The sequence below is a fragment of the Prionailurus viverrinus genome, chromosome D2 (assembly GCF_022837055.1).
Source record: "Prionailurus viverrinus isolate Anna chromosome D2, UM_Priviv_1.0, whole genome shotgun sequence".
NCBI lineage: Eukaryota > Metazoa > Chordata > Mammalia > Carnivora > Felidae > Prionailurus > Prionailurus viverrinus.
The window spans coordinates 73,899,496-73,956,952 of NC_062571.1; the positions used below are offsets into that span (position 1 = coordinate 73,899,496).

The 57,457-nt window shown below is 48.0% G+C and overlaps 2 protein-coding genes across 2 annotated transcripts; both read left to right on the top strand.

The window, feature by feature from the left end:
* The first annotated feature begins 10,280 nt into the window (after positions 1-10,280).
* On the top strand, positions 10,281-25,078 carry PNLIPRP1 (pancreatic lipase related protein 1). Its single transcript, XM_047825642.1, has 12 exons — positions 10,281-10,329; positions 10,937-11,091; positions 11,612-11,737; positions 13,327-13,461; positions 14,860-14,968; positions 16,447-16,566; positions 16,670-16,789; positions 18,249-18,367; positions 19,108-19,237; positions 21,440-21,548; positions 22,168-22,335; positions 25,015-25,078. The coding sequence occupies exons 1-12, from the start codon at positions 10,281-10,283 to the stop codon at positions 25,076-25,078; spliced, it is 1,404 nt and encodes a 467-aa protein (XP_047681598.1).
* An 8,785-nt stretch (positions 25,079-33,863) lies between these two features.
* LOC125148006 (pancreatic lipase-related protein 2-like) lies at positions 33,864-57,147 on the top strand. The gene is made up of 12 exons (XM_047825626.1): positions 33,864-33,912; positions 36,572-36,726; positions 38,399-38,524; positions 41,467-41,601; positions 42,304-42,415; positions 43,874-43,993; positions 45,196-45,315; positions 48,043-48,161; positions 50,084-50,213; positions 52,647-52,758; positions 53,896-54,063; positions 57,084-57,147. Exons 1-12 carry the CDS (start codon positions 33,864-33,866, stop codon positions 57,145-57,147), a joined length of 1,410 nt encoding a protein of 469 aa, XP_047681582.1.
* Positions 57,148-57,457: the final 310 nt, after the last annotated feature.

Sequence of the window (57,457 nt, forward strand, 5' to 3'; positions counted from 1 at the left end):
GGGGTTACATGTTGTATGTATCTGGCAAAGGCCTGGCATGTAGTAGGATATCAAATAAATATTTTCTGAAGGACCAACTCACTAATGAAAAGAATGAATGACTCCACTAGAGTCAGGTATTTAAAATTAGGCCATGTCCAATCACTAATATCCTAAAAGAGAAAGGTCTTAAAAGGTGAGTGGGGATTTGCCAAGAGGACATGACAGGTAGGGCACTCCAGAAAGAGGGAACAATACAGCCAAAGCCACAGAGATGTGAACATGCTTTGCATTCTGTGTTTCACCAAAGTATAGGCAAGTTGATCAATACATGAAGACTTGTTCTGAGAATTATTAATCTGTATTGATCAGGATGCTTTCGCTTGCAGGAACATAAAGCTCTAATTCAAACTGGCATAAACCATAGGGAACTGTATTCGTTCACATGATTGGGAAGCCCAGGGGTAGGGAAGCTTCAGGTTTGGTTGATCTAACAACTTAATGACCTTTTCAAGAGCCACTTCTTTTCTGTTCCTGTGCTCTCTTGTCTATGGTGCCTAATGGTTTCATACCAAGGCAAGCTCCTGTCCCAGTTGAAGAAGGGCCACTTACCGCAACTGGGGCCATGCAGACCTTCTCTTTCACATCCAGTAAGAGACACAAAGTGCATCTTCCTCCCCATCTTCCCAAACAAAATCTCTGAGGTTCACTCTGATTGGCCAGTGACCTGAGAAATGGAATGTGCCGATTGGCTTATACCAGTCAGGGTGCACTCCTGGACAAGGTGTGAAGCCAGCCTCTGCCACACACGTGGACCGTGTGGGCGGGGAATGAATATCTGAATGGAAGGAAAGATTCTTGGGGCTTTGACAAGAGCACCTGGAAGGATGGAGATGCCATTGACTGAAATGGGGAATGCACTGGGAGGAACAGATTTGAGGAGGGAGGACAGGGTTTAGCCATGTCAGATTTCAGATGCTCATCAGACATCCAACTTGGATGTCAGGTGAGCTGCTAAATATATGAGCACAGAGTTGAGGGTGGATGTCATGGTTACAATGTAAACTTTGGTGTCTTCATTGTATGCATGGATTTTTTTTAACCCCTGCATTTCCAGTAAAGAGATTAACACCGTGCTTAAATTGTGTTGAGTGCTTAGTAAGTGTTTTTAATTATAATTACTATGGATGCCTCCTGGACTTTTTCTATAACACACTGATAATGATGAATAATGAATAATAAAAGAAATGAATGAAAACATTGTCTGCAAATTTGCTCAAGTAACAAGATGGAACAAAGGATTTTAAAAGAATTTAATCTTAAAAAATACATCTGTTAAAAACCCTCTTATTAAGAAGGATATCCATTTTCATCGTAATGAAACAGTTTGCAAGTCACTTTAATTGTTTTAAAAGAAACGTTTACTCAAATCATCTACCTATTTCTGGTCTCAGTAAATTTTTAGGAAATATTCCTATTTCTAGAGCCCCAAATCAAATTTTTTTTCTTCCCTTTAGGTAAGAGTTCTATATCCATTTGAAAGGATGAGCCAGCCATGTATAAATGGTTCACTTTGAGCATGTGATTTTTAACCTGTTTCTTGCTGGACCTTATTTCTTGGATGTTAAGAGCTAACTGCATCAACTCTGTTTCCGCTTGCTCCTCTGAAATGTTCTTTCAGAAGGCAACGGACTGCCCTTTCCATTTCTTTTTTGTTTTTCCTACCACATGCATTATGCTTGCAGTGTGTCAGGCACTATTCCAAGTGCTTTATGCATATTTACTCATTTAATTCTGACAATACACTATAAGGTGGGTGCTTTTATCCCCATTTTCAGGAGAAGCAGCTGAAGCACAGAGAGTTTATCATACAACTCGCCTGAGGTAGCAAGCTATTTACTAGTGGATTTAGGTTTTTCCAAGGTCATTGTGATGTGAAATTTTTCATGCGTCTCTTTTGGTCTGCTGGACTATTGGTGGCCTTTGGCCAGCTCATTATTCCTGCTCCAGGATGCCAGGATTTGTCGCTGTTTTGTGTAACAGCTGCTGAGATTCAAGACTCTGCAAAGGTATTTCTTCTTGTCCCAAATCCCTCTAGCACTCTTGTGTACATATACACATGTATGCACGCACACACACACACACACACACACAAACACACTACAGCCAAAGGAAAGGTGGGAGAAATATAAAAAGTAGATTCCCTAAATCTAGCAACTAAAAAATTAACATGTTTTTGCCTACTATCTATGTAGCTGTAAGTATCCGCTGCCTTGAACTTCCCAAATACCTTGAAGCTAATATATGGTACCATGATAAGGGTTTATAGGAACATTCAGTGCAAATAAGAGGATGAATGTTTGCCTAAATGGCGACAGACTATGGGAGGGTGCTGCATGGTGAGGAAAATACCTGGTACTTCCTGAACGGGTATAGTCACCCCAAATAAAAATTTATTTTCTAACCCTTGGGCAGATCCAACTCGTCCCCCTGTCCATAGTGGTGCTATCTCAAGAGCTCTGAGAATTCAGTTTCTGACTTCATGGCAGCTGCAGATTTGACCTCTCGCTCCTCTGGGACCCTCACGGGGGCTCATCTCCTAGGGCTGTTACATGGTCTCTGCTCTCACCTTGATTTTTCTCTCCCCTAATTTATACAAGCCACTTGTATAAATGGTGGTAAGTTCTGGAAGTTTGGGGGAGATACAGGAGTGTTGCTTTTGAAGCAACGTGAGCGACCTGCCCCTGGGAACCCCTCACTAGTCACTTTTCCTCAGGCTCCAGAACCACTGTGCCGCCTAAAAATACCCCCTCAACTTCTCTAGACCCCTCTTTGACTTTTATCCCTCTCCCAAACTCCTGATCCTACCTTGTGCAGAGGGACTTACCAGGGTTTTCAAGTATTGGAGACCATGCCTTTGGAAACTCATCTTCTCCAGCCAAAGTGGATCATGGAATATTTTCTAAATAAAGGCCATCCTGCCCTAAAAGGAACTTGGACTCCAACTGTTAAAATAATTATTTCCTGCCTCTACTATTTAGACATCATTTGAATCCAAGCTAATTCATGCATCCCTCTTCAAAGACTCAAAATGATTCTTTTTATCTTGAGCCACAAAGATAGCAGCAATAAAAATTAGCTGAGAAGAAGGGAATCCACATTAATTACATAAATTTACACCCAACAAACAGTTTGCTTCAGCACATATGCACACACATACGTGCACACACACGTGTCACATACACAACTCTAAGTAATAAATCATATTCAAGCCTCATGTAGGTTACATATAAAGTTTATTACCAACTTCTCTGCTCTAAGGTACAGATGAGACTTTAGCCAGAGGTGGATGAACATTGTCTCTGGTTCTAGCCTGAACTTTTCTCTTTTTCTTTTCCTGATCTGTTTCTATGCTTATGTCAGTGGGGTCTTCTTCTTCTTTTTAATGTTTTTATTTATTTTTGAGAGAGAGAGAGAATGAGTGGAGAAGAGGAAGGGAGAGGAAAAGAGAGGATCTAAAGTAGGCTTTGCGCTGACAGCAGTGAGCCCGACGTGGGGCTTGAATTCACAAATCATAAGATCAGGACCTAAGCGAAGTCAGACGCTTAACCAACTGAGTCACCCAGGTGACCCCCCCCCCCCAATCAGTGGGGTCTTCTGAGAAGCAGACCCCAAGATGGGATCAGAGATACAAAAGATTTATTCAGGGAAATGTCTATGAAGAAGAAAAAAGGACAAAATGAGAGCAGGCAGGAAGAACCGTCACATTGCAATGCAGGTCTGACACCCATGAGAGGAGAGAGGGAAGGAAAGATTGGGTTGAAAGAGTCTCAGTCCTCAGCAAAGTTCTGAGAAAATCTTGGCCAGGTTCATGGAGAGTCCCCGAATGAAGGCGGCCCTTTGTAGTAATTGTACTTCAGGTAGGAGTGGATGGTCTCTGGTACCTGTGTCATACTCAGTCATTGGCTGGGGACAGTTGGCAGAGCGTAGCCTCTGTTTCTGTGCCACGGTGGGTCCAATGGGTGGCATCTGGGCTCCTGCAGCAGATTCTCCTAAAATGATCTGAGTGGCACACTCTGTGGCTACCACAGCATCCCACCTTGTTCCTGTTCAGGTTTCTCTGGAAGTGATGCCAGCTCGGTCATTTCCTCATTAGAACTAAAATTAAGTACATTATTTAATTTAACAAACAGTCATGAAATCTCCATTACCGTATTTCAGACATTGGTCTTGGCACTAAGGATGTGAAATAAATAACACATTCCTCACCTTGCCAGGAACTTATAGTCTGGTGAGGGAACTGGACAAGGAAAGAGTTATAAAGCAGTGTCAGAAAGTATGAGGTGCTTTGGGAAGACAGAGAAGTTGGGGAGAGAGGCTGAGGGAAGGGGTAGGAAGGAGAAAGCCTTCATAAAGTAGGTAAGACAGGGGGTTCAGACTTTGGGGCATAATGCTCTCCAAGGGACACCAGGATCTGTGTGGCCTCAGACTTTTTCTTGTTAGCCCACATGAACTGATGGGACCTACCGATGGGTTTGGAAAGGACTGGGGACGTCTCTGCTACACTCAACTGCTGAGTTCACATCCCACAGACAGGGAATCTCTGATTTAAAAAAAAAAAAAAAAAAAGAAGTCAAGAGTTGACTGATGATAAGGCAAAACCTTACATCCAGTTCCATTACAACAACACACAAGGACAAATTCTTCCAGTACAAGGAATGTTTAGCAAGGTGGTTCAGTTGATGTGTGTGAGTGTCCAGACTATAGAAAAGACTTAGAAAACAGCTTTCTCAGGACCAAAACCTCTTTGGACTTAAAGGGTTCTGAAAACCCAGTTTGAACCTACCCTTCTCTTCAGAAGATTATTCCCTTACAAGATGACAAGGTATCAGCACATTCTGAATTTGAGATTGAAGGAGAAAATAAGGACAGAGCTTAGTGGCTGGAGAAAAACAGCTATTTGGCTCCACCTGGACATGTGGACGTGGCAGATGATAGCTGGCAACTTCAGTCTTTACTTTGTGACCTTCAAAGACCATACACGATGAAAACAAGAAAACTGTCTGGTAAAAATGAAGCCATAGTTTCCAAAGGTATCTCTAGATTTGTGCGCATATGAACCCTGCCTAATTCCCTCAAGATCTAAGTTCATTCAGTATACATGATTTCAGTTGTCAATGTTGTTTAAAGAAAGCTTTCTATCAGCTTCAGAATGGATTAATTAGTCAAAGAGACTTTAAAGGCTTAGACCTTCATCTTGCCAGGGGATTAGTCCAATTTAATCCACCAGGGCATTTAATAGGAGCCAGTGCATTAGGGCACAGTGTCTGTTGATGATGTGGGAGTTTCCTCACTGTATTAAGAAAGAGTACACCCTCATGTGATGCTGTGTACCCAAGAATGGAGATGGTCAGGCAATGAGAACCGCTCTCTCTCTGAATCCTTAGCCTGACTGGGCTGGGTTTCTGTACTGGTTAGCTACTGGCTTGTTAAACAGGAGGCATATATTTAAACCCAAATCTCCAGGTTAGCTGGGTACTTCTTCTGTTCTTGGCTGGAATCACTCGTGTGTCTTTGGTCAAAGTAGGTTGAGTCATCAGTGCTGCTAATCTTGGCTAGATCTCTCCCATACTTGGGGTTGGGTGGCTTTGAGCTATTCCAAGATGTTGCTGCCATGACATTTAATGACAAATCAAGTCACACATCTTGCCCAGATATGAATGTGGGGAAATAGACTCCAGATGTTGATGGAAAGAGCTGTAAGGTCACCTGCAAAAGGCATGAGTGCAGGAGGGGGAGGGGCCGAAGAATTGTGACCATTCACAATCCATCTATCGCCATCTCCAACCTGTTTGTCAACCTTGCAGAAGTCTGGAGGCAGGTCAGGTGTCAGAAGGGTTTTCCTAACAATGGGTCAGGCTGACCTTGTCTCTGGACTTCTCATACTGCCTTGTCCTCACTGCTGTTGTCAGAATTGAGGGCGCCTTTTTAGTTCACGAGCTTTGACTTTTGCAGAAAGCAAAGTGCTCCAATGCAGTACGCCTCATCTTAACCAATGCTGATGAACACAGGGTTGCTTCTCCTTATCTCTAAAACAAGACAACAGCCCTGATACGATTTTCTGCTCAGCCCTGATACGATGATGACTCCACAGTCATCATTCACTCTCGGTAGTTCATAACGATCATGACTTTAAGGTTGGACAAATACAAAAAATACTTTTAAAGGAATCTCCCAGCTACCTTCACTGAGCCACGGACTGCACTTTTGTACTCACTGAATAGAGTCAGCTGATTCAGGATGGTTATTTTATTACTGTGGAACCACACACCTCTTGCAGCAGCTGCCCAGCTCACAACCACGCCTCCACGTCTGGGAGCACAGGGATGGGTCCCCTTGGCCAGGAACACCCAACAGGATCCAGTTCCCATTGCTAATTAATTGAGAGACAGCGTCTGACCTAACCAGGCCAATTGTCTGGTAAATAAAAATTCTTGGCTGAGACGCACACAGCCTGAAGCTCTATCAGGTCCAGAGCAGAAGGGATCTGAGAACAACTGGCTGAGGTCTCTAGGGTGGTCCCATTTGAGGGACTTCCCTAGGTCTCATGGTTTAACAACTTCATGGATTCCATGAGATGCCCCCAATATTTTTCCAATAAATCCCTCCTTTAAAAATTTTTTTGGCTAGCCAGAATTGATTTCTGTTGCTTGCAACCAAAAGAATAACTAGCATACCCCTAAAAGTTGCCTGTTGAAATAGCTCATGGTCCGTACTTCACTATTGTTTCAGGATTGGGGTGGGGAGAGTAGCCAACACACACAGGGATTCCGGATAACGGGGCTGTCAGAGCATAGAAACCTGGGGCAGCAACCTCTAGCAACATGTGAAATGCATGTATCTTTTAACCCTTAAATTCCACCTGTAGGAATTTATCCCACAGCTACACCATCCATCCAGGTGACTAATGTATAAGAATACTCACTGAGGCATTGTGCTCAGTAGTTAAAGACTGAAAACAACCAAATGTTCATCAGAAGAGGACTGATTAAGGAGATATCCAAATATTAGAATACTGTGCAGCTGGAAAAAAGATTGGAGTACATCTAGATGCACTGATAAGGAATGATTTTTAAGACTACAGAAAATTTTTCAGAATCAGGTTGCAAAATAGTGTGTAGTATTATATTAACCATTTATATATATATTTTTAAATTTTTTAATGTTTATTTTTGAGGAAGAGAGAGAGACAGACAGAGCATGAGCAGGGTAGGGGCAGAGAGAGAGAGGGAGGCACAGAATCCAAAGCAGGCTCCAGGCTCCGAGCTGTCAGCACTGAGCCCGACACGGGGCTCAAACCCACAAACCGCGAGATCGTGACCTGAGCCAAAGTCAGACGCTTAACCGACTCAGCCACCTAGGTGCCCCAATCATTTATATTTTTAAAAAATATATAATATGTATATACATAATACACGGAATATCTCTGGAATGACACAAAGATCTGGTAAAGGATCCATTTTTAACTTTGTGCCATATCAGATGTGTAGAAACATATATTACCTACATACAAACAGGAGTGAAATAAAGTTTTTTTAAGAAGGAAACCCCCCTGCCCCCGAATGCCCGTGCCCCTATCGTCCAGTGCTGGAGAGCCCGCACTCACTGCCACCACCAGACTCACGTGGCTGCCGCAGACGAAACCCTCCAGTCCTGCCTGGAGGACTCCTAAGTCAACCCTGATCACCCTGAGGCGGTCTCAGCCATCGAACTCTGAAGCAGGGGCCTTTCCTTTGGGGTGAGCATGGCACCCACAGGGGAACTGCCAGTGAGGTAAGCTCAGGGGGAATGGGCTTGGGGGCCCGACCCCCAAGGAAATCGTGGCAGATCATGTGATGGCTATTGTTCCTAAATCTAAGCAGATACATCTTTTCTCCCTGCTTCTCTGAAGACCAACATGTCTGTCTTTCCGCCTCCTTTAAGCAGGGCCCTATCACCTTTCTTCAGCCCTGAAATTCACTCTCAGAATAAGGTAAAATGCCAACCAAGTCCATTCATATGTATATTGGTTCTTTCGTTAATGCATAACCACTTCAGTGGCAGGCATGGTTCTAGAGGCTAGAGGGATAGCAGTGGCCAAAACCGATGAGGTCTCTGTCCTCACAGAATTGCATTCCAAGGTGGGAAAAGTATGATTGCAAAAATAAATAAATAGATAAATAAACAAACAGATAAATAAGATGATTATAACTTGTGATAAGTGATCTAAAGGAAAACACATAAGGTGCTAGGGAACTGGGGTCTGGGGTTGGGTAGGAGGCTGGCAGTGGAGGGGCTCAGGGTTGTTCAACAGTGGCCTCACTGATGAGGTGACATTTAAACTAATTGTTGGTTGACAAGAAGAAGCCAGCCCAGTGGAGGTCCAGGGAGGAGAGTTTCAGGGCATGGGAAAAGTAAGTGTAAAGACCTTAAGGTAGAAGAGGCTTTGGCGTGTTCAATGGAGGCCAGTGTGGCCACGTGTGGAGGTTAAAGTGAACAGCTGCAAGAGAAGAGGTCCAGGAAGCCGACAAGGTCACCTGACATCCACCAACTAATGTACCTATTCATCCACCATTCGATTCTCACAAATCTTTTCACCACAGTGTCAAAGAAAAGCATAAATGCCTTTGACTTCACCACAGTCTGTAAATTGCATCTTTCCAGACCATATGAGCAGACTTCCAAAGTTTAAACATCTCATCACTTAGGCCAGTCGTACAACTCAAGTCTGACATTTTGGGGGACAGTTTGTTTTCTGTTTCAACTTATTCTCTGTAAGTGTTTCCCTTAGTCTATGTGGATGATGCTCAACAGATTGACCGACAACTTGCTCAGGTTCACCAAATATTCAATAACTCCTTATTTTGCTTTGTATGGTCTGAATCCGAATCCCATCTCATCACTCATTTCCTGTGTGGCTTTATCAGAATGAAGCAATTCATTTATCGCTCCATGCCTCAGTTTCCACACTCATAAAGGCGGGGGGGGGGGGGCGCAAATAATGGTTCCCACTTCATGAGGTTGTTGTAAGGCTTAAATGAGGTAATACACGTAAAAGGCTCTGACTACACGTAGCAAGCCTCAGTAACTGTTGGCTCCTATTCTTTATGACCCCAGAGAAAGTCTTCTACATTTCAACAGGAAGGCCCTTCAACCTGTCTTCCAGCATTTTGGCTATTCACAAAGAGCATGAATTTTGACATTGAGGCATATTCGACTTGGGACTAGAGTAGGGCACCAGTGGTGTTTGCGCTGTGAAGGCTTATCTGCCTGTTGTGTGAACTGGTGGGGCTGTTCACAGATGCACGGGTCTGTGGGTCATTCATGATGGCCTCACAGGGGCCTAGTCTCATAGGACAGGTGTGCAAACTTCGGAGAGTCTGGGGAAACTCTGTAGACGTGACACGGTCTGATGACGTGGGCTTTTAGAGGCTCCTGAACCTAGCTCTTCAAAATTTTGTAATGAACTTCCGTTGTTTGAAACCATTAAATTTTGCATTGATTCGTTACCTAGGACTTGATAACTGGAACAGGCAGTTAATGCGGGACTGCGTTCATAGGCTACTGTGGAGGGTGCTGAATCTGTCTCCAAAACTCATGCACTCGGGTATTAGACTGCCAGAGACAGAGAGATCAGTAGAGAGAGATAAAGAGACAGGGAGACAGAAAGAGAGTTCTTGATCAGAATTTCCCTTTATTTCAGCTATATGAGGGCGGGAGCGGGGGGAGCATTTCCATTTATTCTAATTGACGAATACTACCGTCCATTATTAGAGTTTGCTGCTGTGTCCTTCCTGGGACTTGTAAACTACTTGGTGATAAAATAGAAAATTGGAAAGTGGGGCCCTCTAGGCTCATAATTACATGCACAGGTACGCGGGTACAAAGTGAGGGGAATTTTCACCCCCTTGTAATCAAGCATTCCTTCATCTTCCCAGACTTGTAGGAAGGTTTGACTACTATAATTAATCTTGTTTTGTGTATTTGTGCAGATTAAAATATTAAGTGCACACAGCATGTTCTATTATCACCTGCCGTTTCCTTGAAGCAGGGTCCAAATGATAAGGCTCCGGTATAAAAAAAAACAAAACCAGCCTGGGTACTAGATGGACAGGGAGGGACGCCTGGAACATCCCACAGGGTAAGTTACCTTGGCCTTCCTCCCGCCGGCTGTTGAAGCAGCCAGACCTGACTTCCTCCAAGTCTGTGCTCGTTGCTCTGGTTAGGTTTGGTGAGGCTGAGAACGTCTGGATTTATTGTAGATGGTGAACATGTGGACAGTCGCACTTTTGTTGCTGGGAGCAGTCACAGGTAGGAAACCATCACACCTGCCCCACGGGAAGGGCTTAAATGCAGCATCTCAGCACCGGCCAGAGAAAGCCTTACCCACGGCAGTGAGTGGTTCCAGACAACTCTGAGGGTCCAGAGAGCCGTGGGGTCGGGGGTGGGGGCGGGGTGGGGGTGGAGGTGGTCAACACTCTGCCTGGGAGACAAGGCAGTTTGAGGGGACCCCACTTCAGAGCATCTCTCCACCGGCCTGTCTTCACGTCCAGGTACTTTAGACTAGGCTCTCGTAGGTAAAGCATTAAACACCTGCCTGGGTTAACAGATTGACTTATCAGTGCGTGTTATCACGTTAGTCGAATGAGTATATCTGAAGAGCTGGGGATGGGACACAGAACTTCTACGTTTTGATGGTGGTTCTAAGCGGCGGCACAGCTGGTGACTCTATGGCTGACCAGAAGGTGGCACTGGGGGTAAGGAGAGAGTGGCTGGGGAGAGGCAGGGTGTCTCCATTCTTCAGACTGTCTCCGGGCAGAGCAGTGAGGACCTGAGAAGCTGAAACACCCCCCACCCTTCCCCCCCGGAGCCCAGCCTGGGGAGCTAAGCCGTGAGCACATTCGTCCTTTCTCTACAGCAAAGGAAATTTGCTATGAACATATCGGGTGCTTCTCCGACTCGGAGCCCTGGGCCGGGACTGCAGCCAGGCCGATGAAAGTTCTCCCCTGGAGCCCCGAGAAAATCGGCACCCGCTTCCTGCTCTACACCAATGAGAACCCAAACAACTTTCAGGTGAGACTTTGTCGTTTCAACATCATTGTGACCGGGAGAGGGGTTGTGCCCACCCCGCAGACTAGAAGGTTCTTGTGTCTGTCCCCTCCTCCTCCACCATGCTCTGTCCCACTTTATCCCTCCAGCTGCCCCTGCCCTCCAGGCCTAGCCAGACCCACACAGAGTAGGTTTTCTGTAAAATGTTGGCTCCAATGAATGAATGGTTCACATTTGCCGGAACCTCTAACTGGTTATGTGATTCTGGTCTGGGGCAAAGCTTCCCATCTACCAAGAACCCTGTGGAGGTAAGACTGCGGGCTACGATTCAGCCCCAGTGGAGACAGTAATTCCTGACTGGCCGGGGTCGGAGTGATCAGTGCAGGCAGGAAAATGAGAGTCAGGGTGGCCTTCCTGGAAGAGGTGGCTTTTGTGCTAAGGTTTGAAAGATTAAGGCATCAGAACAAGCAGAAATGGAGAAGGAGAGGCAGACCTGAATGGCCAGGCTACAAAAACATGCAACCCCTTTCTGCTTTTGTCACAGACCCTCCTTCCCTCTGACCCATCAACAATTGAAGCATCAAATTTCCAAACAAACAGGAAGACCCGGTTCATCATCCACGGCTTCATAGACAAGGGAGAAGAGAACTGGCTTTTGGAGATGTGCAAGGTAGGGCCGGCTCCCAGCCCCATGGTCTGCCCTGTCCCCGGCAGCAAGCCTTTCAGAAAGCACAGCAGATAAGCTTGGAGACAGGAAATCCCTACACACAAGTTAACTTCAGGCAATTAAAGTGATTCTGTTTACGATAGTAAGAGTCCACGTCCACGTTTCCGGACGCCATCTGTAGCCTGGCGCAGTGGCCTTGGCTGTGTGGGCAAACACCTGCACCATCTTATTTCTGGCTAAATCAAAGCCAAAGGTCTGCTTCCATTTTTAGCGAGGGCACTTTGTGTTCCTGCGCATGAGGGATTGTGTTCTTTTTTGTCCAAGTCCCTCCCACGTCCCTGCGATGATGTGTTGCTACAACCATTTATTTGGGAAACGGAGAACTAAGGTGCACCAGGAGACCGAATCACAGAATAGAAAGTGTCAAAACTATATGTAACATAGCATCTATTGGCTAGAAGGACAGACAACAGAAGAACACGCACGTGCACACACACGCACACACACGTGCACAGGCATACACACACAAACACATAATAATACACCGTCACCCTTTTCTTTTTACATAGACACTGATTCCATCCATTTCTCTGATGCCTAAGAGTTTACCCGAGTCTGTCCTCCACACACACATTAATAATTCTGACTTATCATGTCAACGGGAGAAGTTACAAACCTAGAAAATTAAAGTCATTCTTCATTTGGCCTTGATTTGCCAGGCATTTAACTCTTCTGTCCCATCAGAACAACTATAAACTGTATCTTACAGTGTAAGATATAGTTTATACTCCAAATTCCTCAGGGCTGTAAGAGATTCCTCAGGGTTGTTTTAAAAACAAAGGTCCTGAGAAAAAACTCTTGGTATCTCTGTGTGCGTGATCACACATATTACTATCGTAGATGTGACAAATTTGAAGTGGGCTTTAAATTTATAGAACCGTTTTCAACGCAAGCTGGCCTATGTACTACCTGGCAGAATGTCTAAGGCTCCATCCATTTCCTTGACCTCCTAGAAGTTTTCAGAATTCTTCAATCTCTTTTTAAGTCAGCTGCAGTTTTATTTTTCAAATATCTGCGGTGTGTTTCCTCCATGAAATACTGTGCTATCCTGACTGTAGACGCTTAGTAAATGCCCAGCAGGCAGGGGTGAAGGCAAGTCCGGTTATTGGCAGGGATGTCAAGAGGCCAAGAGGAGGGCTGGAGGTCAAATCCACAAGGTCATTTGGACACTGGCCATCAGAGACGGCACTGGAGACCTTTCCTCTTCAAAACAGGGCTCTTCTAAGGATGCAGTTGTTCCCCCACATACCTAATCAACTTTACCGAATTTGGTCAAAGAAAACCAGAGAGTGGCCAGCTTTTAATTAACCTGCAAGCTAGAGAGGGAATAGGTTTGCCTTGCCCATCGCCTTTACCCTGAGAGATGACTCCTAATCGACAACAAGGTTCCTAACAAAGCCCAGTTTGTCTCAGCGCCCCAGCGAGGAAAAGACAGAACGACCAGTAGTAACTGTGAGTCACCATTGCGGAGCCCTGGTTAGACGGGTTTTGCGCGCCCCTATGATAACATCCTGGTGTCTTTCCAACACCAGAACATGTTCGCGGTGGAGGAGGTCAACTGCATCTGCGTGGACTGGAAGAAAGGTTCCCAGACCACGTACACACAGGCCGCCAACAACGTGCGGGTGGTGGGTGCCCAGGTGGCCCAGATGATCAGCATGCTCTCGGTGAGTCCGCCGGCCGGGCTGCTGGGGAGGCAGGCGGCGCCCCCGGGTCTCTGTCGGCTAAAGATGCAGCTGAGAGTTATAGCTTTTGACAAGAAATAGAAAGAATTGTATTTGTCTCGGAATCTCACTTCTAAAACGCTGAAATTTGCCTTAAGAAGGACACGGCAGTGGAAGAAAAATCAGTAATAGCTAACACTTAGGAGGCATCTTCCGTGGACAGATGTGAAAACTAAAGATGTTTATGAACATCTTCCATTGACAGATGTGAAAACTAAGGCCCAGAGAGGTCAAGGAGTTTGCCCCCCAAAATCATAGCACAGGGGAATACAAGAGCTGTCTAGTGCCAGGGGCCCCCCACTACACCGGGTGGTCTCTGTGTGGGACAAACAAGGCATTCGCAAGGAGCACCAAATGGAACCCGAGGGCAGCAGGTGCGATTGGCAGGTACCAACGCCACGGCCCTGTTGGTGGCCCTGTTGATGGCAGAGAATTTCGTTTGCCACCGTCAATTCAGCTGTTTCTTCCTACCCGGGTCTTTCATTCTGGCTAACTTGGAGTCTTGAATTCTTTCGGTGAAGTCGCTAACTCTTCATGACTCTATATTCTATCCCAGATAAAGGCCCGAGCTGTTTCTGTCTTATAGTGAAAGGGTCCACAAAAGAACCGATCGGTTCTAACTACTTCTGCACCCCTGCAGAAATTAAAACCTGTGATGTTTGTCCTAGAGGTTCTGAAGATCAACGAGTATACATGGGCGAACGTCTCTGAGACTTACACGTGCAAACACTCATAGCTGTATGCCATTTGTTCATCCAATATTTGGGGGGCACAGTGTCAGGAACTCTGCTAAAGAGGTCAAGAGGACAGTGTGGTCCCAGGCCCTGGAGGAGCTCATGGTGAAGACTTGAAACGAGAGTAGAGGATGGTCAGGGTTCTAATGGGGGGACTATAGGGCTTAATTGGGAGCACATGCGGGGGCACCGTTTAATCCGGGCTGGGGGACTGGGGGCGTGATGAAGGATGTCTCCCGGGGAGAGACATCTAAGTTGAGAGCTGATGGCTAGGCTGTGTCATGTGAGCTGGACAAGTGGTTGGGGAGTGGACAGCAACATCATCAGACCCACAGATGAGGGAATATGATGTATCCGAGGGCCCGGAAATCCTGCATAGGGTTTGGCTAGAGAAGAATCTAGAAAAATGGGTGTTGAGTCAGGAAAGTTCTGAAACCCTCGTAATGAGTTTGGGCTTGATCCTGAGGGCAGTGGGAGCCATAGAAGGTTTTCAACAGAGGGGTAACAACATTAGGTTTGCGTGTTATAAAAACCACACATGTAAAACAAAACAAAACAAAACACCACAGCACAAAAATGTTCTGAAAATGCACTCTTCCCTCTCCAGACAAACTATAGCTACTCTCCTTCCCAAGTCCACCTCATCGGCCACAGCCTGGGAGCCCACGCAGCGGGAGAGGCTGGGAGCAGGACTCCAGGCCTGGGCAGAATTACAGGTAAGGCCCAAGGTGCAGGGCCCCGGGTTTTGTCCCCAGTGACCCCAGAACATGGTGCAAGCCTGCCGACCAGCCAGAAGCTGGCCCGAAGTAGTCTGTCCCCAAAATGCTCTGCACAGAACATTTTAGGAAGCCCCCAGGAAGCCCCTAGGAAACCCCCAGGAAGCCCATCTTTCTGGAAGGGGAGATGGTGCTTTTGTCACCCCCCTTTGCTTCCCGTTGCTTCTCCTGTCTGTCTCCATTCCTCCTCCTTAGATCCACGTTTCTTGGCAGTGTGGGTCGTTCAGCAGGACTGGGCAGCCAGGAAAATGGAGACGAAGGCCCATGTGAGCGTGTGCAAATGTAATTAAGAAGGCACACTGTTATTCCCTTCCCCCTTCTCTTTGAACTCAAAGGCAGAGTGGAACATGAAAATCATGCTTCCAGAGCCTCTATTGGTAGGAGAAACCCAGCCACCAGTGGTGCAGATCACTCTTGCAAGCCAAGCAGAGCCTTCACTTTGTAACAACAACAACGACAACAACATACCTTATATAATAGAATCATAAGAATGTAATGCTATGATTATTATTATTATAGTAAGCATAGATTAAGTGCTTGCTTAGCCCAAATACTATGTAAAGTGCCTTACATTTCCTCACTGAATCCCCAGAACTGAAGAAACAGGCTCAGGAAACTGGATAACTGAGATTCTAACCCAGTTCGACTGCCGCGTGGCTCGAGAAAGCCTCTACTGTCTAAGAGCTCTCCCTTTCATTTTCAACAGACAGTTATGCCCGGGCCTTTTCTGGCCAGCTGCTCTGCCCAAACCTTCAAAGAACTATTGACAAATTCAGGAGCTCTGCCAGGAAGGAAGTATAATCAGGAGGAAATAATAGTAATCAATATTTTACTGATACACTCATGATGGTATGCCAGCCACTGTGCTAAAAGCTATATACATTATCTCATTTCATCTTATTGTAACCATATCATTACCCGGATTTTATAAATGGGGGAACTGAGGCACAAGAAATAGGTTGAGCAACTCGCCCAAGGTCATGCAACTTGCCCAAGAAATAGTTGAGTAGGGATTTAGAGTCAGGCTGCCTAGTTCCAGAATCTGTGTTCATAAATATGATATCAGGCTACTTTATCCCTTTTTTCTTCAAACTTGAGAAGAGGAAAAAAAATGTTAAAGAAGAAAGATCTGCCAAGTACATAAGAGAGAATAATGTGGAAAAAAATCCTTGGTCAGACAAATTTAAATCTCTTAGCTTATCTACCCTTCTTTATCCACGCCACGGGAGCCCTTCTCTAATGAGCAACGTTGAAACTCTAGGTCCTCGTATTCAATATGCAGGGCCATGGCACTGCATGACTTCAGAGTATGGCACCCCTCGAGTTGAGCAATGCACAGCCTGAGCAACTGTACGCCTTGGTCCTGCTGGCACCTACAGCCAGGCCTACTATTCTGCAGCACTGATCATCTCTTTTAGGGTTGGATCCTGTAGAAGCAAGCTTCCAGGGTACTCCTGAAGAGGTTCGGCTCGATCCCTCTGATGCTGACTTCGTTGACGTGATCCATACAGATGCAGCACCCCTGATCCCATTCCTGGGTGAGCCCAATGACGCTTTAGCTGCAAGCATGCGCAGTTGTGTTGTAACCGAGATGCATAACCCTGCATCATGAAAACCTCATTGCTCTTCCAAACATTTCAGGTTTTGGAACAAAACAGCTGTTAGGTCACCTCGACTTCTTCCCCAACGGAGGGGAGGAAATGCCAGGATGCAAGAAGAATGCCCTGTCACAGATCGTGGACCTTGATGGCATCTGGGAAGGTAAAGCCAGAGCAGAGTGAGGCATCACTTCCCTGGGGGGAGCAGTATCTTCCCAGAGAAAATCTCAAAAATGAAACTGCTCTTTAAAACAATTTCTCCTTCTAGACATTATTTCTGAAAAAATATAGCTACAGACTACTTGTCGTATCTCCGCTCTACTGGTTTTGCACTTCCTTAGAACACCGTCGTGGGTGTCCTGGACTGTGCAAGCCACAAAGAACGACAAAATTGCTCAAAGCCATAACTCCACCAATCAGTTGGCAGCTACCTAACAAAGACAAGACATGCCATGAAAGTAAACATCCTGGCTCTAAGAGAATTTTTCTGCCAGCCCCCCCTTGGGAGTCAATGATACGGCTCCAGTTCACGTAGAGTATTGTTCAATACCGTAGCCAGAATGACAATGCTCCCCGATCGTTTCCACGGCAGAGCCATTTGCCCAATGAGAGTCACCACCCCTGTATGTTGGGTCAGGATGAGAAACAGTCACTGGTAGGAAAGGTGAAGCAGAGAGAGTGCTATTTGGGGTTCTTCTTCACCATTGATGGAGCACACCTGGGCTGAAGGTCATCCTTCAGCGACAGATTTTGGATCTGATGAGGTGAAAAGGACAACGTAGAAGTGAATTTTTCAGCCCAGCTCATCACTTGGAACCACACAGGTTTACACTGTCAGTGGTCTGACCAAATCTAACGAGTAAAGATTCTTACTGAATTCGATCAAAATGGCAGGTATGTATGACATCGAAGCAAATACTAAGAATGCAGATGTATGTGTTTGTCTCTTATGAGAGTTTCCATGGAAAGGGTAGCCCAAGCTCTCTCTCAGTAATAGCCAAGCAAGTTTGGGTCATATCTAGAAGGTACACTGTGACCTCTGTCACCTGGCAGGAGCTGTGGGGGCCAAGGAAAGTTATTAAGAGAGAAAAAAAAAAAGAGCCAACTCAAGCGACCCGAGCCTCCTTGCTATTTGCCTAAACACAGCATGAAAATGTCCGTGCTCTGGTTTCATCATGTCTAGGAGGTCACGTCACATCTGGCTGTGTCTTCAAGGACCTCTAGCCTAGTGCCTGGGACACAGGAAGGCACAATGGTTAGCAGCATAGGCTCAAGCACCAGACGGGCTTGGGTTTAATTGCCAGCTCTGCCACTTACTGGCTGCAATCCGTACATCTGAGGCTGTAATCTGTGTATGGCCCGTACTTAGAAATGGTCTGGTACCTACCGCCTAGAAAGGCATTGTTCACAGGAACGACGCACGTAAAGGACTCGGAACACTGCCTCGCTCGCAGAAAGCAGCCTCTCTGTGTTCACTGGCATTCATTTTGGACTTTACCTTAAGTTGGCCCGATCTTACATTTCTCCGAGTATGGCCCCACTTTGGAACCTCTCCCCTTGGAGCGACAGAAGCCGTCAGCTCCCCAGACCACGTATGGGGACGTCCTCATTTGTTTCCCCAGGGACTCGGGATTTTGTGGCTTGCAATCACCTGAGAAGTTACAAGTATTACTCGGAGAGCATCCTCAACCCCGATGGGTTCGCCTCCTACCCCTGCGCTTCCTACAAGGCCTTTGAGTCTGTAAGCTATTACCCCTTGAGTCCCTCTGTGGGACGGTTGTCCACTATGTTTGGGATTTGCAGCACCCTCTCACCAGTTTCTGATCATCTCTTACTTGTTTTGCATGGGCCCTCAGAGTTTATGATCCTGTGAAGCAGAGTGGGGGAAAAGGTTAGGCAGGAGGTGACTAAAATTCTAGATGAGTCATGTAGGTGAGGAAGACGCTGGGAAATCAGAACAATCCTTTCAACGATCTAGAAAACTTTCCTGCAGAAGGTGTTGTTTGAATCTGCATAGCATTTGGGAGGAAGAACAGGGCAGAGCAAGGGCGGCAGAACGTAGGAGAGAAGACGTCCTATGCCAGAGAGAAGGAAAGGCGCTCGCTGGAGTTCTAGATGCCAGGCTGGGGGGTTGGGCCTCTGGAATTGGCCACAGCCAGATTTATACCACAGGCAGTGGCAAATGCTACATACAGTCAGGGCTCTTTGTCCCAGAGTTTGGCTGTTAACCACGTAGCAGCACATCACGTGATGGAAGGTGTAATTGACCTAACCTGGAGCCCAGGAATCGGTATTTTCCATCGTGATGTGCAAGAGGCTTGGGAGTCCCAGCCTTGGTGAAGCAAATTTGGAAATCCTCTTTCCCAATCTCCTTCCTGTTACAAGCGAGGAAACTCAGACCGTAGGAGAAGTGCTCCCCCAGATGGGTGGGTCATAAAAAAGGCAAATTCACACCTTATGGCTTGATCTGTCTCTGCTTAGAACAAGTGCTTCCCCTGCCCGGATGAAGGCTGCCCACAGATGGGCCACTATGCTGATAAATTTGCTGGCAGGACGAGCGGCGAGCCACAGAAATTCTTCCTGAACACAGGAGACTCCAGCAATTTTGCTCGTGAGTTGTAATTTGACCCTTCTCACCCACGTCGAGAAAGTTTAGCTTCCATTATACAAGAAAGACTTATCTCTCCCCTGGAGTACTTGTGAGCACATCCTGACCATCTTAGCAGAGGACACATCTACCAAACGCTCCCATTTAAGACTCAGCTGAGGATTTACAAAGAGCCTGCATTTCTTCCTTTCTGTGTCTATGCCATGAAATGAGTGGAATGAATGGGAGCACAATTCATGAGAAATCGTGACTTGCACATCTCTGTGGCCATTTTTACCACTGAATTCTTCCCACTCCACAGTGCACTGTTCTTTTCTTTTTTTAAGGCTGTGTCATGCACACAACTTCTTCTATTCCTTTATCAAACATTTATTTGGTACCAGCTCTTTGCTGGTCTGGGCCCTTTAAGAAGTCCAGTTCCTATCTCCCCACTTCTCCTTCTCTGTGCCTGTGTCCCCAAAGCCCCATGTAGGGGTCCCTCTCTGGTGGAGGGTGGACGGGAATCAGGAAAGAGTGATTTCTTACAAAAATCTGCTGACTCGTCTAGGTCATAGGGTAGAGATCGGGCACATTTGGGCCACTCTGTGCCAACCTTCCCTGTGATTGTTCCCTAAGAAGTTGCACTTTAAAAAAAGGCACTGTGTTGGGGCACCTGGGCGGCCCAGTCAGTTGGGCGTTCGACTTCGGCTCAGGTCACAATCTCATGGTCTGTGGGTTCGAGCCCCGCATCAGGCTCTGTACTGACAGCTCAGAGCCTGGAGCCTGTTTCAGATTCTGTGTCTCCCTCTCTCTCTGCCCCTCCCCTGCTCATGTTCTGCCTCTCTCTCCCTCTCAAAAATAAGTAAACACTAAAAAAAATTTTTTCAAAAAGTCACTGCTTTTATATAAAGACATAAATACAATATATGCCTTATCTAGTTTTTAAAGTCAGGTTTATTGAGGTACAATTTATAGACAGCAAAATCCACCCTTTGTAGTATATAGTTCTATGAGTTTTGATAGATGAATAGTCATGTAACCATCTCCACAATCCAGATATAAAACACCTTCATCACCATGTATATATATACATATATATATATCACCATGTATATATATATATATATATATCACCATATATATATATATATATACACTCACATACATATTTTAAGACAATGGTTAATCAAGCCTTCCAGTGTTGTGATGCATGAAATGCTGGCCCATATTTTAAAACGACAAATTAAACATTTGAAAGCCACACACTCACTCCTCAACCGACACTTCTGTACGAACCACAGACTATGTGGACACTAGGGATGCAGGGATGAGCAAGACGCTCTGTGCATGAAACGCATCACCCGGCGGAGAAGGCGGAAACCGAGCGTGCAGCCCCAGGGTGCTGGGCGTGGCGACTTGCTGCTTGGCAACCTGGGACCGAGGACCTGGCCCTGCCCAGAGGAAGGAACAGGGACAGCATCCCCGGGGATGTGAAGGACAAGTGGGAGCTAGGCAAACGATGTGTGTGTGTTTCAGTACATGCGTGTGTACGTGTGTGTGTGCGTGTGGGTGTAGATGTGGACCTGTGCATGTGTGTGTGTGAGTGAGCGTGTGGTTATAGGTGTGCAGGATGTCCTCACGGGCACTGACACGGCACTGCAGGTGTAGATCTGGGTAACAGCTGAGCCCCGCTCTATGACGGACACGGCCTGGGGCGCTGGGGATGTGCAGGTACAGCACAGTCCCTGCTCTTGAGGTTCTCGCAGGACTACTTTCTTGGGCTGCTTTTCCTACCATGGGAACAAGCCCTCGTCCCTTCTCTTTTCACCTTATCTCATAGTGCGGTCCCTCTCGAGCGGAGTTATACAACACAACTTTCTGCAATGATGGAAATGCTCCCTGTTGCCCAAAACGGTAGCCAGTGGCCACGTGTGGCAATTTAACACTAGAAATGTGGCTAGTAAGACTCAGGAATTAATTTGTGATCTTCTTTAGTGTGAACCTAAATTAAAGCAGTACCTATGGGTAATGTCCCTTTACTGGGCAGTGTAGCTCTGGAGACGGAATACCACTAGGTACGTACGCCTCCTTATAGCCTACTTGAGTTGTAGATCAGTAGGATTTCTTATACTTTGATGCCTCGGTGTAAGGGATGACAGGATTCTGAAATTTGGGTCAACTATTTTGCGCATGAATAAATTGAAATCTTTTCTATCCCCTGTGCAGGCTGGAGATACGGAGTTTCTATAACACTGTCTGGAAAAATAGCCACTGGTCAGGTCAAAGTTGCTTTGTTTGGAAATAAGGGAAACACTCACCAATTCGATGTCATCCGGTAAGTTTCCTTTTTTAGCACCGCATCTCACTTGATGATATACACGGACTTCAAATCCACACACTGCAATGTTTATCTTCTCTTTATCAAGTAATTTTAAATTATTTGCTGTATATATTAAAGTGACTTTCAGACTTCTGCTGACAATTTTCTTTTCTCAATTATAAATCCAGGCAATAGTTTTTTTTCTCTTTTGATAGGTTTGTTTTAAAAAATAGATTAAATATACACACACACACACACACACACATATATATATATATATATAATATTACCCCCAGGTGTCATGTTTCCTTATTAGCATAGTAACACATTCATGTTGTGTTAAACTAAGTGAATGACTTATTACTGTACAAATAACTCTTCCAGAAAAAAATATGAAGGAATTATATAGTTTTCTATAAGAATATTGTGAGTAGAAACTAACTTGAGTTTGAGAAAACAACATTCAAGCAATAGTTTGAGGCTGCTGGCTTCTCCATTTCTCCATCCTTTATGTGAGAACTAATTTAAAAAAAAAATAATTTCATTACTCTCGAGTAGAAAAGAGTGGCATGGTCTTATCTGGTGATTAGAACTTGTTTCTGTGCATGGAATGTTTCTATTTCTTTATTTCAAGGGGGATTCTCACACCAGGCTCTACCCATTCTAATCAGTTTGATGCAAAGCTTGATATTGGAACCATTGAGAAAGTCAAGTTTCTTTGGAACAACAACGTGATAAACCCAACCTTCCCCAAAGTGGGTGCGGCCAAGATCACCGTCCAAAAGGGAGAGGAGAAAACAGTGTATGTATATCTTTGCTGGCTTGTGCCTCAGGGTGTTGGTAAAGATTGGTGTTTGTAATGGAAACTCACTCCAGAAAGTCAGTCACAGTTCAGCCAGAAAAGCTAAGACAATCTACCCACCTGAGGCCTTTTCTTTGTAGGCAAACAACTGACAAACAGGTAAAGCATTTCTGTTGGGTGTTCTCAGCCCTATCTGAGAAGAAGAAGAACACAGATGCAGGTCACTGCCTTCGAGAAAAACTAAGGGGGCAAAATGAGAAAGAGAAGAAAGAAATAGTATCTGAAAGTATCAGGTTATAAGTATGGGCTAGAGAGTAGCTACATTATAAAGAAGGGAAGATCATTGAATTTCAGGATAATAAACAAAAACTAAAGTAGTTTCAGCAAAAGATATAAAATCTGAGTAAGACAAGAGAGAGCTGGGCTAACAATACTTGCAGAATCTTTATCCTGACTTTCGGCATCACTTGCTGTGGCGGCCAGAGGATGTGGGGGTAGCGACCTGAGTGGGGCAGAGCTAAGGCCAGGACCCTAATTCCGGTCAGCAGAACCCTCCTGCAGTGGTTTTGTGGAAGGGGATCCTGGGAGCTTGGTCACTGATGGTGTTGAGGCTTGGGAGGTTAAGTGAGGTTGCTAAACTCGGGCCTCAGGGAATGTGACTCCCCCAGGCCGGGAGGGTGGGTTGGCAGAGTTCACAGCTGCATCTCAGGCTGGCTGACCCCTGTGAGGTCCTCCATATCCCTGTGAAGGGCTGGCCCAGCCAGGCGGTCAGCAGAATAAGACAGATCTGTCAGCGAGAGCACAGCACTGAGGAAGCCGGTGGGGGGGTGGGGGGGAGAACCTTCCGCAGGCCACAGGTGCAGCCAGCACTTCCCTGCCCGCCTCCATCGGAGGACAGTGAGCCTCTAAAGTCAGTTTCCAGAGGGGCACCTGGATGGCTCAGTCGGTTAAGCGTCCCGCTTTGGCTCAGGTCATTATGTCACAGTCCGTGACTTCCAGCTCCACGTCAGGCTCTGTGCTGATAGCTTGGAGCCTGGAGCCTGCTTTGGATTCTGTCTCCCTCTCTCTCTGCCCCTCCCCTGCTCATGCTCTGTCTCTCTGTCTCAAAAATAATTAAAAACATTTAAAAAATTTAAAGTCAGTTCCCAGGGCCCCATCAGGAAATGGACCTGTGGCCTGGCTCCTGGGACTGTGTGGTTAAAAATGTGTCAGAAGAAGATAGTATTGCTAGAACCTTAAAAATGCGGAGTGATCCCGGGAGACGAGACACTCACAGGTAGATTTGAAGAAGGAAAGCACACACAAGCCCGAATCAGCCAGAATTGTGCCTTCCAGGTTTTCTGAGGAAAGGCTGTGACTTTCTGCACTTTCTAGAAATGGAACAGATTGTATTCAAGCCCCCCCCCCCCCCCCGCCGAGGCCCTGAGGCCATTAGCTGCCTTCTGAACCCTCCAGTGGCCTGCGTGTCCCTTCTTCCCCTGTCTGTTGACCCCAGAGGAAATCCATCTTAAGAGAAGTGAGATGTTGGGACATCAGATTTTTAAAAATACAAGAAGATCACAACCAGCATGAGCGATGGGCTTGGTGTGTGAGGGGCAGGCGATCCCAGACTGCAGGTGGCAGGCAGGGCTCGAGGTGCAGAGAACAGGAAATATGATTGCAGATAGAGCTAGGGCAGCAAGACAGGTGAAATACAAAAGAGACCACAGTGAAGACGACGGTAAAACCAGGCAAAGCCTCAGAGCTCAAAGGCAGCGAGATCCAAGAAGCGCTTGGTTCTTGGAACAACAGTAATGATAGTCACTTATATCTACAATGGTTTTTTTTTTTTTTATCAATTATAAGGCTTTTTCACATTTATGGTCATAAGATGTTGCATTATTAACATGGGATTCTCAGCGATCATGGGAGGGAACTGTGCCTTCTTCAACAAATGAAGATCCCAACACTCAGAGACTCAAGTAACGAGCCCCGTGTCCCCCCCTAGAAAGGAGGGAGTGGGGAGCCCAAAGGGAAAGATCCACTGACCGACTTCAGGCACAGAAGGCAAGTCAAGGGAGATTTGAACTGTGACTCTGCCATGGGCAACGTGATCCATGGCATCAGATAGACCTGTATGTGCCTCTTGGTTCTTCCACTTACTGAGAGCACTCTGTGCCTCAGTTTCCTCTCCCATAACGCAGGACTCCTAGTAATACTTCCTCACCCATGTGTTGTGAGGGTGAAGTTTGCACAAGCGAATCAGTCAGTGTCATTGCCTGTAGTAAGAGCTCAGTTTACTGGAGCTGTTACAAGGTTGAATCCAGTCTACAGAGTGGCTCAGTCAAGAGTGAGCCCATCTGGACACCAATGGGCTGTGTTCAAGGAGGACCCATGCTGACTTGTGGAGAAAGAGGTCAGTTAGAGTTCTAGCTGCTGCCTCAATGCCCCCACAGTCCTGTCGGACTGAGGACCCAGAGACCAGGGCCACTCTGAGCAACAGCTGACAGGGGACCTTGTCACAGACACCAGCCACCTGTCTCACGGGAAACCCAAGTTCTCCAGTAACTGGTTGAAGCTACGACCCTAGTGTTTTCCTCATTCCGTGTGAATCCTAAATCGGCAATCATCTTTTCTTAACAACTTAAAACTCCATGTAAAGCTACCCGATGCTTACAAAGCTTTCATTTCTGTCGGCAGGTACAACTTCTGCAGCGAAAGCACTGTGAGAGAAGACGTTCTCCTCACCCTCACGCCCTGTTAAAGTCCAGGCACAGTCCGGTCACTGCGTTAACACCAATAAAAACCACTGATGCATCTAGCTGCTCAGAACGTCTGTCACTGTGTCAGCTGGCCCCGCTGGGGACACTTGGGAATAGACCATTTAAATAAGCCCTGAGCATTTCCATACATTTGGGTTTCTTGCCACTGACTTCTGACCACACCCCCCCCCCCCATTTCCCAGCTTCCTTGGTCCTCACATTCATTCTCTTCTCCTCACCTAAGGGGACGGCATGGAACAGCTGGAGTATGAGGTACAGGGGTCTCAGCAGAGCCTTTAGCTCTGCCCCTCGTCTTACAGATGAGGAAACTGAGGCCTAGAGAGGGGAGGTAGCTGTTTAAGCAAAGAGTGAATCCCTTTAGGGACTGGGGGTCCATTCCCCTGATTTGGGTTCCAGAGCTCATCCCTGACTCCGTCATCACCTTGAAGGAGCGTGGAAAGACCATGCTATGACGTGGCCTCTTTGTGGTAACAGGCAATAGAGCCCTGTCTCCTGGTGAGGTGCCCCAGCAGCCAGAGACGCTGGTGGCATATTTACTGAGCACTGACAGGCTTCCGGCCCCCACTCCTCCTGGACCTCAGCAGGCATCATCTCAGGGCAGAGCTCAGCACTGAGGAGGCATGGCTCCTGAGAGGAGCGCCTGGTGCAGGCCCGCGCTGAGGAAGGACTTTTCGGTCATCCAATCAGCTAGGGCCACCAAGGAGCCCTCAGCCAATCAGGCCTTGCCTCGAATCCCACCCACACAGGTGTTGGTCACCTGGAAGGACAGGGTATCCTACCCCAATATCATTCCCTGAGGACTTTGCGGGACCAGGAAAGCCACCACCTCCCCTGAGTGGCTCTCCTCTTGGCCACCAGGCCTCACATTCCACCATGACAGTTTCTGTGCCTTGGCCTCTGTTCCTAACCATTGGCGGCACGTCAAGCTGTGACCGAGCTTCAAACTTGAATGTGACTGGACCGCAGATTGTTCCTTGAGAGTAGATGTTGGAGTGACTGTAGTCAGGGTCTCACAGGGGAGGGCACCAGGTGAGCGGTCAAGCCACGGTGGTAATGAGGGGGGTGTTAAAGATGACTCCAGTGGTAGGAGGACCCCCAGGACCTTGGGTGGGGGCACCGAGCACGAGAGAACGAAGCCTGGGGCTGAGACCCTTTCGTCACAGTTCTGCCCAGCACTGGCCACAAACCCACGCCCTGAGCAAGGCAGCACCATGTTGGTGGAAGAGTTCAATCTGTGGGATGCAGACTCTACAAATACTCCCAAACGCCAGCTCTACACCAGGTTCTAGAGCCACAGGAAGCGGAAGACTTTGATTCAGCCTTGGAGGGGTGCACAGTAGCAGGGAGCCCGGCACCTAAATAAACACCACCATGCCACCTGATAGTGTAAAAAGCTGGCACGTCCCAGGACAGGGTGGTCGAGGAGACAGAGGACCAAGATAGGGAGGGCTCCAGAGAGTTGTTGGTTCTAGGCCCGGGCTTGCAGGTAGACGACCCCCTGAGACTGCAGGCTGGGAGGCCAACTAGGAGGAGGCAGTCCTGCAGCCATGCAACAAGAAGTGATGAGGACTTTAAGAGGGTGGCGAGTGGAACTGAGGTATAACAGAGTGGGTGGGCCTTGTGGTTGGCCACGAAAGCCCTGCTCCCAGGTCAAGGACAGCCTGCTTCACCTGCTCCCCAGACGGACAGAAATGGCCAAAGACTTGGGGCAAGTAATTTTAAAAACAAAGAGGAAACAGAGGAGTTTGCAGTCAGAGGGAGGAAGCCAGCTCGGGAGAATCCCCAAGGCTGTGGGCCACATGGTGAGCTCTCAGCCCAGGCACTGCCCTGAGCCACAGGTGTCCCAGGGTGACCTGGGGTAACCTGGATCCCAACTGCAGGTGCAGTGGTGGCCATATGCTCCAGGGGCCGGGGAGCAGCTAATGGAGACCTGGGCTGGTGTGGGGCTGGGCCCCTGCTCTCTCCTCAATGTCCCTTTGTTGTCAGATACATAGCTGGAGGAAACTCCCAGGAAGGCAGAGAACAGCGGGTCCCAAGATCACTGCTGTGTATTTTGGCCACTTAATCAGTGTGGCTATGGAGCATCCACTTCCTGACACCATGGGAGAGGCCAAGTTCAGCCCCATAGATCCACAACCCAAACGCTCCACCCTGGGAAGATGAGGAGTTTGGGGCTCTCTGTAGTTACCCGGGGGGTACACCTGCAGGGTCCACGCGGCCTGGCCAAATCTGGTCCACTCCCCAGATGTCAGGGACTACATGGAACCAGTTTGATGGGGGTTTATTTTTGTTTTATTTTTTAAATAACAAAGGTGGTGCACTGGGGGCAATGAAGACATGCCATATTCACAGTCAGCTTATTAGCATAAAGCTCAGAGGGGCAATCAGTCTGGTTGGAAGCAAGGGAAAAGGCCCCGAGCTAGCACTCAGGATCCCAGTCAAGCCAGGCGACCTTGTAAAAGCAGTTTCTGTAGAGACCCCTTTCAGGCAACAGGCTTCAGCAACGGAAATTAAATCCAGGCGAAAGGGCCCACGGTGACAGCCAAGCTGAATGCAAACAGGCTCATTAAGTGACCCACCCGGAAACAGCCACAGGCCCTCGCTGACCAGTTACAAGCAGACATAGTTCCCGAGATCACCAGAGAAGGGAAAATTCCATAGATCCCCATAATCCCTCACTCTGCCCTGTAACGATGGCCCCTCCCCACCACCTCGTGGCAGACAGTCTCTCCCTTGCAATGTATTCAATAAACTTCTCTTTTGTTCTGCCTTGGGTGAATTCTTTCACCGCCTGTGACACCCGACGGGGATGCCCCACATTTGGTGCCTCCCCACAACCGACCAGAGCGCCCCACAGTTTCTACCTCTCTGGGTCTCAGCTTCCTCATCTGTAAAATGGAGGCCACAGCCCAGCCCTGCCTTCCTCCGATTGTTGTCTTAGGGATCTAACGAGAGAATCCACTGCACCGCAGGAATGAAGGCTCTGACCTGAAGTCAGTGTGCTGAGAAGTGAGCCAGGCAACCTGCAGAATGTCTGGCCCCGGACTCAGAGCTGCCAGAAGGCTGCAGGCACACAGCACTGTCCATTACGCCGGCTCTGTGCCCACACACCGGGCCCTGCATGCACACGCCAAGGTGGGAAGCCTGGCTCTGTCCCCTGGAGCCTCTGAGGACCCCAGGGGTGCCAAGGCCCCCACCCTCCTGGCTGCAAACCAGACTCACTGGCTTACTCGGGGGCTTAAAAAAAAAAGGAGGGTATGGGGCGCCTGGGTGGCTCGGTCGGTTGGGCGTCCGACTTCGGCTCATGATCTCACGGTGCGTGGGTTCGAGCCCCGCGTCGGGCTGTGTGCTGACAGCTCAGAGCCTGGAGCCTGTTTCAAATCCTGTGTCTCCCTCTGTCTCTGCCCCTCCCCTGCTCCTGCTCAAGCTCTGTCTCTCTCAAGAATAAACATTAAAAAAAATACAAAAAAGGAGCCGGGAGGGGGGTGATCCCAGGCCCTGCCCTAACCGAGAATAATCTCAGGGACAAACCTGTTTTTCAAGCCCTCAGGGGGCGATCCCGGTGCAGCTCCACCCCAGGAGCCCCAGGATAAACAGGAGTCTTTGGCTCCCAAGCCTCCAGGTATATACTCTTCCCTGAGAATTGATTAATTTTGGATTTTCATTTTGATGGTATTCTAGTTTTTAAAGCAGTTACGGAAACAAAGCTGTCTCTTCGTTGTGGTATTTTGCAGCAAGACCTTGGTTTCCTGAGTTGACGTGCAGTAAAAAGAGGTTAAGGGACTATTCCGGGGGTGTGTGAGGATTTCTAGAGAGGATGGCACCCGTGTATTTATCGACTCCGGTCTGAGAAACGCTGCAGGGTGGTATGATTTGGGTCCGAAAATGTGGGCGAGACATCCAGCTTTGTCCTCAGGCTTCGAGGGCAGAGTTTGTTTTGGTACCTGAGGTGGAACAGCATCTGAGCCCTGAGAGGAGGAGGGAGGGATGGAGGGGGACGGCCCGGGGAGGGGTGCAGAGGGTCTCAGGGAGCCGGGGATGTAGAGCCGTCCCTGACAGGGCTATGGTGGGTGCAGAAGGTCAGAAGAGGAAACAAGCGGGTCCGTTCCAGAACTGTGAGGGTGGGAAGGCTCTGGGGGAGCGGCCGAGGCCAAGCTGGGCAGAGGCCGCGTGGCGGCCATATTAGCTCAGGTTGCCCTCACAAAGTGCCGCATGGATACACGACAGAAGCGTCCTCTCTCACGGTTCTGGAGGCTACAGGTCCAACCAAGGTGTTGCAGGGTCGGTTCCTGCCAAGAGCTGTGAGAGGAGATTCTCTCTCCTATTGCTGGTCGCTGGCGGTCTTCATGTTACTTGGCTTGCCAAAGCTTCACCCCTATCTCTTCATGTTCACGCAGTGTGCTTCCCAGGTGTCCGTGTCTTTTTGTCCTAATTTCCCCCTTTTTTTTTTTTAATTTTTTTTTCAACGTTTATTTATTTTGGGGACAGAGAGAGACAGAGCATGAACGGGGGAGGGGCAGAGAGAGAGGGAGACACAGAATCGGAAACAGGCTCCAGGCTCTGAGCCATCAGCCCAGAGCCCGACGCGGGGCTCGAACTCCCGGACCGCGAGATCGTGACCTGGCTGAAGTCGGACGCTTAACCGACTGCGCCACCCAGGCGCCCCGCTAATTTCCCCTTTTTATAAGGACAGCAGTCATATTGGATTAGGACTCACCCTAATGACCTCATTTATCTCTATAAAGATTCTGTTTCCAAATAAGATCGTATTCCGAGGTCCCGGGGGTTAGGACCTTAACATATCTTTTGGTGGGAGACACAGTTCAACCCATAACAGTGGCCAACCTTGTATACCAGGCTTTGGAGTCTGGACTCTGCTAAATTCTGACCCCTGTGCGCCAAATACCCTCAAGTTATTCTCTTTACATGAAGCCCAAATTACATAACCCGCATACAAGCCCTCCTCAATGTGCTTGTTCTTCTAGGAGTGCCTTTGATCATTTGTAATTATGTATTTATTTGTAGGCGACCGTCAGCCCCATGAGGGCAGGGAAGGAGCTTGTTCTGTTCACCCTGTTGTACCCTCAAGGCTGGATGAGCATTCAGCCTTGGCTCTCATGTGAGCCAGAGAGAGAACACGTGAAGCATGCACCGCCGGCAACAAGGAGCCACCCACAGGATCAGAGCTGGGAGGCAGCTGGGGGAGGTGACCTGCAGGGGAGAGGCACTGGCCTAGAGGGAGGCAAGGTCAGGTGCGGCAGGCAGCAGGGGGAATGGAGGGCAGGGACCAGATAAAAGTGGTGTTGAAGGAGAGGAACAAATGAGTTTCAACAGACCTCAGGGTGTAGGAGAAAGAGGACCCAAGCCATCCCCTTCCCTGGGCAGTCACTGTGCCAGCTGGAGGGCTCCCCGCCCCCCTCCCCCGACCCTGCTACCCACAACCATGTGGCCGGTAAATGTCTTTTCCCACAGGTGCTGGCCTTCCCTTCCTTCCCAGGACACACAGCTGGCAGAACTTCAGAGCCTCAGAACCTCAGGCCCCCCAGAGAGGAGAGGGGTGGCTGAGCTGGCCCTGCCATGTGGACACAAATGGGAGACAGCCTGGGGCTACACGCGCCTGCCTTGGGCCACCCTCCCTAAGAGACCAGGCTCTTCAATGCTTGGGAGCACCCAGTAAGTTCTGCGCTCAGCCCCTGGTGACTGTGGCAGGGCTGCCTACCCTCCTTCGGGGGCAGCCTGGTGCAGAGACAGTGTCCCTAAATTAAGAGATAAGTGCAGATATTGTCCAACAAGGAGCCTGGGAAGAAATACTCCAACCTCTGTCTCCCCTACCCTCCCATCTCCCAATGGTGCCTCCCATTGGCTCAACCCAACCAGGAGGCCATGGGCATGAGCCTAGGGAAGCAGTCCATGGAGCAGGGCACAGAGCAGGGAGGAGATGGCAGGAGAGATCTGGAAGTTATCCAGCTCAACAACCCAATGAGTCATTAGCCTTCAGTGTCCCATTCTTTCAACCAAGCAATTGTTTATTCATTACCTAGTATCTCCCAGGTAATGTGCTAGACTCTGGAGACAGAAATGACTGTTCAGAACTTGACCCTGCCATCAAGGCAAGATCCAAACAAATAATCATGGAAATATAATTACCAACTGAGATACGTTCTATGAAAGAAAAAGTAAGGACAGCGATAGGTATAAAGAATGGTCTGGTTCTGCTTTGAACACTGAAGAGGGCATCTTTAAGGATGTGACATTGAGGTGGAGCCCTGAAGGATAACTTTGACTTAGGCAGGGAAAGGGTGAAGGTCATGTGTTGCAGGAAGAGGAAACAGAATATGCAAAGACCCCAAGATGGGCACTTTCAAGAGACAACACACGACCGGTGTGCCTGGAGTTCAGTGAGCAGGACTCAAGATCTTGTCTTAAAGAAGGGGAGGGGAGAAACGTCCACATACTCTAAGGGTAAGGAGTTTGAGTTTTGCCAAGAGCAATGGGCAGCCACTGGCCCCATATCACGGGTCTATGGTTTCCATTCCACCTAATGTCATTTCAGGCTCCTCAGTGGGGTCCTTTATGAGCCTTTGACCTGAACTCCTCTCTCAGCTACTGGGCACCTCCAGGGGCAACACTAGGCTTTGGGGTCACTAAGGCACAGGCAACACTTTCAGGCTTCATCACCACTTTACTTGTTCCAAAAAGTTTGACTTTTCTTAAGCCCACTCGAGACTAAGCCCACTTGAGACAGGGAAGTTTATTCCTCGGCTCCCCTCAGCTGGGCACCGCCCACCTCCCATCTCAAGTGTCCTCAGAAGGGGGTGTCACCAAAAAAAAAGAAGCCATTTTTCTACACTCGAAACCTCAGGAAACTGCTGGCAACATCATTGTCTCTGGGATTGGTCCAAGGGCAGGAGTAGAATGTGGAGTAATGAGAAGTCTCACCCAATGCCAGTGGGACTTTACAGGTGCAGTCACTTTGGGAGAGCATCTCCTAGAGCTAAGCATTCATGCATGGCAGGACTCGGCAGTTCTATTCCTGGATGTAAACCTTAGAGAAATGAGTGTATGTGTCCACCTAAGAACTTGTACCAAACTAGAACATTCCTAGCAGCATAATATTTCATAATCGTCCCAAACTAGAAAGAACCCACACGTCTACCAACGCAGAAAGGATAAACCAACGGTGATATATTCATATTCACACAGAGATAAATCAATATGACACAGTAATAAAAAGCTAATAAAAAATAATAAAGTAAGCAATTATTACATATGTAACAATTGTGGGAAAGAAGCAAGACCTTAAGGTGCCCGTACTGTATTAATCTATTTATATGCAATTCTAGAACAGCCCAAAGGAATCCATGGTGATAGAAATCAAAGCATTGCTTGGGCAGGATGGTAAAAGATCATGAGAGAAACTTCTGGCTGCTGGAAATGTCTTATATGTTGATCTGGGGCACACACATTTGTCAAAACTCATTACACTGTGCTTGAAACCTAAGATTTACGCACTTTGGCATATCTAAGTTATACATCAATTTCAAAATCGGCAGGGTGGCACCTGGCTGTTCACCCAGGTCCTCCTCTCAGCAGTGAAAGGAAGAAAACACCTTCGCCTTCTTATCTCCAGGACAAGGTACAGGTGATATAGTTCAGAAATGCTCTTAAAATAGACTATGTGGATTCCCACCCCCCAAACAAAGCTATAGTTGAACAGTGTTCATTTTATTCTTTTGAGCTTCTTGGTCAGCAGAATTGTCTGCATTTTTATTCTCTATCCAGGTTCTCTGGAGGGCTGCTCCCCGCCTACCCTAGCCCCGAGTAAATGAGACTGTGTCTTCATAAACAGGCATTTCCACTGAACAGCAGGGGTTCAGTCCGCCCGTCCACACCGCTCTGCAAGAACTGCAGAGCCACAAGATGGGCTTGGGGTTTGTGGTTCCAAGCTTGGTGTTTCTCTGTGGCTTGGGGAACGCAGATGTTGGCAACAGAATCTGTCAAGTGAGATCACAGAGTCCTTTTCTGTCCCCAGTTCTGGTCTTCCTTTCCTCAAATCCCATGTCATTATTTTTTTTTTAAATGTTTTCTTTTTGAAAGAGAGAGAGAGAGAGCATGCACAGCTTGGAAAGGGCAGAGACAGACAGGAGAACAGAGGATCTGACGTGGGCTCCAGGCTGACAGCAGAGAGCCTGATGTGGGGCTCGAACTCACAGATCATGAGATCGTGACTGGAGCTGAAGTCGGACACTTAACTGACTGAGCCACCCAGGTGCCCCCCTCCTTGAATCCCACTTTATAAATAGGCCTGCGCTCTGGGCAGGGCGGCGGTATGTGTTTGCGATAACCTGAGTTCCAAGCACGCATGTGCAGAGCACTATCTCGCCTCCCCCATTCTCTCCTCTAAGGAGTCCAAAGGATACAACCTGGGTATAAAAGCCACCGGCCGACCTGTTGGGCTGTAAGAGGAAGCTCCAGTTGCCACATAGTAAGTCACGGCCCCTGCGTGGGCAGGGGGCTCGGGGGGCTGGGGCTGCCAGAGGGACATGTCCCAGAAGGGGGGACAGTCGCTGCGGTGGGAACACCCTGAGACACGGACTTAGAGCATTGCTGCCCAACGCCCTGGGTGCGGGGAGGCGTCAGCCTCAGGGTGAGAGTCATGGGCCCCGGCTGTGTCCCAGGCTTCCTCCCCTGTCCGGGCTCTGGGACTGCCAGCCTCATCCCTGGGCGCAGGGGTGTCTCTGCGTGTCTATGTTTTTGTCTACCTAGATGCTGCCTTCTTGGACCATCGGACTTCTCCTGCTGGCCACAGTCAGAGGTGAGGATGCTGTCACCGTCCCTTTGGGGAGAAAGCGGCTGTGGCTGGGTTGGCCTCTGGGGTGAGGCTGCTGGAGACACTGCCATCATTGTTACCATCGCTGTAAATAATAGCATTATCATTATTGCAAGACAAGCAACATGGCCATCATTCGGGGAGTGTTGACTCTGTGGCCATGTGCCTGACACAGATGACCCCGGGCAGTCAGGCCGCTTGGTCCTGTTCCCTGCAAAGGCTCCAGTGGCTGAGAGGTGTGCGGCAGAGGGAGCAGGTGGAGGGTGAGACGATATCGGCTGGCCTCTCACACCCTCGGTTCCTCGAGTGGACAAGTGCATGTCTGCAGACTAAAGCTACATGGATGTGTCCCCCTGAGAGCTTCTGTGCTGCCAGGCCTACCCCGATGAGCCCGTCTTCTTGCCCGGGGCCCCCACGTTCTCTCCTTACCGGGTCTCTGTCGCCCCAGCTCCGATCAGCCCCTCTCCTGTGGCCTCTGTCCAGATTCAGATACGGATTCCAGGATCCACGCCTCCTAAAACAGAAACAACCTCCCTGGCCACCAGAGCCCCGGGGACCTCCAGCCTGCTTACTGCCCATCACCCCCACCTCCTCACAGGTGTGCCTCACAGGTGCACTCCGGGGCCTCCCTCTCTGCCTCACTTCCTCCCATCAGGCAGAACCCCTCACTGCCTGGCGTGGCCCCTTGAGCCCTGCTGGAGCATGCTTCTCGCAAGAGCCATCTCCTGGCATCTCTGCTGAGGTTTTCTTCTGCATCCAGACTCCTCCCCCTTGCCCCCAGCCCCCCACTCTGGGACTTCCCTTCCATCCTAGCCTTGGAGTGAGACGGGGCTCCCGACAACAGAGTCTGGGGTCGGTGGGGCTGCTCCTCTGATCTCCTTTGCTGATCTGCTGCCTCCTCCTGCCCCAGACTTGGGCATCTCCCAAAAGTCACTCCCAGGCACCCCCCTTTGTTCTTGGCCTCGGAGCTTCCCCTTTGCCCAGCCTCTGGTTCCCCACCCTCCTGAGCTCCAGGGCCTCCCACCATGCCTCAAACTCACTTGTCCCAAACCAGGCTCAGACAGGACCTCCTACTCCCATCTTCCCACCTTTGCCTTAATTTCCACCCCTCCCTCAGGCTCTCCCTCCTCAGAGCCACCTACACTAGTCCCCGCCAAACACCTTCATGAAGCGTAGCTCCCAAGCCACTCACCAGCTCAGTGCCCCCCAGCACTTCCCCACCCTGCCCCTAACAGCCCCAGTGTCCTAACCTGGCCCCCACACTCGTGCATTTACCACCTGCGGCCAGGCCAGCGTTAGTCTCCTGCCACCCTTCCTCCAGGGCTGTTTCGGCTTCCCAGAGTGAACTCCACTCCATCATTAATTACTCCTTCTCCGTTAGATTTCCTCTCTCTCAGGGCAGGGTTTGAACCTGATCTGTCTCTGTCTCCTCAGCACCTAGCTTTATTCCCAATTAAACTTCGCAGGTTCAAACCCTGGCTCCACCGCCGGCTGTGACCTTGGGAAGCTCACTCTGTCTCTCTGTGCTCTGGTTTCCTCGTCTGTAAAACGGATGTAATAATACAAATCCCTTAACTCACGGAGCTGTCTTGAGTCTTAAATGGGATAATACTGGTAAAGTGCTAGTGTGGTCTCTGGCACCCAAGAGGGAGACCCACTGCAGTCCTCTGGGTTTCATTAGGTCACCCTCAGTGACAATTTCTTGGGGAAGTGTTTGTGTTGTAGGCTGGAGAATGGACCCTCAGATTTTGATGTGGTTATCTGGGTCATCAGTTGCATGTATTAAGCCCCTACTGTGTACACGATGATGCAAAAAGCTACCTTTCCAAGGAACAATAGGGAAAATCTGAAATGGCAGAGAATAATTTGGGGCAAAGGTGTGTGTAAAAGGATAGTATGAAGTCATGTGAATTGGACAAGTACCCACAAATGTCTACCGTATGCACGGGCTGGTGCTGGATGTAATGGAGACGTCCAGGTGAATTAAGAAGCATTAACAGCTTCACACTTGAGAAATAGCTGATGCTTGATGCATACATGTCAAGGGCCTTCTGGGAGTTTCCTGGAAGAAGTAGTTTTAAGGCAGAAGGTTCCCGGGAATTCTCAGTGATTCCCCAACTGGCCTCATGATAAGGGTTAAATAGCATTAAACATGTTTCCAGCAGCCCACCCCAGACCCTCTAAATCAGAATCTCTGAGGGAGGGGCCTGGGATTGTGTATATGTGACACACGTAGTCACTCCCGGTTCCCCGGTGATTCTTATCACCACAAAAGTTTGGGCAACAATGACTGGCAAAGATAAAGACCAACACTGGCCATACCCAGGCCTGGGCTCTCCCTGAAGAGTCCTCTTGTGGGGGCGCCTGGGTGGCGCAGTCGGTTAAGCGTCCGACTTCAGCCAGGTCACGATCTCGCGGTCCGTGAGTTCGAGCCCCGCATCAGGCTCTGGGCTGGTGGCTCAGAGCCTGGAGCCTGCTTCCGATTCTGTGTCCCCCTCTCTCTCTCTGCCCCTCCCCCGTTCATGCTCTGTCTCTCTCTGTCCCAAAAATAAATAAATGTTGAAAAAAAAAATTAAAAAAAAAAAAGAGTCCTCTTGTGTAGCTGAGATGACATTGCTACTGTTCACTGCTCTTCCTGCCCCAGGAAAAGAGATCTGTTATGGACATCTTGGCTGCTTTTCTGATGGAAAACCATGGACGGGGATCCTTCAGAGGCCTTTAAAGTTATTTCCCTGGGCTCCCAAGGACATTGACACCCGCTTTCTTCTGTACACCAATGAAAATCCGAACAACTTCCAAGTAAGAGTGGGCGTGGAAACACTGCCCGGTGGGTGGATTTGGGTGCCCACAGTGGAGCCGTCACATGGTGGTCTAAGGAAAAATGCACCGCTTTGGAACTCTCCAGATGATGTTTCCGCACCAATGTTTGACCTAGAGCCATCTCAGCTCTCAGGATCATAACCCCCTATGCATATCTAATGACATCTACGGACACCCAGTCCGGAAACTAACACATTCACAAACATTTGTGCATGGGGCTTGAGGGGCTTCCCGGCATCAGCAGCCTGTCCCTGGGAGGGAATGAGTGGCATTTGTAGAGAAGCCCAGGCCTGGTGTACCCGTGGGAGAGTCTGTCTTCCTCCTGCACCAGGCAGTGGAGGGAGAGAGGCCTCTCAATGGGGTACAAGTAGGGAAGTATAAATCCTTCCTGAGGATCTGGAAGACCGATGGGGAAGAAGGGATACTTAACCACAAAGGACAAAAGGTGGGGACCCTCAGAGCACCCGTTAGTTCCCAGGAGGCCTGCCAGGTAGAAGCAGGGCAGGCTTCCTTCGGGTGATTACCAGTGATCAGGAAGAACCTGCTGACAATCCAAGCAGCTGACAGCCCCAGTCCCTGGCAGAGTTTAAAGAGCCAGGTGTCTATCTATAGGTCCCTGAGGTCACCCACTGTGGGAGTCTAGGGGACTCAGCACTCCCATCTGGGAGTCTGCTTGAACGTGGCTATTGTGCTGTTTTTATTTTGGGATCCTTCTTCAGGCATCTTGCCTCTGGGGTCCGGTAGAAAGGGGCTTGAGGGCATTTAGAAATCTGTTCTTAAGTCTCAGGACCTTGAGATGCCCCCGAAGGCTCCATTTGAGCTGAATCTCCCCCTTTAAGCCTGGTATTTCTGGCCCACAAGTTTTTCATCTTTTCCAGGCCAGAGATCTCTTCCGTATCCGGGGAAGCCTAAGGGCCCCTTCTCAGGATGATGTTTTTAAATGCATAAAGTGAAATGCATTGGATTACAAAAGACACCAACTCTATTGAAAAACAGTTACCAGAACATGCTCGATAAATATGTGCTGCTTTATTATCTCACTAAATAACAAGATCTAGCAGCTCATCTAATAACTACTGTAATTTAAAATAGTAATGAGACTAGGGGCGCCTGGGTGGCTCAATCAAGTGTCGGACTTCGGCTCTGGTCACAATCTCACAGTTTGTGGGTTCGAGCCCCACATCAGGCTCTGGGCTGACAGCTCACAGCCTGGATTCTGTGTCCCCCTCTCTCTCCGCTCCTCCCCTGCTTGCACTCTGGCTCTCAAAGGTGAATAAATAATAAATAAAAAGTAAAAAAAATAGCAATGAGGATAAATTATTTTAAAGTACCTGTAACGATTGTAAATGTGACATGAAAATATCTGTGACTTCTACGGGTGACAGAGTACGTCAATACTACTACAGTTTGTTGCCTGACTTCATAATGAACAGAAATGCTAGATGTCAATTAGGGGTTAATGAAAACAGAAAGTCCATGAACTTGGACTTTCTGAATTCTGTACTCCAACCCCAGGTCAGGAAGGCCTGTTCTAGCCTGACCCAATCTCATGGGAGTGGAACCCATGACCTCAGTCTTATTGGAACTGACTCTAACAGCTCCGTGGGTTGTAAAGGCCAACATCCAAACTCCTCTTTTGTAATTAAACCAGCTGATCACTGCCACTGATCTAGACACTGTCGAGGCTTCAAACTTTCAACTGGAACGCAAGACACGCTTCATCATCCATGGCTTCATAGACAAGGGGGAAGAGAGCTGGCTGCTGGACATGTGCAAGGTAGGTGCCCACCCTCCTCACCTGGCCACTCCGTAAGGAGATGAGCACCCAGCAGCTAGGTTCAAACACTGCAGCTCCAACATCCCTGAGACTGGGAAAGGAAATACTCAGGGAGAGAATTGTCCTTTCTAAAACCACCAAGGAAAATCTGGGTTCTCAGGACATCCATTGTCAAGTTCCCCCAACTCAACAATTTCTAAACAACCAGCTCCTCTTGAGGCTGAAAAGAGCCACAGTCTAATCAGAAAGTACCAGACGTGGAGACTACAGCAAATTACCTGACATTTGTCTTTGATGGTTTATAGAAAATCCCTGTGTGACATAAAACCACTTAACTTTACCTTCTAGAGCTTTGCTATTCAATAGAACATTCTGTGCTAATGGAAATATCCAAATCAAGAGCCACTAGCTACCTGTGCTTATGGAGCATTTGAAATGTGGCTAGTAGGACCACAGAGCTGAATTTTAAAGTCATTGGATTTCAATTAATTTGGGGGGGATTTTAATGGATTTTATTTTTTTTTTAATTTTTTTTTCAACGTTTATTTATTTTTGGGACAGAGAGAGACAGAGCATGAACAGGGGAGGGGCAGAAAGAGAGGTTGACACAGAATCGGAAACAGGCTCCAGGCTCTGAGCCATCAGCCCAGAGCCTGACGCGGGGCTCGAACTCACGGACCGCGAGATCGTGACCTGGCTGAAGTCGGATGCTTAACCGACTGCGCCACCCAGGTGCCCCTTTAATGGATTTTAAATAGCCACATGTGGCTAGTGGCTATAATACTAGACAGCACAGCTCTAAAGTTATCATGAATATTAATAATGAATTATTATTCATAACATCCATTTCCTGAGCATTTACTATGAGCCTGACACTGTCCAGGTATAATCATTTCACAGTGCTTGTCCCATTTAATCCTCCCAGCAACACTGTGAGGAAGATATAGTTATTGTTCCCATTTCATAGATGAGCAAATTAAGGCACAAAGAAGTTCAATACTTGCCCAAAGTTGAATCCAGACTTGGAAAAGCAAAACCAGATCTCCTGTCCTTAAAACACCAAAATTCTGTGTATCTAGAGATTTAGCCCGCAGAAGGTGCCCAGGGCCATGGTTCTCTGGGGCTTAGTCTACACTGAGACCAACTTCACCAGCTTCTGTCCAAGGGCTCTCTTCTTCTCGTGGAATTGGGGTGGTTCACACACGCCCCTGGAGTCCCAGAAGGAAATTGTGTAGACCTGGAGATGGAAGAGTCAGGTAGACGCAATCTGTGGGGAATCAGCTTAGGAATCCTCAGGGTCTACACCAATGGGTTAACAAGGCACAAAGAAACACAAAGTCATAAAATGCTCACACCCGACTTTGGGTAACCAGATTGGCACTCCAAGAAAAGGGAGGCACAAAGGTGCCAAGAATAGTGAGGCACAAAGGTGCCAAGAATAGGGAGATGCAAAGGTGCCAAGAATAGGGAGGTGCAACGGCACCCCCATATAGGGAGGGGGTGCTGAAACCCCCAAAATATATAGAGAGAGGCAAAGGCCTGAAATAGAATCGGCGCAAAGGTGCCTGATACATAGGAATGACAAGATTAGATATTCAGGGTGAAAGTACCCCAAGTTTAGTACTACAACAGAAAGCCACTTTCAGAGGAGAATAGAGCCAGGGCAGGTAAATTGGTGAACTGGACTTTGGATGACTGTGCTTCAGGCAAAGCAGCACAGAGCAGAGATGGTTAACAAAAGAAAAGGTGTCTTGTTAACCCTGAGGTTATTCCCCCCGTCTGTCTCATCCCCTAGGCTGGCAAAGATTAAACAGGCAGGGTGCCTCCTGTCTGCTGTTAATAACCATCTACCCATCTGCCCGGCACCTGAAATTTGTTTTATATTGACCCAAACCCCAAACACTGTATACCTTCAAAATCCCCTTTTCCCCCTCACATCCTCAAATTAATGTTCACAATTTCTTTGTCTCGTTGTGCAGGCCCATCACGTTTGTAAGCCTTCTGATCTGAATAAATACGAGGCAAAGACCCTTATTCGTTGCTCTTGTCTTTTTCCCGGACATTAGCCATCTCTCTTTTTAATCCTGTGTCCACTCTTTTGCTAAGACAAAAGAGAACATTAGACTTAGAGTCTACGACAGCAATCCACCATGATGCCCCAGTCTCCAGCCAACTCCTCCCCACCTCAAACCAAGTTCCAGTCCAGGGCACCCCAAAATGAACAAAGTATATGGAGTGGCCCTTTCTGACATTTATTTTTCCCCCTCAAGGGACCAGTATCCGTGCTTGGGCAAATAGACTGTGGTCATAGCACATGATATAAAAGATGCATATATCTGAGAGAGCTGTATCCTAGCTCAGTCTAAATTTTCTTATTAAACTTGTCCTTCAGTACCTTAGATCTCCCATCAAAGCGTTGTCGGGAACATAAAAGCATCACACCCGTGGCTTCAACTCTCTGGTGTAGGGGCCCACAAACTTCCTGTGGAGAACTAGGGAGCAATTACTTTTGCATTTGTGTTCAATTTGGATCATACGGTTTTAACTCACCTCTTTTAGCTCAGAAGCAGAGATAAACAATAAGTAAACAAAGTATGTGGCTGTGTTCCAATAAAACTTTATTTATAAAAGCAGGTGAATTTGGCCCTGGGGTAATAGTTCACTAATCCCTGATCTAGTAAGTGATCTTTTTGATCCGGCTGTGTCACTAAGTATCCATGAGACCTTATAAGTCATTTAATCCATTCCAGGCCTCAGTTTCCACATCTGTTAAAGTGGGGATAAGTATACCCATTTGATAGCGATGTGGTGAAAAGGCAAGTGTCAGGAATATTAAGGCTCTGGCACAAGTAGGTACTTGATGGGTGTGAATTCCTATCTCTGGAGTGTACAACTGGTGGCTGTTAATAAACTGGTTTCTCCTTCTTACCTGTCTTCCCCAGAAAATGTTTCAAGTGGAGAAGGTGAACTGCATCTGCGTGGACTGGAGACGTGGGGCAAAGACACAATATACCCAAGCGGTGCACAACATTCGGGTTGTGGGAGCAGAGATAGCTTTCTTAATACAACGGCTGTCGGTAAAACCCTGCCTGGGCCACATCCCGTGGGTGGCGGGCAGAGAGGGGACAGGCTAGCACCGCCTTGACCTAAGAGGCAGCCTAAGGACCCCTGGGCCGGGGGCAGGCCTGGAAGCCCAAAAAGGGCGTTTTCTAAGGTGAAGCTACAGCTTTCCTCTCTCCTGGATTGTCCTGAAGACTCCTACTTAGGGGGCCCGAGGCAAACTAACCTCTCTGAGCCTCAGTTTCCCCTTCGGAAATAAAGCCTGTTTATTTCACGCAGGCTGTTCTGGGAATTCCCAGCGCACGACTCTCGACTCTCAGCTTAGATGTGTCTTCAAAATCACCCCAGGAGGGAAGGCCTCTTACAGCCTTTTGGAAAGTGTATTCCGGAGAATCCCAGAGCCAGGCCCACCACCCACGCTCTCCCAGACAGGCCGATCTCCTGCAGGGGACCAGGGGAGGGCGCCCAGCGGTGGGGCGTGGGTGGGAGCAGGCCCTCCCCCCCCCCCCCCCCCCCCCCCGCACCTCCGGTCCCCGCCTGCAGTTAACGCGGTGGCCGCTGGTCAGCACTGTTGCACCGCTAGGACCAAGTCGCGCGGGGGTGGCTCCTCCGGAGTTTCCAGCCGGGGTCCTGCCCCCCGCCTCCCCCCCACTCCCGGTGCCGGGCGCTGGCGCGCATCCCCACCCGCCGGCGGGACGTGACTCGGCATCCGTCCACAGACCGAGCTGGGCTACGGCCCCGAGGACGTGCACCTGATCGGCCACAGCCTGGGCGCGCACGCGGCGGCCGAAGCGGGCAGGAGGCTCGGCGGCCGCGTGGGCAGGATCACAGGTGCGGAGCGCTCGGCCCCGACGGGGTGCGGGCGGCAGGGGCGAGACCAGAGCCCGTTCACGCACGGCTCCGCGCGCCCCGACTGGCCGAACCCGAACGGACTGTCGGTGGAGCCCAGACTTGAATCAAAAAATAACTGACCATGTTTTCACGTGTATTAGAAAACACCCGATTGTAAATAAAAATACACTTATATTTTTTAAAAAGAAAAAGGAATTAGCATATTGAACCCATGACTTCAAGGTTATTATTGCTAGAGTAATATAATAATAATAAGTGATTTTTTAAACGTTGACTCAGCAGTTCCACAAGTATGTATGCTGTGCCATGCACGGGCAAAAAATGAAAGGGGCTATCTGAAACTTGCCATGTTGGAGGTGCTCGGTAAATAATGAATGAATGAATGAATGAATGATTTAGCAAAAGTAAGGCACACAAGACAGACACAGCCGGCTATTTATTTTGTGCGAGCAAATCAGTGTGTGACTTTGGCAAACAGTTGCATTCAACATTTAATGAATGGCTCCTTTGCTCAGGACGCTGCTGGCATCGGATAAAAAATAAGGGGATTATATAGTTTGTGTTTCTGTAGAATTTTTCAGTTTGCAAAGTCCTTTCTCTTACATCATTTCAAGGGGTTTTCACAATAACCCTGTAAGAGAGGTTGTTGTGATTCCTGCTTTCCAGATGAGGAAACTGAAGTTCAGAGAGGACAGGTATTTGCCCTTGAGCAGAACCAGGGCTAAATACAGGTCACTGAGTCCTGGATGCCCAGCAGCTTCCACCCTGCCTCTCTTCAAAGATGAACTGGGCACAGCCTACTTCAGGAAACCCACAGTCTAGTCCGAGAGGCAGACGATTCAGTAGGCAAGTAAAATTCAGAGCAGAATTAAAGAACACAAAATAATCCTGCACAATGTGGATGGTGTGTGCTGAGAAACGAGGGGCTAAGTTTTCAGAGCGGAGGTGGTATTTGAGCCCGGTCTTGGAGAGAACAGATTTTTCAGGGGAGAATGGGGCGGGGGGAGGGTGAGCAGTAGGCTGGGGCTAGCGTAGGCAGCCACAGAGGACTAGACAGTGTGGGGCTGGGGGACCCGGGCCTGGGTGGAGGTGGGCAAGGCCAGGAGCTTGCAGTCTTGCAGAGCAGTGACCAAACAGTAACAAGTGAGGGTAAAAAGGGTAAAGGCGATGAGGGAACAAGAGGGCCACCTAGATCCTGCTTGGAGCCAGGCACCAGAGACTTCTGGATGTTCTTTGACGGTCAGTGACCCCACTGTTAGCCTTTCTGTCTCAACTTCTCTCTCCTAAGCAGACCAAGAGCTACAGACCCAATTGCCCACATCATGGCTACTGAGGTCTGGGACTCTGCCCAGGAATCCCCGTGGATTTTGTGGGTACAGGATTTAGATCTTGGTTTGTCCTAGAGTGTGGCCTCACTGCCCACCTCCCCCATTTCAGGACTGGATCCAGCAGAGCCATGCTTCCAGGGCACGCCTGAGGAGGTTCGGCTGGACCCATCGGATGCCATGTTTGTGGATGTGATTCACACGGACTCTGCTCCCATGATCCCTTTCCTAGGTGAGTTCCTCATTGAACCTCTTGGTGACCAGCCATCCCTGATGAGAGTAAGTCCAGGCGCCCCCGCATACACATACCGCAGGGGTGGCATTCAAGATGGCTAACTGCAGGAATGTCTCGGGCACGAGCTGTCGAAATGGGTGCCGGGCACGAGTAAACAGCCAGTACGTTGCCGGTGGGTTCAGCTTGCCCCCCCAGGTCAAACAAAAGATACTTCTGCAGCCTAGAAGGCTATCACTTAGCCTTCAAACCTTGTGTCCTTTCCGATCTGCCACTATCCAGAGTGACAGATGTATTTCCTATTGACGTTTGACCTGTACCTGCAACATGCAAAGGTTGGTTGTTTTTTTTTTTTCACTTCTTTTGTCCAAGCTTTGGTTGCAGTGTGTTTTGTTAGAGATTAAAGATATCCTTTTATCTAATCCTTCACAAGTCCTTGTTCTTTTTTCATTACTTTCGTATATAACCACTTATGAAACATGCCAACAGAAGATGTTTTCAAGGATAACTATATCGCTTAATGAGTACCATATACTGCATTGAACATTTTATACACATTAGCTCATTAATCATAAAACCTAAAAAGTGAGTATTACTATTTACAATTTCGTTGCTGAGGAAACTGAGGTTCCACACGGTCAAGCAATTGCCCAACCTTACGGAGTCTAGAAGTACAATCAGGCTGTGATCGCAGGTCTGCGCGCTTCAAAAACCCAAACTCCTAGCCATTGGGCTGGGCTCTCAAGATGGCAATATAATGTCATGTGGTCTCAATAGAACAATATAACATAGAAGTCAAAAGTTTTAAATGAATATAGTAATAAAAATGCACCAGTCTTGATATGTATCTGCCGGTACATAGTGGTGCCAGGGCATGTCAGTATTGTTCAGGGTCTCCCCAAGACAGACAGACAGACAGACACACGCTCACACACACACACACACACACACACGTGAGCACGCTCACCCAGAGCCCAGCTTCCCTCTCATCTCTCTTCCCGTGTGCTCTCCTCCCTTCTTGTCTTACCAAGTGCCCATCTCTGAGCACTTTCTGGAGAGCCACAGACAGGATGGCTACACCCGGGAGAGAATTTTCCAAGAAGGTTCTGGCTGCAGTTGGAAGGAATTGAACACTGTCTGTGTCCACAGCCTAACGTTGGGGCCACTTACCTCCCTGGTCACCTCTGCTTCCAACATTTCAGGTTTTGGAATGAGCCAAAAGGTGGGCCATCTGGATTTCTATCCAAATGGAGGAAAGCAAATGCCTGGATGTCAGAAAAATGCCCTTTCAACCATCGTTGACATAAATGGACTATGGGAAGGTACGTGAGTGAGGAAAGCAAGACAGCAGCTGTTCCTGGTGGGAAGAAACAGTGCATGGTCTGGGCCGGGTATTTCCACAACCATGTCATGAGGTCTTTACTCTGATTAGCCCCATTTTACAGACAAGGAAACTGAGTCACTAAAGTTATAAAGCTTGCCCAAGACCACCCTGGATTTAAGCCCAATTTCTGGCTGCAAAGCCCGGACCTCCTGCCCCGTCCTGGACCATCTTCCCCTTGTCAGGATGCTGAGACTTGGAGGGACCCGCATGCTGCCTAATACCCAGCTCGGGCTCTGGCCTCCGTGCCTGTTCCTTGAAGAAGCTGGGTGTACGCAAAGGTCTGAAGGGCTTAGGCTTCCTTGCCATGTGCTGTGGTCAGGTTCTAGGCCCAGAAAAGAGCTAGCAGGAAGACAAAGCAGGGGTGTGCTCTGAGGGTTCGGGGAGCAGGTGCTTGTAGTGTGAGGCCCAGGGCCTGGGGGAAGAGCCTTGCGTGGGTTTCCATTCATCTGAGAGGACAGGCTCAGGACCCTTAACATTAAGTGGCCTAAGGCATCATCTGTGTTAGCTGCCCTTGTTCTGGCCTTTGGCTATTCCTGTCACCCACCCCTGAGACCAGGCTTTACTGGCCTCCTGAGAGTGGAGGCTCTGAGTCTGTGGTCATTTCATTTTAGTATCTGTTTGTCTGAGCTGGGAGTTCCGGGGCCAGGACGCCAGGGACTGTGTCAGGGGCATCCCAGACCCACCAGGATGTAGCCAAAAGCAAGCACCCAGCGCTGTCTGTTCTGCTGAGCTCAGTGAACTTCAGTGGCGTTTTTATAATCCTCGACCTGATTGCTGAAGCCACAGCCAGCATCCACTGACAGTAAACGGTGCTTTAACTCCCTCTCGGCTCTGCACCGGCCAACTCTAGGGACAGCCTCCCGGAGAGTCACAGTAAGGGCTGCCCCCTCCCAGAAGTGACTAAGGACTGCTCGCCCTCAGAAGTGACCAGCAGGCCACACATAATAGGAGCCCAGGCTTAATGAAAGAGGCAATTTCGAGAGAATAAGGCCAGGAACACTGGAGCGTGTGTCTATTGTATGGAACCCTGAGTCCCCCAGGCGCAGGGCAGAGGAAGAGTTAAGTCTGCTGGTTCCCCTCTGATGGGATCCCAGGGCAACAGTTGGGGGTGAAAGAAGCAACGAAGTCTGAAACAGGTGCTGTTGTCTGGTAATGAGTGTTGGTGTGGGCCACACTGAACCAACTTCTGCAGAAAGTTTCTGGGCATGGAGAGCCCAGAGCTATTGGGGGGCTAACCCCGTCACTGCTTTCCAGACACAAAGGGGAGATGTGCCTTTCTCCAGGAGCGGTGGGGGAAGCCCCACCAGACCCCCCCCAAAAAAGTGACCCCCAGCTATGTCTGGTGTCTCTGTTTATCAAAAGTTTTGTACCGAGAGCTGGAGAAGTGAAAAAAACGATTTTCCAAACAAGAAGACTTTGGTTGAAAGAAAAAGATGATAAATAAAACGCAGTGAGGGGCGCCTGGGTGGCTCCGTCGGTTAAGCATCTGACTCTTGATTTCAGCTGAGGTCATGATCTTAGGGTCATGAGAGTGAGCCCCGCGTTGGGCCTGCTTAAAATATTCTCTCCCTCTCTCTCTCTCTCTCTCTTTCTCCCTCTACTGCTTGTTCTCTCTCTAATAAATAAAGTAAAATAGGTAGAAGAGTGGCCAGAGGCCCCAGTAACCTTACTGTCCACTGCTTTTACCTTGTGCCTGGAATTGTAAGCAAGAAGAATTTCTCAACCTGGGACCAAAGGCACAAATAAGCTTGCTTCACACGAGAGGCCTGCCCAGGGTGTCCAGAGTTCAAACATTGCGGCCTGGCCAGCGGGCAGAATGCAACCCACAGCCGTATGTGATTGGTCCTCACAGTGACTATTTAAAATTTTTTTTTAATGTTTGTCTATTTTTGAGAGAGACAGAGTGCGAGCAGGGAAGGGGCAGAGAGAGAGGGAGACACAGAATCCGAAGCAGGCTCCAGGCCCTGAGCTGTCAGCCCAGGGCCCAACGCAAGGCTCGAACTCCCCGACTATGAGATCATGACCTGAGCTGAAGTCGGACACTTAATCCACCGCTGAGCCACCCAGGCGCCCCCACAGTGACGATCTTAAAACTGGGAATATACTGCTATCATTTAAGCATAGAAAGGTTTCCATGTAAAAGTCAGGATGCTGGCTTCTCATGAAAAATCAGAACAAGTAGTCTGGGCCTTTACCATACAACTGGCCGAGCTGTGTAGGAACCCTTTAAAGACCGTTGCTATTCTCTCTGTCTCTGTCTCTGTCTCTGTCTCTGCATATACATTTCTCACTGCTCCCTGCATGACCCCCAGCCCTCATCATTTCTTTATGTTCCCTGCCCGGGCCCCCAGAAGATTTAACAAATGTGCTCATTAGCACCTGTCACTCCCCAACACTTGCTGGCCCTTGAGTAGGACCTTCTTGGCAAATGGACACGGGGTGAGGAGAGGAAAGCCACTCTGGCCAACCACCATTCCTAAACAAGACCCCAGATTTCCTACTTGCCCCTAAGTATGGCAAAGTCAGTGATAAAAACTTCACAAAGTCAGGGCGCCCTGACACCCATCTGTGAAATGTGGAAGGAGGGGTTTCCGCTCAGTCGGAACAGTTCAGGCTTCAAAAGTGAAATGCCTCCTGTGGGCTCCCATGGCCTTTGCTTCCTCAGGAACCCGAGACTTTGTGGCGTGCAATCACCTAAGAAGCTATAAGTATTACTCAAGCAGCATCACCAGCCCCGACGGCTTCCTGGGCTACCCATGTGCCTCCTACAGTGACTTTCAGGAGGTAGGTCACCCCCGGGGCTGGGGGGAGGACAGGTTTTGTCCCTGTGACTTGGAACAGAGCGGAACTGTAACCTCATGACTAACGGGAGGAGGTTCTGGAATGCTGAACCTCACCGACTCTTCCTCTCCCGGGGACAGGGTGGGCAGGAGGGGACCTGCCTGCTGGGTCTTCCCTAGATCCCAGCTTTTTATTCTGGAAAATTCCCAATCTACACAGAAGTCAAAAGAAGAGTACACGAATACCTGTACACCCATCACCTACATGCACCGATTGTGAGCTCTTTCTATGTATGTATACATATAGTTTTTTTTTTTCTAAATTATGTAAGAGCAAACTCAAGACGTTAGGACTCTGCTCAGAAATACTTCAACATCCATCTCCTGAGAACAAGATCATTCTCCTACAGAACAACATGCAAGAAATTGTTAAATTGATACACTAATATTTTCTAAAATATGGCCCATATTCAAATTCCAAATATCCAAATCATGTCCTCCAGAGCTGTCTTTTTCTTTCTTTCACTCTCCCCCCTCCCCTGCCTCCCTCACTTTCTTCTCCTCCCTGCCCCCCTCCTTCCCTTCCTTTCTTCCCTTCTTTTTCTTCCGTTGCATTTATTTATTTATTTTTGAGTCTCCTTTAATCCAGAAAAGCTCTACATCTTTCACTGGTCTTTCAAGACATTGACCGTCATGAAGATTCCAGGCTGAGTGTTCGGCAGAATATCCCACAATCTCGACTCATCTGGTTATGTCTTCGTGATTCACTGAGTGCTCGCGACTCCTCAGTGTGTCACAACCGGAGGCACTGGCATTTATTTAGTGGCACTTCGTCTCATTATTTGAGGACTGACAGTTTGATTACTTGTTTAAGGTTTAAAAAAAAAAATCTGCCAGATTTCCCCATTATAGAAGTACCGTGTCCCCAAGTGCTCTGTGAGGTGATATTAATTCTGCAGCAGCAAGCCGGCGTGAAGGCGTGTGCTGCTTCCCTGAATCAGTTAGTATTCTGCGGTTGCAAAAGTTTGAAGTTTCAAAATGCTTTTTTCTCCCAAGTAAATGTAAAAATATATTTACACTCACATGTGTTCCTGTCAAAGTTAATTTTGAAAAATTAACCGTCTTGGGTTGAACTAACGTCAGAAGGACTGTGTGAGGATCTATTATGCAGCTCTGGCTGTGCTGGTTCTTGTTAGGGCATGGGTAATAGTATCCACCCCCTCCAGCACTTGTCTTAATGCTTTCCAAAGTGCGGGATCGCTCTGCACACCATGGACGATGGATGTGGCGAGGGCAAAGAACAAGGACCGGTGACACTGTAGCAGAAAACGTTAGTCTGATCTGAACAGAGCAAACCACCTCCTCCAGGCCCAACTGATGAGCTACCATGTGGGGAACGTCAAACAGGGATCAGTTAACGTAACGCGCATTCGAATGAAGATGGTCACAGATCTTCTCTTCCTCTGCTCTTTTGAATAACTTATTTGTCCCATTTACTCCTCCTGGAAGATGTCTTGCAGTTCCCGTCCATATTTTAACATTATTGCTTCATGGATATGACTTGTCTTCCCAACTCTACTCCGGGTTTTCTGGGTACTTCTTTGGGTGCACAGCAGGGCTTCACACAGTTCTGTGCGTGGCTCGGAGGATGAACGCATGGATGTATGAGTAGATGGATGCACGCATGTTGGTGGAGGAGTGGAAGGATGGGCGGATGCGTAGGTGAATGGGTGGATAGATGAGAGGATGGAGGGGAAATGAATGGGTAGATGGATGGTTGGATGGGTAGGTGAGAGGATGGATGGGGGATGGATGTGTGCATGTAGATAAATACAAGGATGGATTGGAAGATGCATTACTTGCCGGCTAGAATGAGTGAGTGAGTCAAAGCCCAGCATGAACAAACAAATTATGTTTTTTCACCAGGGTAACTGTTTCCCTTGTCCACCTGAAGGATGCCCCCAAATGGGGCACTATGCTGACCAATTTCAAGGGAAAACCAGAGCTGTGGGACAGACCTTTTTCCTGAACACAGGAGACAGTGGTAACTTTACGCGTAAGTTTCCATTTTACTCTTTTAAAACTCTTGCAAATAATTTGGAAAGGTGGAGCAGCCTAATTAGTCGGGACCCCTGCTAGCAATGGCCAGAAACTCAACTCCAGCCAGCTTAGCTGTAACAGAAGGACAGTAGAATGGCATTGTCTCTCCTCTTGTTTACTCCCATAGCCAATAATTCTGATCAATGGAATGAAGTACAATGATTGGCACAGGCTGGTCATGTGCTCACCCACCCTGGTGGCAAAAAGCACGAATCAATTAACAGAAGATGATCGTGTGGGGCAAAATCACTGTAAGTCAAGAGGTCATGCCTGTGATGATCTGTCATAGGAGTACCCTACACAATCATGCATGCATATGCACACACACATATGTATGCACACACACACACACACACACACACGCACACACACATGCTGTGTTTGTGTTGTTATTTTGCCCAGCTTCTCACCAAAAAAAAAGTACAAGATGGTGAAATCATCAAGATTCATTTCTTATAAGTAATAACACAGGGTGGCTGAATAACAATTGCTTTCCAAGGGAGTTATAAATTAAAAAATAATTATACAGCACTTTACAAAACACTTTCCGCATATAGCATCTCATGTAATCCTCATAAAACTTAGGAAAGATAACAGCTTGGCAGTATCTATAAAGTCTCATGTGCATATTCCTGCAACCCAGTCATTCTCCTTCTCAGGCATACCTTAGGAAAACGCTTGCATAAGAAGGTGTGCTCAGAGATGTTCACTGCGGCATTGTATTTAATGCTAAAAGTTTAGTGATGAGAAACCTAGATGCCCACCAACTGGTAAATAGCCAAGTACTATATTTAACCATGAAAAGCAAAAAGAGGGGCGCCTGAGTAGATCAGTCGGTTGAGCGTCCAACTCTTGATATCCACTCAGGTCATGGTCTCATGGTTCATGAGATGGAACCCCAAGTTGGGTTCTCTGCGCTGACCGCATGGAGCCCGCTTGAGAGTCTTCTGTCTTTCTTTCTGCTCTTCCCCTGCCCATACTCTCTCTCTCTCTCTCTCAAAATGAATTAAAAATAAACATTTAAAATAAATAAATAAATAAAAGCAAGGAGAGAGCTCTATGTACCGAAGAAAGAAATCCTCTAAAGCACAGTAAGTGAAAAATGCGAGTGGCAAACGACACGTATCAATACAACAAATGCAATACAACATGAATCAGTCAGGGTCCCAACAGGAGAGAGAACTCATCGAAGTGGTTCAGATGAAGAGACTTGTTTGAAGGATCCACTCTGAGAGGTGTGGGCAGGGTTAAAGGAACAAACAAGGGGTGCTGAGGCGCCCAGAATCTGGTGGCTGTGGGGTCCTGGAATCGGGCTATCACAGAGACAGGGAGTTACCACCGGACATCTGGTATACAGTAGGAGGCCGCAGGGGAGCATGAGAGATGGTTCCACCCTTTCCTCCTGCTTCCTGATCTCCTGAACAAGTCTCTTATTGGCTGAACTCAATAGAAAGCCAGTAGCAGAGATCCCTGGTGGGGGTGGCCTTCCAGAACACAGAGCAGGACAGAAGAGGGTGGTAAATCTGTCTGGGGTGAAGACGGGTGGAGACAATAGAGAATAACTGTGCATCCTATTTGTGGAAGGGGAAAAAAGCCTAGATATTCTTTTATAAACTTACCCATGTATGTATGAATGCTCAGGGAAAGCTCCAGATTAGGGTTTCTCTACCTCAGCAGTACTGACATTTTGGGCTGGATCATTTGTCGGTGTCGGCGTGGGGGCTGTAATGCATTACAAGATATTTAGCAGATCCTTGGCCGCTAGATGCCATCAGCAGCCCCCTCTCCTGGTGTGACAACTCATAGTGTGTCCAGACATTGCCAAACGTCCCCAGAGGTGCAAAATCACCCCTGATTGAGAACCCCTGGACTTGATTAAGTATAGACATCAACATGGTTATCTCAAGGACAAACTTGAGATGGAGGGCAGGTATATGGGGTCCTGATGAAGATTTTGGGATTTTTGTTAAATTTTCAAAAAATTAAAATAGTTCATTGCATGTGAAAATAGTGAATAACCAGAGGAGAGGAGCCGGTGATTTATCCCAATGGTGCAAACATCTCTCTGTCCGGATGGCCTTTCTGTGTAATGATGTGAACTTCGGGCACACACGTGCAGTAAGAGGCTGTCTCTCATCCATCAGGGCGTGTGCCTTGCTGTATTGGCAGGAGATTGTGCTGAACAATATTTTCTTCCCCCTGCATCACTCACCTCCACCTAGAATCTGAGTTTCTGGGACTCCAACTTCAATGAAAGAAACCACTGTCACCTTCCCCGCTTACCTCGCATCCTGGGGGAGATTCAGAGCTTGGAGCAAGAAGGCTTCCATGGGGTGATTTTTTTCCTAACAAGATGACTTCATTGAACTGATTGTATGTCTTTGGACAGGCTGGAGACATAGGGTGTCGGTCACACTGGCTGGAAAACGGAAAACAAGCGGGTACTTCAGGATTGCTTTGTATGGAAGTAACAGGAACTCAAAACAATATGAAATTTTCAAGTAAGTTCGACAGCAAAGTGAAGTGGTCCTACTTTTCATAAAAGACTATTCCTAAGATATTGGGTATAAACTTTGTAAATCTGGCCATCTGTTATACAGAACCAGTGAATCCTAGAGTGTCGTTGCTGGAGGAAAATATTAGCATCTAATCCAATCATCCCACTTTACAGATGAGAAAAGTGAGGCCCAGAGAGAGGGAATTGACTCTTTAAAAGGAGATATGTGCTAACTGCTTTTGCAGTGTCAGTCATTGCTTTCTGACTTAGGTTTAATGGATATCAAATTCTTCAAAGGCCCGTTTATGTGGCGACTCCTCCCAACACATACCCTCTCCACCCCCCACACATACATACATATCAAGCTTCTTGTTGCTATGGTAACCTCAGCACCTAGCTTCTGCTGGGCGTAGGAGGTGCTTGGCAGCTAGGTGTTGTATGAATGCGTAACTGTGCTACAAAATCACGTTCTGGTTTTTGTACTAACTTTTACATAACACTTTTCATGTTAAGTGAAAGTTCTTCGACAACTTTCTCTGCTCCACATGAAATCCTAACAGAAGACCTCTGTGTAGGGGCCCCTGGGTGGCGCAGTCGGTTAAGCGTCCGACTTCAGCCAGGTCACGATCTCGCGGTTCTTGAGTTCGAGCCCCGCGTCGGGCTCTGGGCTGACGGCTCAGAGCCTGGAGCCTGTTTCCGATTCTGTGTCTCCTTCTCTCTGCCCCTCCCCCATTCATGCTCTGTCTCTCTCTGTCCCAAAAATAAATAAACATTGAAAAAAAAAATTAAAAAAAAAAAAAAAAAAAAAAGAAGACCTCTGTGGAACCACGTACATCTTTAAACATATGACATTGGATCAGTTAGTCCTGTAGTGTAATCATAGGGTAAATACGCTTCCCCAAATGCTTGATTTCCCCTAAGGACAAATTAAGACAGTGCAAATCTCTGGTCCTGTACTTTTTGAAGATGCGTTCGTCACAAATACAGTTGTGTTTTAGCAGCCGCTGGATGTCCACGAAGGCATTCAAGGTATTTGCAGAAAACCAACAATAGCAGCCATCGTTTGGAGAAATGATAGATTGCCATCATCCTATGTATTCGTATGTCCAGCTGATACAACATTTCACGTCTGTGCTTTCAGAGGATCCCTCCAACCACATGCAAGTCATATGCGTGACATTGACGTGGACATCAATGTTGGAAAAATCCAGAAGGTTAAGTTCCTCTGGAACAACCATGTGATCAATCTGATCCGGCCCAAGCTGGGGGCTTCGCAAATCACGGTGCAAAGCGGTGAAAATGGGACTGAGTGCGTATCTCTTATTCCACATACATTGTGTTATCTATATTTACTTGTCAATCTATCCATCCGTCCATCCAGTGACCCACCTACCCATCTAAATAACCATCTACCTATCTGTTCATCCCTTTCTGTCCATCTGCTTAACCATTCACCCACCCATTTATCCAATGGCCATCTATCTAGTCATCTGTTTCTTTATCCTTCTGACCAGCCATCCAGCCATCCAGCCATTATCTACCCAACTATTCATCTCAACTCCCCCATCTATCCATCTGATTCACTTTGAAAACTCAAATATCATTTTCCTCAGGCCAAATTCAACTTGGCAGGAGCCAGGCATCAGTTAGGTATAAGGCATAGATTTGAGAAACAGGCCAATACGAAACTGTTTTATCTCAAACAATGAGAAAAACGCCTGGGCAGAACTTGTAAGAAATCACCAAGTTAATTCCAGTTGGGGTGCTGTTCACAATGTGAATTGGTTTGCTTGGAGACTGTGGCATGGAAAGGATAGGGAGTGGGTTAGGATCCAGATCACAGTAGCAATCTCTCCATATTCAAGGGAACAGAATCTTATTTGGTAGGGGGTGCTGGGAGAGGACCTAACTGTGTTTAAAATGTCGAAAGGGGCGCCTGAGTAGCTCAGTCAGTTAAGCGATGTACTCTTGATTTCAGCTCGGGTCGTGATCTCACAATCCATCCATGCGTTGGGCTCCACACGGACAGTCCCCACAGAGCCTAATTTAGATTCTCTCTCTCCCTCTCTCTCTGCCCTCCCCCACTCATGCTCACTCTCAAAATAAATAAACTTAAAAATATTTAAAAAAATTTTTTTATGTTTATTTTTAAGAGAGAGAGAAAGAGAGAGAGACCGAGAGAGAGAGACAGAGCAAGACAGAGACAGAGAATCTGAACAGGCTCCAGGCTCTGAGCTGTCAGCACAGAGCCCGACATGGGGCTCAAACTCACAAACCGTGAGATCATGACTCGAGCCAAAGTCGGATGCTCTACCGACTGAGCCACCCAGGCGCCCCTAAAAAACATTTAAATAAAGAATGAAAGAAAGCGATCTTCAGAGAAAAGCATCATAAAATAGTAGGATGTTAGAGTCTGAAGGAAGCTTAGATACCACCTCTCGACTGCTCTCATTTTGAGATGCGGAGAGTAGATACAGAGATTCACAGAACTCGTTTGAGACCATATAGGGAAGCTGGAGAGAAAAATACTGGACCACAAAATGTTTCCAAAAACACACACCAAGACCTGACTCAGCTGCACCACTTAACTGTGCTAGCCGTAAACCTTAGTATTCTAGATTCCTCCACGTGTTGTTGGAAGGACCAGATGTCACTGTGGCTGTGCCAGTATTTTCTATGCTCCAGAGCAGAGCAAGACCATCAAGCACAGCACAGACTTAGACCCAGGTCTTCTGACAGCGGGTCCCATCCGGCTCACACAGCCAGACGTGGCATTGAGGATCTGTCAGGCCAGGCGTTAGAATGCATGGTGGAACTGTCTGGATTTCACCGTAGTGAGGTGGGGGGTGGGGGGAGTTACCGTTGTCAGCTACGCTACAGCCCACACACTGTATATTGCAAGTACCGAAGTCACCACCTCACACAAGGGATCCCTTGTCGAAGAGCTACATTCTGAAAGTGATCCCTGAGGGAAGGCTGGTGTGGTCAACCATCCTACGTTAGCCAGAGACACCTCAAGGGCCAGAGGACCCAGGGAGTGCCCTGCATCTCATGGCTGGGTGGCTGCCCCAACCTGACCAGGCTTCACCCCTCAGGAGTGACAACCCTTCACGATCATTTTTTTTAATATCTTTATTGAGATACCATCCCCATACTGTACAATTCACCCTTGAGAAGTATATAATTTAATGACTTAAAAAAAATTTTTTTTAATGTTTATTTTTGAGACAGAGACAGAGCATGAGCAGGGAAGGGGCAGAGAGAGAGGGAGACACAGAATGTGAGGCAGGCTCCAGGCTCTGAGCTGTCAGCACAGAGCCAGACGCGGGGCTTGAACTCATGAACTGTGAGATCATGACCTGAGCCGAAGTCGGACGCTTAACCGATGGAGCCACCCAGGCACCCCTTTAATGACTTTTTTGACATATTCACAAAGTTGTACAATCATCATGTGATCAATTTTAGAATATTTCATTACCCCAAAAGGAAACCCCATACCCATTAGCCGTCACCCGCTAATCTCCCTATCCCTTTGCCTAGCCCTAGGCAGCCACCAGTCTCCTTTCTATCTCTATTGATTTTCCTGCTCTGGACATTTCGTAGAAATAGAATCATACAATATGTAGTCCTTTGTGACTGGCTTCTTTCACTCAGCATCATGTTTTCAAGACCAATCTATGTTGTCACATGTGTCTGTACTTCATTCCTTTTTATATCTAAATAATATTATATCACCACATTTTGTTTATCCATTAATCAGTTGATGGACATTTGGGTTATTTCCACCTTGGGGCTATTATGAATAATGCTGCTTGTATACAAGTTTTCACGTGGACACACGCTTTCATTTCTCTTGGGTATATAGGAGCGGAATTGCTAGGTCATGTGATAACTTTAGGTTTAACTTTTAGAGAAACTACCAGACCCTTTTTCTGGAGAGGCTGCCACATTTTATATTCCCAGAAGCCGCATATGAAGAACCTCCATGATCTTGACTCTACAGGGAAAGTCCTCTCTGGGCAGGCTAGGGTGCCCCTGGGAGTGCATTGCCAGGCCCATCAGAGACTCTCTTGGTTTCAACAAAAAAAGAAAAAAAAAAATCCTGGGTCTGATGCAGCTGATTCACTCTCAGCTCAAGAAGCCACAGGGGTGGAGGATGTTCTGTGAGTGGTTTTGCTTAGAAAGAATCCCCTGAACTCACCTTGGCAGAGCAGACCCTTCCAGTCAAGGGATCTGAATTTCAGGGGGCTGGCTAGCTGCTGTTTACTCATCTGGGGTCACATTTCCACCAGCAAATGACCCTCATGCTGAAAATGTTTTCCTCCGCAGGTATAATTTCTGTAGCAACGACACAGTGTCAGAAGACGTTTTACAGTCTCTTTACGCTTGTTAAAAACGTGGTACTCTCTTATATCTTTGCAGAAATAAATTCTTTAACGCCCTCGGTTTGGTGTTGAGGTGTTCATTTGACACCCGCCGTATTCCGGGGTCATATTTCGGAAATGATTTATGGGACGGGAGGGAACGCCTGAAAAGTCCCCCCTGGCCCCCCTCTGCCACCATCTCTGTCTTTCAGGGCACTTTGTGTGGCCTGTTCTAATGTATTTCCTTTGCTTCGACAATGAATTTCTGTCCCATTTGATAAGGTCATCATTGTTCCCACGTGGTGCCCACCCAGCTTTTAACATCCCAGGGTAGGAAGC

Excerpts from the sequence above, each read along its gene's own strand:
- PNLIPRP1 (XM_047825642.1), top strand. The coding sequence starts at position 10,281 with ATGGTGAACATGTGGACAGTCGCACTTTTGTTGCTGGGAGCAGTCACA. Across the intron at positions 10,330-10,936 it reads GTTGCTGGGAGCAGTCACAG|CAAAGGAAATTTGCTATGAA; the intron begins GTAGGAAACCAT and ends CTTTCTCTACAG. Across the intron at positions 21,549-22,167 it reads CACCAATTCGATGTCATCCG|GGGGATTCTCACACCAGGCT; the intron begins GTAAGTTTCCTT and ends CTTTATTTCAAG.
- LOC125148006 (XM_047825626.1), top strand. The coding sequence starts at position 33,864 with ATGCTGCCTTCTTGGACCATCGGACTTCTCCTGCTGGCCACAGTCAGA. Across the intron at positions 38,525-41,466 it reads GGCTGCTGGACATGTGCAAG|AAAATGTTTCAAGTGGAGAA; the intron begins GTAGGTGCCCAC and ends TGTCTTCCCCAG. Across the intron at positions 42,416-43,873 it reads CCGCGTGGGCAGGATCACAG|GACTGGATCCAGCAGAGCCA; the intron begins GTGCGGAGCGCT and ends CCCCCATTTCAG.